The sequence below is a fragment of the Carya illinoinensis genome, chromosome 9 (genome assembly GCF_018687715.1).
Source record: "Carya illinoinensis cultivar Pawnee chromosome 9, C.illinoinensisPawnee_v1, whole genome shotgun sequence".
Taxonomy (NCBI): domain Eukaryota; kingdom Viridiplantae; phylum Streptophyta; class Magnoliopsida; order Fagales; family Juglandaceae; genus Carya; species Carya illinoinensis.
In genome coordinates, this window is record NC_056760.1 from 7,066,181 (window position 1) to 7,138,269 (window position 72,089).

At 34.8% G+C, this 72,089-nt stretch overlaps 6 protein-coding genes and 1 long non-coding RNA gene across 10 annotated transcripts in view; 4 read left to right on the top strand and 3 right to left on the bottom strand.

Moving 5' to 3' along the window:
* Positions 1 to 1,857: 1,857 nt before the first annotated feature.
* Positions 1,858 to 5,544, top strand: LOC122277656. The gene is made up of 6 exons (XR_006229068.1): positions 1,858 to 2,238; positions 3,044 to 3,158; positions 3,377 to 3,436; positions 4,453 to 4,669; positions 4,876 to 4,964; positions 5,072 to 5,544. It is a non-coding gene; the product is annotated as an uncharacterized LOC122277656 (long non-coding RNA).
* Positions 5,545 to 5,903: 359 nt separating this feature from the next.
* LOC122275431 (sinapine esterase-like) lies at positions 5,904 to 9,102 on the top strand. Its single transcript, XM_043084480.1, is given in 6 exon segments — positions 5,904 to 6,409; positions 6,516 to 6,535; positions 6,537 to 6,756; positions 7,895 to 8,043; positions 8,244 to 8,520; positions 8,660 to 9,102. Coding segments are annotated over 6 exon segments (1,182 nt in total). The 5' UTR covers positions 5,904 to 6,108; the 3' UTR covers positions 8,875 to 9,102.
* A 14,538-nt stretch (positions 9,103 to 23,640) lies between these two features.
* On the top strand, positions 23,641 to 26,010 carry LOC122275254 (GDSL esterase/lipase At5g45910-like). The gene is made up of 5 exons (XM_043084235.1): positions 23,641 to 24,032; positions 24,220 to 24,441; positions 24,546 to 24,694; positions 24,827 to 25,103; positions 25,627 to 26,010. Exons 1-5 carry the CDS (start codon positions 23,792 to 23,794, stop codon positions 25,839 to 25,841), a joined length of 1,104 nt encoding a protein of 367 aa, XP_042940169.1. The 5' UTR covers positions 23,641 to 23,791; the 3' UTR covers positions 25,842 to 26,010.
* A 7,600-nt stretch (positions 26,011 to 33,610) lies between these two features.
* LOC122276020 (adenylate-forming reductase 03009-like) lies at positions 33,611 to 35,423 on the bottom strand. Its single transcript, XM_043085432.1, has one exon. It carries the CDS (start codon positions 35,249 to 35,251, stop codon positions 33,611 to 33,613), a length of 1,641 nt encoding a protein of 546 aa, XP_042941366.1. The 5' UTR covers positions 35,252 to 35,423.
* Positions 35,424 to 46,084: 10,661 nt separating this feature from the next.
* On the bottom strand, positions 46,085 to 48,056 carry LOC122277588 (adenylate-forming reductase 03009). Its single transcript, XM_043087629.1, has one exon. It carries the CDS (start codon positions 48,006 to 48,008, stop codon positions 46,380 to 46,382), a length of 1,629 nt encoding a protein of 542 aa, XP_042943563.1. The 5' UTR covers positions 48,009 to 48,056; the 3' UTR covers positions 46,085 to 46,379.
* A 15,664-nt stretch (positions 48,057 to 63,720) lies between these two features.
* On the bottom strand, positions 63,721 to 65,986 carry LOC122275364 (phospholipase A1-IIgamma-like). Its single transcript, XM_043084384.1, has 2 exons — positions 64,997 to 65,986; positions 63,721 to 64,704 (listed from the first exon to the last, which is right to left on the bottom strand). Exons 1-2 carry the CDS (start codon positions 65,660 to 65,662, stop codon positions 64,087 to 64,089), a joined length of 1,284 nt encoding a protein of 427 aa, XP_042940318.1. The 5' UTR covers positions 65,663 to 65,986; the 3' UTR covers positions 63,721 to 64,086.
* Positions 65,987 to 69,668: 3,682 nt separating this feature from the next.
* Positions 69,669 to 72,089, top strand: part of LOC122276276 (cysteine protease ATG4-like) — a 5,820-nt gene continuing 3,399 nt past the window's right edge. The window contains exons 1-4 of one of the 4 annotated variants that reach the window (XM_043085869.1): positions 69,670 to 69,963; positions 71,078 to 71,184; positions 71,303 to 71,858; positions 71,960 to 72,045. In XM_043085869.1, the coding sequence (XP_042941803.1) occupies positions 71,372 to 71,858; positions 71,960 to 72,045 (573 nt within the window). In that variant the 5' untranslated portion in view covers positions 69,670 to 69,963; positions 71,078 to 71,184; positions 71,303 to 71,371. Of the gene's footprint in view, positions 69,964 to 71,077; positions 71,185 to 71,302; positions 71,859 to 71,959; positions 72,046 to 72,089 lie in introns of all 4 variants that reach the window. The other 3 variants (XM_043085870.1, XM_043085871.1, XM_043085868.1) reach the window with 3 other exon arrangements.

Below are 72,089 nucleotides of genomic sequence, written 5' to 3' on the forward strand. Positions count from 1 at the left end.
GCTCAGTTAGAATGGCAAGCTTTGTAGAAGTGTAGATGAACTTGAAATGATCTATAAAAGTTAATTCAATAACATCTGGATCCATTGTCCAGTTACCTGGACCAATCTTTATAGAGTCGATTCCATTGCTTCTTACTCAGATTGTTATTGAAAGATGATAGAACTTTGTATTAAGATCTGATGTTGTTAGCCAATTGATTTTTGACTTTTGGCGCTATAATGTTTCTTTGTATTTCAATTGATCTTGAAGTTGGATTTGCAATTGATTTTCTTTCTGAAGGCTTTTGAGATTTGGTTAAGAGTTTTGAAGATGAGTGATTTCTGATTCTAATTGTTGGTTTATTTCTTGAACTCTCTCAAAATGTACTTTATTCCAAAGTTTAAATGCTTCTTTTGTGGCTTTAATTTTGCTACATAGAATGAATGAGGGATTTCCAATAACCTGCTTTCCCCATGCTTCTTAGATGATTATACCGTTAAGTAGTTCTTTAGTTCATAATTCTTCAAATTTGAAAGATGAAGCTCTTTTTTGTACACTCACTGTATTCAATAATAGGGGATGATGGTCTGAGGCCCCTGAGATGAGATGTTGGATAGTAGCGTCGAGGAATAATAATCTCCATTTTGCACTCGCTATTCCTCTATCAAGTCTTTTTCTAATGAGAGCTTTTCCATGTCGATTGTTCGTCCAAGTAAAGGTGGGTCCTGAGAACCCCATGTCTACTAATCCATGTTTAGTCATCAAATTTTTCAATTTGCCTATTGAGCTGGAAATTACTAGACGCCCCCCCAAATTTTTCTGATTGATTTACTAAGTCATTAAAATCCCCTATGCAAAGCCAATGACCCGAGTAAGAATTGTGGATGATGTTCAAAGAGTCTCAAGATTGTGCTTTCTGCTACCATTGTGCCGAAGTATAAACATAAGTAGCTAACCAAGGATAGTGAAAGGGATCAAAGTAAACCAAAATAGAGATTAGCATTAATATTTAAATGCATCGGTTCAATATTTATACCCGGTCTCTACATCAACAAAAGTCCTCCATTTTTTTCCGAGTCGGTATAGTTGACAAAATGATAGAAACCTAAACTAGTTACTATACTATGGGTGCGTATATTAGACACTATGGTTTCCGACAAAAAGATAATATCCGGATTATAATTTTTAATATTGGCCCTAATACTTCTGATTACCTTGGGACGAGCCAATTCTCTGCAATTCCATATCAATGTTTTCATGGGTCTAGAGAGGGCCCAAAAGTCCCCGCCTTTCCTCCAGATGTTTTTGTCTCAGATGATGCCAACTTTGATGAAGCATGAATATACAACTTATTTTTGGTGTATTCCTTCTTCTTTTTGACTTTCCCAATAGTTTTCTTTTGCATTGACAGAAGCATTTGAGCTAAATCTTTATCCTCCTTACTGATATTTATTCCCTCCGTCTATGCCATCTTGTGATCTTTGATAATCTTCGGCATTTTGCATTGATTAATCTATTCCTCTTTACTTGCCGAAGACTTGTTTCTTTTCAAAGTGTTGGGGACGGAAGGATGATTTTCTAGACACAGGTTCAGTGCTTTCTCACTTTTGATAATGGGCTTGGGCCACTCAAGAGGATTGGGTTCCCAGTTGTTATTGAAGATGCGAGAAATAAGTAGGTTAACTTGGGAAAAGGAGAGCACCTGTGTGTTTTGGCCCGAATTAGAATCGGCGTGGTCTTTTGGCACTTGGGTGAATCAGTCAAGCTGGGACTTTACAGAAGATTGAGGTAGAGCTGGGCCCGTTGAAGGAGACACACTTGCGTGGGCCGAAGCTTGTGAGATAAAGGGCCAAGCTTGTTGTGAACTTTGTGCTTTTAAATTCGTGACCGAAGCATGAAGGTTCTTCCAGGTATCAGTCCATGCATCCGGATTCAGGGTAGAGGGGAAAGTGAAACTTTGCAGCGTTGATTCCATCAGATTGTTGTAGATGAGTTATTGTTCTATTAGAGAGGAGTGGGCTTGATTCGGCAGGTTGACTGATGCGAAGCTATTTGATGGGGATGAAATAACTCCATGAGTAATGGTGGACCGGTTGGTTATTGAAGGAACTTTATGGTCTACAGTATACTAAGTCGAAACAGTGAACAGTGGGTTGGTGGAAGAGCCGCTTGCAAGTTTCATTCCCTTCTGGTAGTGATTGCAGTTGTGACGATTATGACCACCGTGATCATCCTGTTTGCCTGATTGGTTCTTCCAGGTATAACTTTCCTTTTGCATCGTAATATCTTCATGTTTTTCTTTGCTGAGATTTGTTTCAATTTATTGAATTTTTGTAACATGAAGTCCAAGTGGTACGCTGCTAGTTAAGAGCTCCATTGGGGATGAAACCCTAGTAGGAATCCGAAAAGATGCTAGGTTTTTTTTCTGCCTGTAAAAATCTTTCCATAAGAAGTGGGGGCTTCCTTGAAGCTTCAACCATAATTCCTTTCCCTTTAAAAGATTGATCAAACAAATTACTTGGATTTGATTTTGTGTCAAGAGCCATTCCATCTGCTTTGCTTGGATTTTCTGCACTGAAACAGGCCATTGGCCCTTGAAAAATTACAAAGGAAGGCAAGTCATTCAAGCTTTTTATCTCAATAATTGCATTGGAGCGTGAGCTTTCTAGGAAAATTCTTTCCTCGGGTAGTTTTTCTGATTGGATGGAAGAAGTGAAATTGACTGGACCTTGGTGAGGTGGGGATACAATTCCAAGATTTTCATATTCAGCCCTAAGCCATGGACATAGTGAAGTGGATCGGGAATATCTTTTAGAAATTGACGAAATATCTGAGAGTACCCCAATCTACCACATGCATAACAAAAATCAATGAGTCTCTTATATTTGAAAGAAATCCAAGTATCTATGTTATAGTCCCTGTGATACCAAAACCCTTGTTTAAGGGGTTTGTTGATATCGATTTCAACTTTAATTCTAACAAACTTTTTACATGTGATTCCAAAAATAGGATCAACATCTACGTCCACGAGGGTTCCTAATGCTTCTCCAATTTTTTTTGCAGTCGTAACAATTGTATAATCGAGAATAAGACCAGGAACTTGAATATAAAAAGCTGATGAGTTCAGGCTTATCTTCTGCCAGGTTGAACCTGCTGGCCAATCTTTAAGGATCAGAAGGTGACCCTTAAAGTTCCAGGGAGCTTAATTCAAAATTCTTTGCTTGTCTCGAGCTGATTAAAAAGTGAAGAGAAATTTGTTAACCTCTAGGTCTTCAATGTAGAATTTCTTGAGAAAGCTCCATGCAGCTTTGAAAGTAGCATGAAGTGAAATTTTGTTTAAGGGCCTTGTTGCTACAATTCTCCCTATTAATACCAGCTCTGATGTTTCTTTTGCAGCATCTTCATCTGGGATGAGATTAAGATCCCTCCAAGAAAGTGATTCAGTTTACTATATCAGTGAGTCCATATCCATCTCGCTAGTTGGAAGAGGGTCAAAATGATATCCAAAGGAAGACTCTCACCTGTTCTGTTTCTTTAGACGCAGAGCAAGTAGAAACCTTTTTACAGATTATTGGTCATTATCGCTTGCTTAGTTGCTCCTCAAATAAACAAGATAAATGATCTGATAATTAATGTTGTTGTCGGTGTTGTATATAGTAGTAGTTATATATATATATATATAACAACTATTTCATTATTCATCAAATCAAACCAAATATAACAAAGATAAGTGAGCCCAAACAGCTTGGAAAATTCAATCTAGGATTGAATCCCACCAAAGCACTATATCATTTAGATTCTATGCACATTTGGCTAGTGCGTGAGCTACTCCATTTGCTTCACGTCTCTTATGTTGCACTTTTCATGTTGGATGCCTATAGAGTAGTTGCATGCCGATCCTTTTATACATGAGAGTTTATGCATGTCATGATACTTAATTAATGCAATAGTGTTTGTATATATAAAAAGTAGAAATATTCTAAAAAATATCAATAAAAAGTAAAAATCGGCAGGATGTACTGGGTTTTTATAATGAGTTCCGCTTTGGAGTAGATGTTGCTGTTTTGTTGAGATTAACGGACACCAATAAGATATAGACACATAAGCCATCCACATAATAAGCTATTGAGCCGCACTACAGCAGATTTAGAGAAAAAAAATATATATATACCCTACCTTTTATGTCTTGCCCCTGCAGTTTTTTTACCTCTTTCTCAGCTCACTCCGACGACTTCTTCTCCACTCGCAGCCGCTACAATTTTTTCTTCACATCACCGTCAACCATTCACTGCTGCTGGAACAATTTTAATTGCCACCACAACCAACCGTCATCCTCAATCCCTTATAGTCTAAAAATGATTTGTTATCCTGCTTTTAATTTAGAAATGCAGTGTCGTGTTCTACCTAGAAACAAAACTCATGTCTTGCCGCGTCGTTTTTTATTTAAAAGGGTTTTTCTGTTTTTTATTTAGGAATTCTTGAGCATCGCTTGTTCAGTTCAGTAATTTCAGAAATGCAGCATTGTCTTCTACCTTGAGATGTTTCCGATCATAATTTCAACAATGATGGCAATTATGACACAACTCACTAGAGATGAGAGCATAACATCACAAATACCAAAGATCACCAATTATAAAATCTAAGAAAGATGAGCCTCCAAGGGTTAATATTCTTTTCAAGCACATTCAGGTACGACACAAGTACCATCAATTATAATTCATGTTTTTTATGTATTGGTTCTAATGGTTTGTTAAGGTTTATGATATCTTGGGTTGGTTATTTTGAGCACTAAACACAATCTTAGTAGTACTCGATAATCGAGTCTCGATGTCTTTCCCATTTCTTTGTCCATGTATACTGCCCTTTCTTTATTAGTTCACCTATTGATAAAACAGGGGATGCTTAATGGAGACACTGCAGTAATAGCTGAGAATGGAGACTCGTGATTCAATTGCCAGGAGCTCCGCCTCCCTGAGAACTATGGGTAAGCCAGAGGTCTTCTTTGAACACCTTACTCCTTTATGACGACTACATATGAAATGTTTGTCAGAAATCGGCTAGGTACCAATGTTTTATTTCGCTTGCATTTAGCTACGAATTTCAGATGCAGTATGGATCTATTGGCTGGTCAGTCGGTGCCGCTCTTGGATATGCTCAGGCTGCCAAATAAGCGTGCGATTGCTTGTATTGGCGATGGAACTTTCCAGGTTAGGGACAAGTTTCACACAAACCTTCTAACACATTTGTGCTGGTCGGAAGTAGGGATAGGAAAGGAATGGGTGGGCCAGGTACCTCTTCCTGTATATCCTGTCTCTGCAGTATCCATCAAGCAAAACTTTCAAACTTTTTCTTGTACCTGCTTTGGGGATTTATGGGGATCATCGTCCTAGCCCTGTGTCAAATCTTGCTCTGGGATTTCTATGTTTTGAGATACAGAGCTTGGAAATCAAAAGAGTTTTTCATTTTATTCAGGTTACAGCGCAAGACATTTCAACAATGATTCGATGTGGACAAAGGACCATTATATTCCTAATCAATAATGAAGGTTATACAATTGAAGTAGAGATTCATGATGGCCCATACAATGGCTTTTAACCGGTTCAGTCCAAAATCAAATATTTTATTTTAAGAACCGATCTGGAATCAGTTTTGTTAATTTTTAATATTATATATAACATATTTTATATTTTTATATATAATTATATATAAAATAATATATAATAATTTATAACATAATATTTTAATCTTGAACATGAAAATTTATTTAATCATATATTTTAAATATAAAAAAAAATATATTAAATATATTTTATTACCCTATAAATTTTTAACATGTTTCTTTTAATAAATACATTAATAATATTAATATACTTAATATATTAAAATCAAAAGATAAAACCGAATTAATAAAATCAAAAATATTAATTTATGAGAATAACAATGTGTAATCAATTTTAAAACATACAAAAAAGATATTATCGATCTTAAATTTTATTCAACATCGTACCAAACCGAACCGTTTACACTATTGTTTATGACATTCGACTTTTAAGAGGCATGTACCACAGATTTGACATGCATGGCCCATAGCCCTAACTCAGCTGCAGTGACAACTGTGGCTTTTACTCATGGAAAGGGCAAAACAAAAACGTACAAAAAATAAAAGAGCATATGCGATTTTCATTCAATCCTCAATGTCGTCCTTGAAACTACTATTCATCAAACCCTTCCTCTTGTTGGCCACCATTACCGTCGTGGTCGGTCAACCATACTCGTCAGTCTTTAGCTTCGGAGACTCACATGCCGACACCGGAAATATACGATTCATTAATCAGTCTTTCCACTGCCTTTTCCCTCCCTACGGCGAGACCTACTTTCGTCGACCCACAGGCCGTTGTTCCGATGGCCGTCTTGTCATAGACTTCATCGGTACGCTTCCATGCAACAAAATTTCATCTAATCTTTTATATCTCCCTTCGTCCGATATATACATATACCTTGATCATTTGGATTGTTTCTTTTCTTTGATGGTCAGCCGAATCTCTTGGACTGCCATATATGGGTACAGCCGTACCTTGGGATTAAGAATGGGAGTACTTTCACAAGTACTGTTGAAGATCAGGGTGTGAATTTTGCTGTCGTGGGAGCAACAGCACTGGACGTGGAATTTTTTATAGAAAGGGGAATTATCTATAACGTGGGCATGAACAACTCTTTAAGAGTTCAATTGGACTGGTTCAACGAAATTCTGGCATCTCTGTGCAACACATCTTCAAGTAAGTTAGCTAGCTGTTTCGTCATTTTTCTAAGTTGCAACTTCCCCTTCGAACCGGGTACCTATCTCAATTCCATACATTTGTTTATTCCGAGAAAGAAAAGTTGCTACCACGGCGTACATATTTTATTATAAAATTATTTATTTTCAGCGTGTTGCTCTATGCACGATAAGTAAAAAATGTATTAAAAAATAATTCGGTACAAATTTTTGGTAGGCATTTTATGTCAAAGTAGTATTTAAAAAAAAATTTATAAATTAATATGATTTAATAAAAATATTTTAATTATAAAATAGATTTGACGTAAATTGACAAATTTATTTGTCCATCAAAACACTGTAAATTTGTGACATTTATTTTTAAAATTTATTTTTATAAAAAAAATTTAGATGTGACATTTCTTTAAAACAAATGGAGCGGGCTATTCTACCGCTTGAGTAACAGTGTTCTATTTGACTGTTACTTTTTTTCATAATTTTTTAATATATTTAAATATTTTTAAAAAATAAAAAATATATATTTATATATTTAAAATCACTTCTTGAATTATTAAATAAAAAAATTATAAAGAGGTCCACTTCGAGAGAAAAGTAGTTTTTGTCGAAACAAATTTTACTTGAAGTGCTAACTCGATCTTAAGAGATTCTCGATAAACGAAAAAATATCTATTTTATTGCTTACAATAGTACTAGACAAGCGGATTCTTTGAAACCAATTATATACGTTTAACGAGTTTTGTTACGTGTAAATAAAATCGTATATTAATTTATGTATTAATATTAATTTTTTTATATTTAAAATTTAAATTGATATTATTTTTAATAAAATTTATTTTTTAATCAATCACATTAAATTAATATATATATTAGTACTTAGTTATACTTGCAATTAGATTTTTTCATGTTCAACACTTTCTAGCTAGGGAGCACATATAAATGAGGTACTCAGTTAGAAGTAAATTACCTAAATAAATAACTTAAATAAGTTGATATTTAGCGCAACACAACACTCTGCTAATCAACGGCTGGAATTTTGGTAATTGTAAGCACTCATTTTCCCTAGCTCCCTGAGCGTTTTTAAGCACTCAGATGCTTAAAAAATCCTTTTCTCTGACAATTAATGCGACTGTTATTTACAGAGTGCAATGAAATGTTTGGATCCTCTGTGTTTCTGATGGGAGAGATTGGAGGTAACGACTACAATTATCCATTCTTTCTAAAAAGAAGCATGGAAGAGATTCGGACATTCGTGCCGCTAGTGATTAAAGCAATCGCTTCAGCCATCTATGTAAGATCTTATTATATATGGTTGCTTGGTTAGCTGCAGAGTGCAGAGAAAACTCTCTTTTCTTTAAGATAATTAATTGATTTCTGCACCTAATATCGTTTCATGATCCTTGCTAAACCATAAAACACGGAAAGTATGGATATATATATCCCACTTGCACATCATTTTTCTTTCATGATTTAAACGTTGTGTTGAATTAGGAGTTGATTGATCTTGGGGCGGTGACTCTCATGGTTCCTGGGAACCTACCAATTGGGTGCTCTGCAGCCTACCTAACATATTATGAGACTGCTGATAAGGAAGAATATGACCCTGCAACCGGCTGTCTAAATTGGTTAAACAAGTTTGCTGAGTACCACAATGATCAGCTTCAGAAAGAACTAAGTAGAATTCAGGCTCAACATCCTCAAACCAACATCATCTACGCGGATTATTACAATGCCGCAACGCGTTTGTACAGTTCTCCAAGCCAATTTGGTAACTCGAGTTTCTTATAATAATTTGGGTTATTTTGTATGTAAGTAGCACTTTTGTTAGAGATTCATGGGCGCAGAACAATTAAAATGTCTAATATCAAAAGGTTTGGTACTAATTATAGGCTACACATACATTACAGGGTTTAAAAAAACACTGACGGCATGCTGTGGAAGAGGAGGGCCATACAATTACAACAAATCGGCGGTATGTGGGAATCCAGGGGTGAGTGCTTGTGTCGAACCTTCGCAGTATGTTAACTGGGATGGCATACACCTCACAGAAGCTGCATATAAATTGATTACCCAAGCTTTGCTACAAGCGCCCATGCACACCATACCTCGAAGTAGGTTTTAAGATTCCTAATAATTTTCTGCCGACAAGAAGTTTCTCCAATTGAAGAGATATATTAGGCAATTATGCATTGGACACGTTTCTTTGTGAAGTACTTGATCATGTATGCGTTTTGAAGCTTTTGTAATTTGTTGGGAGTATTAGGTTTGTTTTTTGATGCCTAGGATTTGTTTCTTTTTTATTATTTGTAATTCTCATGCGTTTAAATGTAACTACGGTTATCCTTTATCACAAGTGAGTGCTATTAATAAAATTGAGATACCGTATTCTTCTTAAAAAAAAGGTGTATGCGTTTTGCAAAATACACCACAGTTTTTTTAAATTTTTATTCAAGATTGTTGACAATTGAAATAATTTTGAAGGAGAAATACTTGAGCCCCATGCAAGAGATTGCTAATACAAAGCTTAAGCTTTGTTACAAGCTTGTTACGAGTCTAATTTAATTTTAAGGGATGTAGTGTTTTTTCTTTTTTCGTTAAATACTAAAATAACTCGTGTAATTTTCCATTTGGACATATTAGTAGACTAAGGTCTATGTTATAATTTTATGCTTTTTATTCCTATTTTTAACTTGATAAAATTTAGTCATTTTATTCGTACGCAGTTAATAATTTGTTAGAATCACACGTTAATATTAATAGAAAAATCCTATATTAAAGTCTTAAGGTGTGAACCCTGGTTCTCTCATCTGGAGATCATGTCTTATGCCATCTTGTCCAAAGGACCTTGATGCCTTTATATTTTAATACTTAAATATATGTATTTAAATAGAATGACAAAAATGACAAATCATATATTAATTAAGTGAATATAAGTAGTGTATGACTTCTTTGTAGCATTTTTTATATTAATAATTGGGGCAATCCTAGGGATCCCACTAGCGGATCCAGATGCTCAATCCTGCTACTCAAAATTTTTTTTATATCATTTTTTAACACTTTTAAATATTTTTAAAACAGAAAAAAATTTACAATATTATTAATTTTAATACTTAAATATATGTGTTTAAATAGAATGAAAAAAATGATAAATCATATATAGGGGTATAAATTTTAACCGGAAAACCGGACCGGTTGTGCCGGTTTTGAATCGGTTCGGTCCGGAACCGGTTTCATAAAATGAAAAACCGGCCGGAACTGGTCCGGTTTCGATTCCGGCCATTTTTAGACCGGACCAGCTCGGACCGGTACTATTTAATATGTGTATATTTTTTTATTTATTTAATGTTATATGTTATATATTTTATATTATATATAATTTTTTATATATAATATATAATAATATAAATTATAATTATATATAAGATAATGTTATTTTAATTTATAAAATAAAAGTTTAATCTCAAACATGAAAGTTTAATTGATCATATGCTTTAAATATATAATATTATAAATATATATTATTTATTAATAACATTTTATCATAGATTCATAAGAAGTAAGAACCTAAAAAGAAAGAAAATCACTCAAATATTATTACTAAATTTTAATGGCCTAATACACTTAAAACTCTTTATATTTTTTTTTATAAGTACATAAGACATTAGTAGATAAATATAAATTATATATATTAGCATATAATTTATATAAAGCCATACCAAAACTATACTAATAGCATAAATTTTTTACATAGCACTTTTTTTTTTGCATAGCAGTCTTTTTATATAGTAGTTTTTTTTTAAGTAGAATTTTTTGACATAGCAGTTTTTTTTTTTTTTTTTATAAACAGATTTTTTTTATAATAAATATATATTTTATTAAAACCGGACCGGAAACCGGTAAAACCGGAATACCAATTTAGGAGAGTAATCGATGCGTAATCGGTTTTGAAAAATGTAAAACTGGTGCCGACCGGTTCGGTTCTAGATTTTGTCTAAAACCGGACCGATTACACCCCTAATCATATATTGATTAGTTGAATATAAGTAGTGTATAACTTCCTTGTAACATTTTTTATATTAATAATTGGGGTAATGCTAGGGATCCCACTGGCGGATCCCGTTGCCCAATCTCGCTACTCAAATATTTTTTTTATATCATTTTTTAACACTTTTAAATATTTTTAAAAAAGAAAAAAAATTACAATATTATTAAACAACACTTTTTAAATCACTAAATAAAAAAATTATAAAAAATAAAGAGACTGGACAATGGAATACCCAGTGGGATCCATATCTTTTCCCTAACAATTGAATGCCATTATTCATGCAATATTTATAAACAAGAATTTAATGGAAAAAATAAATAAATAAATAAGTGACCGGACGTGCGATCCAGGCAACACCCTGCAATGCCTGGGCAGATGACCCAGGTGACTCAGGTTCGGAGGATCCAGATTCCAGGCGGTACCATGCTGCCCGGGTCCAATGTATATGCCTAGAATGCAATCTAGGCGTGAGTCACGCATACCTTTTTTATCCTTAAAATTGTCTTTCAAATGGTTTTTTTGTAATTTTGTATACGGGTACGTGGGACCTAGTAATTGGTGTTGATATCTCATTTTAAAAGATTTTCAACTTTATATATGAACAAACGATTGATATGATTAAAATTGTAAATCTAGAAAATAAAAATATCAAAATTAGAGAGTTCGAATTAACCTTATTATCTTTAAGTAAAATGATGGACATAAGTTCCAACTTAAAACCGTCCGTCTCTTTAGGATGAGTTCGTCCTTTCTCCCTAGTTTAAGAGAGTCAAACCCCTCTTAATCTAGTTTCACATCCAATTTTCGTAACTAAACCAGAACTAACCCTGCGTTAGCCTTCTGTCATTATCATTTACGCAAGTCTTAAACACCGCTTCATAATCGGCACTCTCCATTTCACCAACCCATTAATTTCAACTACCCTTCCAAACCTCTTAAACAACAATCACTTTTCTCCTCACCCCCCCAAACCTTCCAACCACCCCTAACCTAGCACGAGTGAAACAAACCCCTCTTAAAAAGCTTCATTGTGTGGTTTGGATTCTTCATTGCATATAGACCTGACCGGTGCTAGTTTTCAGAAGTTAGGCTTACTTTGGAAAAATTTCTGCAAACTAGAGTGGGGCATCGTCTTGGGGGGATTGGGCAGTGGTAGCCTAGTAGGGACATAAATCTGTCTTAGATAGGGGTAGCTGATGCAAGTAATGTTTGATGTCCCTCTGAAGCCAAAACAAACTTTCAACATGGATCTACTTTCTCAATTCGTACACGGCCAAAATAATCAGATATAAAGACCACATTATTTGGAAGCTAGGTAAACAAACGTTTTATCTAAACCTCACTCCCTGATGTGGATTTGTGAATAGATGTTTCTCTTTTGTAAAAAGAAAATGATGATATCTGATTTGAAATTTTAACAAGAAAACAGGACATTGACAAATATTGAAGTTTCTCTTCTAATCTATGAGAAACTAACATCTGGAATTTGGTGAATGGAATGTTGGAGATACTTTTACCCAACTTCAAAGTGTGTTAGGATGGTGCTTTCTGAGATATATACCAATTTTCAAAAGATTCTCTTAAATGACGTAAGCATTGTTTTGAAGGAGCTGATTGATCTAGGGGCATTGGCTCTCGTGGTTCCCGGGAACCTACCAAAAGGATGCTCTGCAGCCTTCCTAACACCCTATGAGACTGAAAATAAGGAAGAATATAACCCTGCAACCGGTTGTCTACATGGCTAAATGAGTTTGCTAATTAACTACCACAATGAGCAGTTACAGAAAGAACTGAGTGGGATTCAAGCACTACATCCTTCTACCAATATCATCTATGGTGATTACTACAATGATGCAAGGTGATTTTATGGTTCTCCAAGCAAATTTGGTAACTTGAACTCCCCAATAATTTAGGTTTTTTTGTGGGTTGGGGGGGAGGGGGGCCGCAAGTTCTTTTGCACTTTCTTGCCAAAGTGCATTGAAATTTTATTTACAAGTGGCACTCTTGGCAGAGAATGATGGACACTGAAGAGCAACCATTAAGTTTCAAATATCAAAAGATTTGGTGCTGAGCATTTGCTACATGTTCATTGCAGGGCTTTCAGGAGGAGCACTTGCAGCATGCTGTGGAGGGGGCGGGCTACAATTACAATATATGATCAGCTGTACGCAGCCATTCCATGGTGAGTGCTTGTGATAACCCTTCCCAATATGTTAGCTGGGATGGTACACATTTAACAGAAGCAGTACATAGATGGATTGCCGATAGTTTACTTGAAGTTCCATATACACCCCATACCTCAAATTAGTTCATTTTACTTTTCGGAAGATGTGACTGCTGCATGGTCCTATTATTCCTCAAGTGAATAGGCGATTTAGGGTGCATCTTACATCCTACCTTTTCCTTTTTTTTTTCTTTTTTATTATTATTATTATTATTATTTTGTCTTTTCCCATCATTTGCAGCTCCTCTACCCTGTATGTTATGGACATGTTTGGTAGCACCTCCCGCGCAATCACCTACAACCAAAAAGAGACAGGTCTTGAGGGGTTCATAAGAATGCCTTTGATGTTGGGAGCTTTTCTGACATAGAGACGATTCTAAATAAAGGAGCGACGAAATTTAACGTGGTTCAGCAATTGCCTACGTCCACAGATGCTGTAATTTCACTAAGAAAATAATTTTTACAGAAATCTCTCTCTGCTCACCCACTCTATTTCTCTCTTCTTTCTCTCTCACACTCTGTCTACACACACACGCAGCACACACTCTATTTTCTCTCTGCTGCACTTCTCTATATCCTTACTTCTCTGAGCTCTCTCCTATTTATAGGAGAAAGCTAACTACAATCTTTTTTTTCGGTGCAGTGATTTATGCAAAAGTTGAGGCGTCACTTGCTGCAGACATTGTGCGTGTCTGCCAGTGGCACCTAACATGTTAAGGAAGGAAACAGTGCATGATTCACTATTTAGCGTTTTTGTCTCCACTCATAACAATCTCCCACTTGGAGACAAATGAGTCTACATATCTTCATAGCAACTATCACAGCAACTTCAAGTCATGCCTTTAAGTACGGAGGCCAACTGAAGCTACACACAACTTCAGTTTGTCAACAGTAACTACTTTTGTGAACATGTCTGCTGGGTTCTCTGTTCCTCGAATCTTCTCAAGTATCAGCTGTCCACTATCGAGAAGAGATCGGATAAAATGGTATCGCAACTGTATGTGTTTTGTTCTGGAATGAAAGGCTGGATTCTTTGCAAGAAAAATAGCACTCTGACTATCACTGTGCAGAATGCCTTTTTCATTCTTCTTTCCCAATTCCTCCAAGAATGACTGCAACCAAACCATTTCCTTCTCTGCTTCAGTTATAGTAACGTATTCCGCTTCTGTAGTTGAGAGAGCAATAATCTTCTGTAACTTAGAAGCCCACGATACAGCTGTACCACCCAGCGTATACACAAATCCAGTAGTACTTTTTCTGCTGTCAACGTCACCTGCTAAATCAGCATCTACATATCCCTGTAGTTTTAAACCTGCTTTTGTAAAGCATAGTGACGTATCTGAAGAGCCTTGTAGATATTTTAAAATCCACTTGACTGCTTCCCAATGCTGCTTTCCTGGATTACTCATGTACCTGCTCACAGCTCCCACTGCTTGTGCAATATCTGGCCTTGTACAGACCATGGCGTACATAAGACTACCAATAGCAGATGCATAGGGTATTCTGTTCATGCATTCTTACTCTTCCTCCGTCTTTGGCGACTGATCCTTAGTTAGTCGAAAGTGACTAGCTAAGGGTGTGCTCATTGGTTTCGCCTTGTCCATGTTAAACCTTCTAAGCACCTTCTTTACATACTCCTCCTGCGAGAGCTTAAGAGTATCATTAGACCTGTCTCTAATAATTCTCATATCAAGTATTTGTTTTGCAGTACCCAAATCCTTCATCTCAAACCGCTTTGACAACTGCTTATTCAGTTCACTGATTTCCTCGATGCTTGACCCTGTAACGAGCATATCATCCACATACAACAGTAGGATAATATAAGAGTTGTCAAAGTTCTTCATATAGCAACAATGGTCGGCCTGCAGTCTTGTAAATCCATTACTGCACATGAAGTTGTCAAACTTCCGGTACTATTGTCGTGGAGCTTGTTTTAGGCCATACAAGCTCTTCTTCAGTTTGCAAACTAGATTCTCTTTTCCCTTCACTGAGAATCCTTGTGGCCGGTGCATATAAATATCTTCCTCCAAATCACCATGAAGGAATGCAGTCTTCACATCTAACTGTTCAAGATGTAGATTCTCTGCAGCCATAATTGCCAACACTAGCCTGATCGTAGTCAATTTTACAACTGGGGAGAAAATGTCTGTGTAGTCGACACCTTCTTTTTGTTGAAACCCCTTCACAACCATTCTGGCTTTATAACGCTTGCTACCATTATGTTCTTCTTTAATTATGTACACCCATTTATTGTGCAAAGCTTTCTTGCCTTTTGGAAGCTTAGTTAGCTCCCATGTCTGATTTGACATCAGTGACTCCATCTCATCTTGCATGGCTTTCTCCCACTTGATCGAATCTTCAATTCATAGAGATTCATCATAACTTTCTGGTTCACCATTATCTATTAGCAAGATGTAGTATAGAGATGGTGAGAACCGCTGTGGTGGCCTAATTGTTCTTGAAGATCTTCGAATAACAGTGAGTGGTGCACGTTGTTCGATCTGTGTATCATCATTTTCTTGATCCTCGTTCTGATCAGTGTTAACTCGAGTAACATCAAAGTCAACAACCTCAAGTTTCTTTGGCTGTTCCTCAGATTCAGCTTGTGACTTAGTTTTGTACAGAATCTGCTCATTAAATATCACATTTCTACTTCTGATGATTTTACGATTTTTATCGTCCCAAAATCGATAGCCAAATTCTTCATCACCATAACCGATGAAAAAACATTTTCTAGATTAGGCTTCTAACTTGTTACGATCAGTAGAATCTATGTGAACATATGATAAACAGCCAAAAACTTTCAAATGGGAAAGATTTACCTTCTTTCCGCTCCAGACTTCCTCTAGTAGATCAAACTTTAAGGGAACTGAAAGTCCCCGATTAATCAAATAGGCTGCAGTGTTGACTACATCAGCCCAAAAACATTTAGGCAATCCTGAATTCAGCCTCATGCCTCTAGCACGTTCGTTGAGAGTTCTGTTCATGCGTTCAGCTACCCCATTCTGCTGCGGTGTCCCAGGAATAGTCTTCTGAAATCTAATCCCATTTGCAGCACAGAATTCTTTAAACCCTCCGTCGATGTACTCTCCTCCATTGTCTGACCTCAGACATTTTAACTTCAAGCCTGTTTCATTTTCAACCATGGCTCTCCACTTCTTGAAAGTATCAAATGTGTCAGATTTATTTTTCAAAAAATAAACCCATACTTTCCTGCTTGAGTCATCAATAAATGAAACATAGTACCGCAATCCTCCAAGAGAAGCGACTGGGGATGGCCCCCACAAATCTGTGTGCACCAACTCTAACTTTGTAGATTTTGGAGTTCTCCTATTTTTTAGGAAACTAACTTTTTTTTGTTTCCCAAAAATGCAACCTTCACACATATCGAAATCAGTTGATTCCAACTTTGGTAACTTCCCCTTGGATAATAGTACTTTCATTCCTTTCTCACTCATGTGACCAAGCCTTTGATGCCATAGATTGGCATTTGCATCAGCAATTACAATAGTATCTCTAATACTTGAAGTCATGTATAGAGTACCTGTTTTTGTGCCTCGAGCTACTACCATAGCTCCTCTTGTTATCTTCCACGTGCCACCGGTAAATAGTACCGAATGCCCATCAGCATCAAGTTGTCCTACAGAAATTAGGTTCCTCATGAGCTTAGGAACATGTCGCACCTTCTGTAGCAACCATGCACTTCCATTGGGCAGATTGATTGGTACATCTCCTATGTCTTCAATTTCCAACGCTTCACCATCTACTAAGTACACCTTCCCGAAATCACCAGTGACATAATTCTGCATGATTTCTCGGTGTGCTGTAGTGTGGAACGAGGCTCCTGAATCTAACACCCAAGATTCAATTTGATTGTCGACTGAAAGAAGTAAGGCATCTTGGAGATCTTCTGTTGTGGCATTAACAGAGTCATGCTCATTCTTCTTCTTTGCTTCCTTGCAATTATTTTTGAAGTGGCCAATTTTGCCACAATTCCAACACTGTACTTGTTTTCCGGACCTAGATTTACTTCTACCTCTTCGGGACTTCGATCTGCCCCGATTTGAACTTCTACTAGCTCCTCTACCTCTCGTCTCGAGGTTTAAGGTAGAACTGGAAGTTGATGCTTCTCCTGTATCTCTTCTGCGAACTTCCTCGCTAAAAATATGGTCCCGGATATCTTGATACTTCATCTTTGTTTTGCCATAAGAATTGCTAACAGCTGTTCTCATGGCCTCCCAGCTTTTTGGCAATTGAGATAGAGCAATCAGTGCACGTACTTCATCATCAAATTCAATCCCCACTGAAACTAATTGATTGATGATGGTGTTGAACTCATTCAGATGCTGAATAACTGGAGTTCCTTCTGCCATTCTCAAGTAGAATAGCTTGTACATCAAATGCACTTTGTTATTGGCTGATGGCTGCTCGTACATGTCTGATAGAGCTTTCATCAAATCCGCTGTGGTCTTTTCCTTTCCCACATTGTGTGCAACTGATCTTGACAGTGTTAGTCGAATGATTCCCAACACTTGTCTATCAAGGAAATTTTAATCTTCATTGCTCATGTCATCTGGCTTTCTTCCTAGGAGTGAAAGATGTAGTTTCTTCCCATAGAGATAATCCTCTATCTGCATTCTCCAGTAGGCAAAGTTTATACCGTCAAATTTCTCGATACCAACACCTTTAGATTCTTCTCCAGCCATAACTTTACAAATGAGTTCAAATTCAAACAAACAAAGATCACTGTTGCGTCCGAAACACTCGAATTAGCTGGAAACGAGTCCGGAATGATCCAACTAGTTTGTCAGCACTATTTGATCGTCGTGATGGAACTCCAACTGGCGTGATCTAGCCCAAAAATGATCTGCAACACGTGGATGGTTCAGATCCAATGTACTGATGCCGAATCTCAAACTTTCGACCATACGGATGAGTCCGGAATCATCCAAATAGTTGGAAAGCACTATTTAATCGTCGAAATTGGACTCCGAATGGCTTAGATCTAGCCGAAAACAGATTTGAAAAATGGACGGTGTTGATCTGTCTGGCGCGTGAGATACACGCGGTGCACAGTGCACGTGGGCAAATGCGGGGCGCCTGTAATACACGCGCTACAGTATTGTGTGCGCGTGGGGGAGAGTGAGGCGCGTGTGACACACGCGCCGAACCTCTGTAGGGCGCATGGGGGCGCATGTCCTTCACGCGTCTTCAACCTCTGGAGCGCGTGAGGGCGCGTGTGGTGCACGCATCTTCAACCTCCGGAGTGCGTGGGGGAGCGTGGGTTGCAGCAGATGCACGCGCCGATCTTCTAGGGGCGCGTGTAGGCTCGTCCGACCTCCGTTTTCGATTCTGTTTGCGGCAACGGATTCGTCTCAATGTGAGGAACACAGTGGAATTGTCAAAAATTGATTTTGAACAACTTGAATTTTCAGACAGCTCGAACCAGTGCTCTGATACCAGTTGTTGGGAGCTTTTCTGACACAGAGATGATTCTAAATAAAGGAGGGATGAAATTTAACGTGGTTCGGCAATTGCCTACGTCCACAGATGCTGTAATTTCACTATGAAAATAATTTTTACAGAAATCTCTCTCTGCTCACCCACTCTGTTTCTCTCTTCTTTCTCTCTCACACTCTGTCTGCACACACACGCAGCACACACTCTATTTTCTCTCTGCTGCACTTCTCTATATCCTGACTTCTCTGAGCTCTCTCCTATTTATAGGAGAAAGCCGCCTACAATCTTTTTTTTCGGTGCAGTGATTTATACAAAAATTGAGGCGTCACTTGCTGCAGACACGCCAGTGGCGCCTAATATGTTAAGGAAGGAAACGGTGCATGATTCACTGTTCACCATTTTTGTCTCCACTCATAACATTTGATGCCTAAATCAATAGAGCAATAGAGATTTCTATAGTATGCAAAAGACGAATCTCGTTGTCATACTGGGGTGATATAAATAAGGCCCCTGATGTCTTCTGTTTGATGTAATAACCGCTTGATCCCTTATTTAAACTTCAAATTGCAAGATATACAAGTTTCACTTGCTAAGGATAAAATGAAAACCTCTCTCCCATTCTTGGATAGTTATCCTTTCGTAATAACCGCTTATATCCTTCCAGTGGGTCAATAAGGCTCTTGTCCGAGCCGTGATATGGCGGCCCAGGCAGCACAAAGAAGGGAAAATGGATTAAAGACCTTCCACTATATAACATAATTAAAAAAATCATTTTGAGTCAGCAATCATGTTTTCTAATGCAGCATGCTTCTTCACAAGGTTGATTAAGGGAAACCAGTCGAATGGCTATTAGTGCAAACATAAGCCTGTTAATCGAGTAATCGATTTATATCAGCAGCTATAGATCACTCGAATTTGGTTTTTTGGTGTAGGCCGGGAAAAATTCTCTTTTAAGTTTGTATTATATGTAATTTGGAAAGAGATCGATAGAATTAATGTGCTAATCTTAAAACATTTAATAATATTTTAAAATTTTACATGGATAGTAAGAAAGAATTCTGGACTTGCTGGTAGTATTGTTTCTTACTAAAAATCCAGATATTTTGGAGATGTAAATCTGTTTTCAACCATATATAAGACTGTCGTATTGTTACTCTAATGAAATTCACTACAACAAAATAGGCATTTTCCCACGAGTTTTTCTCCCATGATATATGCTCATGGAAGATACTTACTTATTGTTACAAATTGTATCCGTGGGAAAAAAATGTTCTTCTGCCATGACTTCATATCCCCTGGTTTCAAAATCGTGGGTAAAACTAATTTTCGCTGCAAATAAAACCAACCATTTTCACACTAAATGCGATCAACGGCAAAAAAAATTCATCCGCAAAACTATATACTTTCTTTTGCGGTGACACATTCCGCAATTTATTTTTAACCGAAGCCCTTATTTTTAGTTAGTTTAGTTCAGTATTTAATTTTCATCCTTGGATTAGATTTGAAGATCTTAAAATGAACGGTTGACGTTAAAAGTCCAAACCCTAATCTTTTCCACCCACCCTCTCTCTCTCTCTCTCTCTCTCTCTCTCTCTCTCTCTCTCTCTCTCTCTCTCTCTCTCTCTCTCTCTCTCTCTCTCTCTCTCTCCACACCGTAGCACCCCCTCCCCATTCGGTCTCTCTCTCTCCTCGGCTTCACCCCAAGCCACCGTCGTAGCCCATGTCATCGCCACTGAGCACGACCACCTCACCGGACCCAGCTACCCCACGCCTCTCTCTCCCTCTCTTTCCTTTCTCTCTCCCCAAGACAAGCCCAAACTGAGTCCCCTCTCCCTCACTCGATTCCTTGTCATCGCGAGCCAGCTTTGTTGCTAGCGGCTGAGCTACACCACCACCACCAGCACCCCCTTGCCGATGACCCCCTTCCTCCCTTTCCCCCAGCCAAAGCCCCCAGCTTTTCCTCTCCCTCACACGCTTCATCTCCCTCTCAGTATTCTCCTCATCACGGCCCAGATCTTCCGTTAGGCCCACTGTGAGTCACCTCGACCCACCGTCTCAACCCCTTTCTCCTCTCAGTGTCGCCGTGACAACCACCACGAGATCACTGTGTGACACCTCTTCAAGCAGTAACAAGTAACAGCTATAGTCCTGAGCAACACTGTAGCCAAGTCTAGATTGTTTATGGTATAACAACTATTCCCTTTATCTCCTATAGATTGTTTATATGATTGATTGTGTGTATTAAATTATGGACAAATCTGTTTTATAAATTGATTGTGTTGATGTGGTAGATTGAGGAAAGCGGGTGTGGTTTGTGATGTTGTTGGGTTCTGAAATTATTAGATTATATATATGGGAGTGTGAAGTGGAATCCTATGAATTGATGCTATATTTGAAGTAATGTAATGGTTGGACTATTTGTAGTTGATGGATTTAATATTTAACCTTTAATTTCACTCATATTGGATGTGTGAGCACAGAAATGATTTCTAAATGCGTGATTATGTTTGAGTTGGACAATATTTATTGATGAATTGTATTAAGGTGTTGAATATGAGCATATGGAGTTTGAATTGAGGTTGTTTGTCTTGAAGTGTTGGGATTGAATGATGGAGTTGTAGTAAGTTTGGAAAGCATAGTAGTGTTGGTTTTAATTGGATAGATTTTATATATTTAATGTGTTAACTATGATAAATTATAAGAGTGATGCTTTGGTTGACTAAAGAAGTTTGTATGGAATGTGTGGTATGTGTATAAAGCTTGTAAGCTTTGTTAAAGTGTGGAGTAGATGCATAAATGGTATGGGAAGATTTCATGTTGTTGGTTGTGTTGATATGTTTCGTTAGGTTGTGTTATGCTTTTGGATGTAAGAAATAAATTGAACCTGGGTTGGTGTTAGATTAGTGTTGGATTGGATTTGATTGTGTATGGAGGAAGGGTTGTATTGGTATGCTTGGTTGGGTAATGTGATTGTGTATGCTTGTGTTACCTGTTTGTTACTTCTAATGCATGATGCAATGCAAGATCTGAAGACTTATCTCAAAATTTGAGTGTTGTAATTTTGTTATGGAGTAATACTTGGGTCCTGTCTGTGTCTTAGGGTGCTGTCACTTAATTCTTCTAAATTTTTTTTGGGCTTTGTACAAATCTTTTACTCTCAAATATGCTGCTGAAGCTGCTTGCATTATGCTTTCTGTATACCAAGTAGTTGAACATGAGAATGTGCCATTTCATTTTGATTATATTCTTTTTGGTCGAATCTTTTGTCAGTGAAACTCAAGAAGTCTGGTTTTTTTTTTTTTTGGAACTATGGTGCCATTTCCTTTCTTGAAGATGATGACAAGAGATGTCATTTGGAATTCAGGTATACATTCGAGATCAAAAGAGCAGTTAGATGAGTTTTGCCAAAACAACTGTATTTTTATTCTTTTATATTTCTTTCCCCTCTTGTTTGTTTATTTGTGATATTTAGTAATTTAGTTGAATGTTGATTAGTAGGTGTGAAACAATATCATTTTTAATTTTTTTTTTTTTTTTGCTTTTACAATTTGTTTTTCTGAATTCTTTTACCATATGCCACGGCAAATACTTTTTATTTTTTGGGCCAAAAAACGTTTTTTTCCACCAAATGCTCTAGTAGGCAATACTAATACCTACCAACATATTTTGTCATAAAATATAGTATTTAATTCTCACCAACCAACCTCATTTGAATAACCTTTTACTATGAAATTCGTTGGCTTTCTTTGCTACCTATTTGGTGAAAAAAATATCACAATTTCTCAAGAGTTCGTGAATTGGTGGGAGAAAATATTTAATGTTACCAACTTTAAGTCACTAGTCTCTCATGGATAAATTTAATGTAAACAAATCTTTTCACACCAAGACCATAGCTTTTCCAACCACATGCCCTTGTGGGAAGAGCCAACAAATGTTGTAGTGTTAAAGCACTCCACCAGTCCCAATCCAATAAATTGCTAATAAAAGCTTGTTATGTGTATAACCTAATTAATTCAGAGAATATAGTTTTTATTTATATTTTTTTAATTTGCAGACCCGTATGGTTGTAGATGTTGACATTAATTGATGCAATACATGGCATATCTCAATTATTTATAACATTTTAATGTTGGAGTACTCGTATGTACGTTAGGTATAAGTACTATATACTAGTCATAGACTTTATAGTTATTTCATGAAAAATAAAATATATTAATTTGCCATGTTTGGAAATGTACAGAATATATTATTATATATTGTAATATATATAAAGTGAATTCATGTGCTATGCAACGAGCAGCTCCAGAAAGAAAACTAAAATATCATTTCATTACTATTCATAAAATTATAGAATATTTCAAATGTTTAAACAAGTTAAGGCTCAGTTTGGATTATGAAAGACTCAATTTATCCAATCTTATCATTACAACTTTCATAAATTTTCACATAAAATATAATAAACAATTCAACTTTTTTAAATCTTAAAATAATAATAATATTAAAAAATAATATTTTAACAATATTTTATTTAATTTTTAATTTTCATTTCAACCCACTATCCAAACTTATAATAATTATTTGCTGCATGTCCAATATCGCATGGCCAGTTTACAGGTGGAACAATATGTCAAAGCATGCTGCGGAGATGGAGGGCCATTCAATTAATTAATTACAACACATAACGAAGTAATTTTATGCATCACTTATCACTATGAGTCACTAGGGACACACACATATTTATTGGGAAAAATATAAAAAAAAATTTTCCATGTTCTTTATAATCTTGAATTAATCAGTTTATAATTAATTAAGTGATAGTTATATATTTTGAATTCTAGACATTTATCTTTGATTTAAGAGCTTCATTTGTTAATCATCATCCCTCCAGACTACATATTATATTTATTTTAATTTATTTTATTTTTTATTCTTGATCTTAAACTGATTGATTTTTTCTATTTATTATCTATATATCAAATATTTAATAAAAAAAAAGAAATTAAATATCATATATATGAAAATGATAAGCATATTTTTTCTTGATCTAATCAATTAATGACATCACATGACAGTTGAGACGAGAGAGAGCTCAAACTTCATGATCTTCATATATAATGCGACACGTATATAGCATTGAAGAGAACCGCAAAATCTGGTTCAAGGTGCGTCTTACATTTAATACTCAACCATTTCGAGGCATGGGGCGGGAGAGGTTGCTAGCCCTCGATAAAACTTGACAGAAAGACGACAATCTACGGACAGCTGCAACATTTGATCTTGAACTTTCCGGCTACCACATCTGCTTTCAAAATGAAAACTTTTTTTCTCATCCTATCCGTGTTATACATCTCATTTGGGGAAGTCTTATCCACTCCTCCTCAGCGATATGAGTCAATTTTCAACTTCGGTGACTCCCTCAGTGACACCGGAAATTTTATTCTTTCAGGCGCCTTGGCATTTCCAGTTATAGGGAAGCTCCCTTACGGCGAGACCTTCTTTCAACACGCAACAGGGCGGTGCTCCGATGGACGCCTAATCGTTGACTTCATTGGTATTCACTCATGATCTCCTCTTCTTCACCATGCATATTTCATATTTAGTACTTATTCAAATATTCTTACCTTTTCAATTGAAAAAGAGACAAGGAATTGGCCTCGTTAATTAATCAAGTTAAAATGTTAGAGAAATGCATTAAAAAAGGTTACATTGTTAATTCTGATACGAAATAAAAATTGCAGCCGAGGCATTTGGGTTGCCATATCTTCCTCCCTACCTATCAATTACCAATGGTCAATATCCCCGACATGGAGTAAATTTTGCTGTTTCCGGATCCACCGCACTTGACCCAGAATTTTTCAATTCACAAAGAATTGGACAACTCCTATGGACAAATGACTCTTTGAGCGTTCAGCTTGGTTGGTTTAAGAAGCTCAAGTCCTCCGTGTGTACAAGCAAACAAGGTGGCAAATACATGATCTAAAACCTACGTAATTGTCACTAATGATCTTTCTTTCTTTTTTCTCGTTAATCTTATCAAGTAACATCTTTATAAATACTGCAACAGATTGCGATAACTACTTCAAGAAATCGCTCTTCCTCGTGGGAGAAATTGGTGGAAATGATTATAACTACGCTTTCTTTGCCCGGGGAAGCATTAAACAACTTCGAGCTGCCGTTCCTGTTGTTGTTGAAGCAATTACTCGAACCACCAGCGTAAGTTCATTCATAATTGAGTTTTACATGAATTTCATTTGTGGGTCAGACTCAATTGTCAGTCAGAATCAATTGTCAGGATGTAAAATAACCTATTAACATCGGAATCTTCGTCGATGGGTTGCACTACAGGCATTGATAGAGGAAGGGGCGGTGGCGCTGGTGGTGCCGGGGAATTTACCGATTGGGTGCTCAGCAGTTTATCTAACCTTGTTTCCAAGCCCTCGCAAAGAAGACTATGACAAGAGAAATGGGTGCTTGAAGGCATTCAATGCTTTCGCTATGTATCATAATAATCAACTAAAACGTTCCCTGGAGACGCTGAGACAAAAGTACCCGCAGGCAAAGATAATTTATGCAGATTATTACGGTGCTGCAATGCAATTCTTTCATGCACCACGGCATTACGGTGACTTCTACATCCTTTTTGTGCCATTCTCTCTTCGATCTACTGTATATTTTAAGAGCAAGCTAATCTATTATATATTACTCTTATTTTTTTTCCTCAAAAAATTATCTTCAGTTTTTTAGTAAAATAAGTATTTTTTTTTTAAATTTAGAAATACATAGATATATCTATGAACCTCATGGTATTATTAAATACTTTATACGAATAATATTGTTGACTCCAACATTAACTACGTACAATAGATCCACATCATGCACACTATGTCGATCTATTATCTATATTCCACCAAATTATAAAAAGAAATTAAATAAGAAAATTGTAAAAAAATCTTGATCTATTATTCTCTTAAGAAAAAATTTATCCACGAAAGAATTTAACAAAAATATACTCACAAACTTAGAACACTTTCGTTAGATTATATATGGGGGAGTCAACGTAGTCCCATGCTCTTCATTATTTACTAGTCTAGCTAATTACGTACGTACAAGAATTGTTAATATATAATGTACGTATCATGGTGCAGGTTTTTTCAGTGGAACTTTAAAAGCATGCTGCGGAGGGGGTGGACCATACAATTTTAATAACTCGGCAAGGTGTGGCCATACTGGATCCAAAGCCTGTGCAGATCCATCTACTCATGTAAACTGGGATGGAATTCACTTAACCGAGGCTGCTTACAACCATATATCCAAGGCTTTGATCACTGGCCCTTTTTCTACGCCTCCCCTCACCTCCTGATCTCCTCCACTCTTAGACATGAATACTGTACAATTTATGTTTTTTCAACTTCAAGGTGAAACTAATCGATCGAGTGGCTTATGTATTTTCAGAACTTATATGCATTAATTCTAGTATATAGGACTGTAATCGAACCAAGCCAAGCTGGTATTTGGCTTGTTGAGCCCAACTCGACTCAAAATACTCGAGCTCGAGCTCGAGATTTTTTTTATTCTTTGTTCGATCTCAACTCGATAAGCTAAACTCTCAACTCGAGCTTGAGTTCAAATTCGTCCCACAATCGAGTTCGAGTCGAGCCAAACTCGAGCTCGAGTTTGAATTATTTTTTTATTATTCTTTGAATAAGATTTAATAATTAATAAATTAAATAAATAAAAAAAATTAATATTAAATTTATATAATTAACAAGTAGAACCTCTATTGAATTATAAAATTTTAAAAAATTTATAAATAATTAATATTTAACTATGGATATTTATCCAAATAACAATATATATATTATATGCCTACATATATTATTAATACATACACTTAATATGATAGTATATATCTATTTTATATATAGTTCTCACTTACTAGTATATAAAATTATTAAATTTTATGACTAATTATTATACAAATTATAAAATATACATATGAAATATATTCACTATATAGACATAAGTAATTAGATTATATATTATATATTTAATTATATAAAAGTGGTATGTTTATATTATTAGCTAATAAATATATATGAGTTTTAATCGAGTCGAGCTAACGAGTCCACTCAAATATAAACGAGTAAGTCTAAACAAATCTTAATAGAGTTGAGTTAAATATCATTGAGTATGTATCATTTACAAATCAAACAGGTATCTACTTTCATGAACAAATTTTTTTTTTCACAAATTGAGTTCAATTAAAATTTAATCAAGTGAATATCGAATGGATTATCGAACAAACTAATTCATTTACCATCCTTCCCATACATACTTTTGGCTGCGTGTACCCCTATATATATTTGCAGTGGATCGATTTGAACAGTTACCTCCGTCGAAATTAATTGCATGGTTGGACATTAATGCAACTTGTCCCACCAAGCAATATTTAGCATGCGACCTCGCTCTCTCTCTCTCTCTCTCTCTCTCTCTCATAAGCATGTGACCCTTCTTGTTGTGCATTAATACTCAACTTGAAAATTGGCATGCGAGACAGACAGGGTGAGTCTATTGCTAAATAATTTTATTCATGCAGTCTTTATTTTTTTTACCAATTTAGTTTTGAGAAAACAATTTTAAACTATTAAATTTTTTAGTAGTAAATTATCATTTATATATATATATATATATGAAGTGACTGGCCATGCTGTAGTCTCATGTATTTTTTTTTTCGGGATTAAATACACTTTATCCCCCTCTAACTATCACTCAATTCACAATGTATTCTCAAAACTATTGATTGCATCAAAGTATCTCTTCTTACTTTCAAAAATTCTCAATTCCCCCATCCCGTCTACAATAAACATTAAATCAAACGGAAATGTCAGTCTCACCTCTAGGCCGCGTCCTCACTGTTGTATGATTTATGTTCGATTTAATGTTTATTGTAGATGAAAGGGAGGAATTGGAATGTTTTGAAAGTAAAAAAGGACATTTTAATGCAATTAATAATTTTGAGGGTATATTATAAATTGAGTAATAGTTAGAAGGAGTAAAGTTTATTTAATCCTTTTTTCTCTGCTCAAAAGGAAACAAAATGGAGTACAAGATAGCGCTTCCGGTTGTAATATTAGGAAATAAAGGTGACCGATTAAAATTTAAAAAGATCAAAATTTCTACCAACAGTCCGATGTGACAACACAAGAGAAAAATAATATAATTTTTTTTTATTGAATAGAATAATTCAAAAAAAATAAAAAATAAAAGTTACTGAGTTGAATAACTCTAAAAAGAGTAAAAAATAAATCAGCTTAATTTAGATCCTTGTGGCAGGTGAATTAATTAGAAGGATGTTATTTGCCAAAACTTGGCCTATTAAATGGAAAAATTTAATTGTAAGGATAATTATATATTAATATGTATATCAATTTAATATGATTTGTTAAAAAGTAAATTTTATTAAAAATAATATTAATTTAAATTTTAAATATGAATGAATTAATATTGATACTCAGATTAATACATAACTTTATTTATATGTAACAAAACTCTAAATGACTTTGGTCGCATATAACGAAGTAGTACTGCCCGGGGTACCGTTGGATTGAAACTTAAAATTTTTGGAACCAAGAGCATTATCCATATGTAGGCCGTTCCCTACTAGTTTATCATTGACATGCACGTTGCGTCAACCTTCATAATGTATATCCACGATATTCACCAAATTTAGAAGGCATTTTTCATTTTATGGAGAATTAATTATTTCTTGAAACTTGCTCACTGAATCGCAGGCAATTCGGAAAACTCCCGTATGGAGGGAGTACTGTGCCCGCTGGGTGGGCGGGCTCTACACCCTAGGTTGATCTCGCTTGATGCATATTTGATTAAGCATGAACTTCGAGAGGCAGTTGAGCAAAGTGAGAATGCTGGCTTCTAAATTGACGCGAAACTTGCAAATATTCGATAAGATCAGAGTCACAGGCAATCCAGGTCCATTTCACAGACCGGGGTTCCTTACATGTAAATCTATTGTCCGGTATTGCAGACAAATCTAATATGGGTGGAGGCCAGTACCATATCTATACCTACACTCCTTCCCGAACTTTCCGCAATCTAAATATTCTAGACAGGAGATTGCAGGGATCTCCATTGCATTGTCAACTGGTTTAGTTCTGCCGGCAATCTATGTTCCCTCGCCGTATGAAACTGCTAATGTTTATCGCTGCGTTATGCTGCAAGCCTTCGTATTGCAGACATCACGTGTCTATTTTTCAACTCCGATGGCATTATATATCCAGATGGGACGTGTGGTATAAAAAATCACTTAATTAAGTTTGTTCAAAAGACGGCAATGAAAGAAGTAATTTAGCCATAAGAAGTGCTATGTACAGCCACCGCGTACAGTCGGCGTGGAGTCGGCTGACGTGGTAATTAAAAATTAAAAAAAAAAAAAAAAAGGTTGGTATAGAGCCGAAACAGGATTACCATTTTCGTAATGAAATGTGTTTTCCCACTTCTTGCGTTGCACAGGTGTGGTCTTCAGCTCCATTTCTCAAGGTCGTCTTCAAGCTCCTCTTCTGAAGATCCTCTTCCAAGCTCGTCTTCATCAGAGCAACAGCGTCCAGGTGCAAAAGTATTAGAAACCAACAACTCGGTTATTTTCATACATGCTTCTGGAGAAGTTTCAGACTGTGGAGTTGGTGAGTTGGGTTATGCGGCTTCGTGGTCTTCAAATTTTGAAGTGATCTGTGTGGATATTTGCGTGGGTCTTCTCCCTCGTGTGGCTCATCGTCGTCGTGTGGGTTATCTTCCTCTTGTGGGTCATCTTCAAGAGGCCGTAGCCACTACCATCGAGCTAGTCGTCACTGAACTGTTTTTACAGTTCAGTAACTATACAATGGCAAAGAACGTATTTTGAGTTGCTCATGTTTATTGATTTCTTGGTTGTGGTTTTGTTAGGAACAATATTGACCAAATCTGTTGGTTTGGAACAAAATTACTTTCAGGTAGATTTAATTGCTCAGAAATATAAAGATTTTGTGCTTCTGATAAACGGAAACTCATTATTAGTTATAGTGATGGTATTAGGCTGAAAGTGACCAACAATTGAGGATGTTTATGAAGATTTTAACTTTACCAGAACTTTGTGGCTCTGATGATTTTAATAAAATGTGCCCCAGCAGATTTTATTGAAGTAACACCACGAAAGAAGATTCAATTAAAAGAAATCAATGGTCCAAATAATTTCTTTGAGAGATGTTTCCGTGTGCATGGATATTTGAAGTGGGCTTCCACTATGGAATTTTCAGAGCACTAATTCCTTTGCTGTAAGCCTACTAGGCTAAATTTATAGAAGTCTAAAGAGTACTACTAATCAAGTAGTGCCAAGTTCTACTCCAGAGCTCTTTGTAGCTAACAAAATAGTTTTACCAGGTAAAATGACTTGATTGGACAGTTAATTGCGTTCAATTCTATCCATTTCAATCATAATCAATAGCTTGTGATGTCACAATGGTATCAGATAAAAAACAGAATATTATATAGAGAAGGATATGATATTATAAGCAACATGTAAACCCTTCCCGGCCAAAAGTTTTGAAGACCTAGAATTAGAGTCCTAATTTCCTTTTATAACTTGGATTTGTTTGGCAATATATCGATGCTGCATTCATTTCACAATTTATAAGCATGTTTGAGGTAAAAGATCAAATAATAGATGATGTTTATAACATTTGTTAAACGTGTAGACAATCCCATGGACATTTGCATGTGCATGAATCCATGGTCATTGATATTATTTCCAAAGATTTACCTTGAATATTGAACAATTACTATAGGGCATTGGAAACGGGAAAGAACACTCATCTCCGCTACCAGCATCTACCTCAAATCTCCCAACCTCAGTATGTTATTGTAAAATTTATTAAACTTATTGAAATGGGTCTACTCAATGTTTATTATCCTAATTATCATTATTATACAAATTTAGGACATCCCTCAAACTGGTACAATGAACTTGCCAAATTACATGCATGGTTATTATGGACCACAGTGTTCATGGACACCAACCTTTTTGCCATATGCAGATGGCAGCCAATAAACAAGCAACATTGAGCAGGTGGTTAACTTAATTCTTGTCTTTTAATGTATAAGTTTGGTTTTTGTGGAGTTTAATTGCTCTAATTTTTTTATGTAGAATGCTGGTTACCCATTTCAATATGGGATGAGACCGCCGACTCCCATCGACTCTACAAGCTCTGCAACGAGTGCAAGAGTTGGTAAAGAAACTACACAAAATCGTAAGGAAACTGAAACACCAAGTCCTTCCTCTAGAATTGATGAAGGAAGTAAAGAGGATATACCAAATTGCCAGGAAACCAACGATGGCACGATTGGGTCACCACAGTCAGTGCAACCGGATGGTGGTGATATAATAGAGGAGCCAAAGTCGGGGATGGAATTCAAATCATTTGAAGATTTACAAATAACTAATCAATCAGGATGAAGTCTACATAAAGACACTCTAAACAGAACAATCGGGTTGATTACAAACAGACAATATCATGCACATAATAACTGATTCATAACATTAAAACACATTGATAGCTAAATACTTCCTAAACAGAACAAGTAAAATCATAATACAGAGGTCACATTTAGTGGAAATCACATTGTTGGCTCACATTTAATTAGGATGAAGTCTACATAAAGACACTTTAAACAGAACAATCGGGTTGATTACAAACAGACAATAATATCATGCACATAATAACTTATTCATAACATTAAAACACATTGATAGCTAAATACTTCCTAAACAAAACAAATAAACACAATATCATGCACATAATAACTGATTCATAACATTTAAAATGATTGATAGCTAAATACTTCCTAAATAGAACAATCCAACCATTCTGGAAATTGATCTAGGAATTAACAACTCAAGCAAAATAGGAAATAAAACTCAACTTTGGTTGGTCACTTTCAACTGCATTCATTCCCAATTCTTCGTAATTAATAACCTGTAGACGAAACAATGGAAGAATCAGATTTTTAAACAGAAATAAATAACATAAATATAATGCATAAAAATCATTTATTGAAACACATAAGCCAAGGGGAGTTACCAACCTTGAGTGGGTTCTCTCGATAATTGCCCAGTGCCTAAACCCCAACTCCAAAAATTGGGTTTCTCGGGTTAGGGTTTCAAGAGTTAGGGCTTCTAGAGTTAGGGTTTCAAGAGTTAGGGTTTCTAGAGTTAGGGTTAGGGTTAGGGTTAGAGTTCGGGAGTTAGGGTTAGGGTTTCGGCAGTTAGATTTTGGGTTAGGGTTAGGGTTAGGGTTTCGACAGTTAGGGTTAGGGTTTTAGGAGTTAGGGTTTCGGGAGTAAATGTAGATTAGGGCTTCGGAAGTTAGGGTTAGGGGTTCTACAGATTTTGAGAAAGAAACAGATCTAAAGAGATCTGACAATGGAAAACCAATCTTAATGAACCTAGACTGCAAAGAGAAACCAAGGAACAAAATCTGCAAAAAAAAAATTGTGAAATCGAAAGAGAAAACCGAGCCTTGCAAAAGACCAAACCCAGACTGCAAAGAGAAACCGAGAGGAAAAAACTGGAAAAACCTTTTCTTCTATAAAGAGATTCAAGCACCCATGGTTAAATCCAGCCTTTGACAAGATAAACAATGAAATCTATAAAGAGATTCAAGCACCCATGGTTAAATCCAGCCTTCGAAAAGATAAACAAACTATAACATCAACATACTTGCTCAAATCGATCTGCGAAAGCAAAGATCTCAGACAAATGAGAAAAAAAAAAAAACAAAGCCACACAGCACACGAGGAAGACAAGCTCATCGTTCGTCAAGTTCGCAGGGCTAGGGTTAGGGTTGATGGCGAATGGGAAATGAAAGGGACGAATGAGGGGAGAACGGGAGACGAAAGGGGCGAATGGGAAAATGGGAAATGAAAGGGACTTCTAGAGTTGGACAACAATTATGGGAGACGAAAGGGCTGAAGGAGTGGAATGGCGCAGGTTTGACAATACGCACCGTTTCATTAACTTTGGCTGCCACGTCAGACGCGACTACGCGGCGCTTACCCGCTGCGCTTGCCATAATCATTTTCCTTTAGCCATTATCTAAACTTGCAGTTTGTTGAAAGTTGTGCCTTTTATATGTATTTGAGTAATATTACTAGTCGTCATCGTCGTGTCATCTTTAAGCATACTTATTAATGTGATATGTTTTAAGAATGAATGACAGTCTTTTGCTCCGAATGGTACTTATAAGGATTAATACTTTTAGCAATGGGTTCCAATAACGTTTTAGGAAGAAACAGGGTACCAGAAAGAAAGAGAGTCCCAAGGACTGAATATTAAGCTTAGAAAAAATACTAAAGGGTACAATTAACGTAATATAATTTATCAAATAACTTGTCACTGTAAGAAATATGAGCATTTATAATAAATTATTTACGATAAAAATGATTATTTGTAATGAAAATAGACTCATTTTAATAAAAAAATAACTAACAACAAATAATAAGTTTTTTTGCAGTGTGCTGCAGGCTTAATGTCCATTTAATGATTAAGTCAAGGAGTTGGTTTCTTCTATAAATGAAAAATAAATGGAAAAAGTTGGTATCTCACTAAAATAAATTTATAAATTGATTTGATTTAATGTCATATATTAAATTATAAATTTATTTTTATTAATATTGAAATAAATCAAATATATTATATAAAATTATATTAATTTATGAATTTATTATTTATGGATCTGTTTGTGGCATTAACACTTGTATAAAAGAAACATGTAGTAGCAGAAACTTGAATCGTAGAAAAACACTTATGAGAATTGATAAAGCAACTGCAAAAGGGTTAACGTACGTTGCCAATGCGATTATGGAAAATATGAAGCCCGCGGGTTTATGAGAAAGGAAAAGGAATATTTTTTATTAAGTAATATTACGGACGTGGATAGGTAAACAGTGTATAGTTATTTTAAAAAGGAATGAAATTTATTATTAAAATTAATTTTTTTATATAAATTTTATATTTATTTTTTTTTTTTTTTAAATGATCATACGCTTTCGGTGCAACAATCAAATAGTAATCGTACTTATTTACGAGTCCCATATCGGACCAAAGGCAGGAATTCCTACGGTTTTGCAAGCATTCACAACGTCCCTACTCCCTTCTGGATTGCTGGTTACGATGACTGCTTCTGCTCTCCAGGTTCTAGCAGCTTCAATACTTAATTGAGACACGTTGGGACGTCCCAGCACACCGGTATCATGGACAATCACCTTCTCTTTCGGCCATCCACTAACCATCTCTTTGATTTCCTTTCCGAAGTTTTGCTCGATTCCCTTTGCTACCCAGACCAAGCACACATCAGCTGAACTTTTCTGCAACAGGAATGATAGAAAGACGCATATCCCTGAACCGGTTGCCACCAACACAACCCTCTCGTACATGTTAACGAGGTAAGGCAGGCCCGCAAAGTGCACCTGTCGAACCCACAAATGGCTTGGAGGGTTTGAGACCAAGGACTTGGTGAAATCCCCAACAGCACCTGCTAACATCATGTGCTCCTTGTCATCAGAAATGATGCCGAAAGCGTGCCATTCAGATAGAGGGGACGGACTGATCCTCCCCAATATGCCAGCTTTGACTCCGCCCTCAAACTTGATGATTGAGGCGTGGCCTGACGGTGCAGAGACATTAACGGCTACTCGTCTCACGGTTAGCCATGGCAAAATGATTAGCAGCGTGATGGCTGCTGTGAACCAGAACACTGGCTCTTTAATCAGCCTGGAGCCTATATCATTCTTGTAAGATTTGGTTTTTGGATCATAAGAAATTGTGAGTATAATAAAGGCCCAGAGGAGAGCCAGAGCAGTCCACCCAGCAAAGCGATGCGTTCTTTCGAATACATTGTGGTGGAGATGCCGGACGAGAGGGGATGCTGCCAAAGAAGACAGACAAAGAAGGCCAAGAATAGTGGAGGCCACACCTATAATCTCAGGTGACGTGTTTTCTCTGTCTTTGAGGGTGAGGACTAAGGCATATACTAGCCATGCAATCGAAGAGACACCGCAGCCACTATGTATTCCGCCAAGACTTTGAAGCAGAGATGTAGTCGCAGTCTTGAGAAACAGAGGGACCCATGGTCTCCCAAATATCTTCACCGCGAGCCAGAAAATAATACGGAGGAAGGCCTCGCTCCGGCAGAGCGTCAAAGCAAGTATGTTTGCAATGGAGAAGAGCGACGACCTGCGTCTTGCATATGGGAAATGCCCTGTGGCAGCAAGAACCAAGCCAGTCATATTCAGAACCAAGCAAACCGCAAAGAGTCGCTTGTAAACTGTGAGCAACCCCTGATCGAGCAGTATAATCGACAGCCTCGAATTATTTTGAGCAGGCTTTGATGGATATTTGCGTTTGCTAATGGCCAGAAGTGGAAGTGGGCTTTGCTTCTGTTTCTCCTTGTCAGTTCCTTCTTCCAGCACAACCTGTAAGCTGTCTGTGTCTTCTTCGTCATCTTCATTTGGGTCAAGATCACAAAAGTGGCTGCTGGTTTTACTTAAAGACCTCTGAATGAAAGAAGTCCGGAACTCTCTGGAAGAGCTCTGCCAAAATATTGCGTTGCTCGGGGTCACTTCCGCGGCTGGTATTTCGATGGCAAAGGGATCTGCACGAAGCTGCCGATTGATCTCAAACGCCACGCCTCGGCAGCTCGAAAACCTTACTGGGCTTAGCATATCTTTTTCCTACGAGAGCAAGTTATCTAGAGAAAAAATAGATCTATTGTTTGTGCTTTTGTTTTTCAGAACAAGTAATTTTTTTCATGTATGAGATCTAGAGCTGAGCACAGTGTGGGCAATGCCCATAAAACTGGTGTCAGCAATTGCCAAACTGCTCAGAACTTGTTTGCGAAGAGCCTTTAAGACAACAGGATTCAGCAGCGATTATATTTCTAGCAAAAGAGTGCATATATGCTGCATTTATAGGCCTGCGGAGCTGACCCTGTCTAAGCATCTTATCTCATGACTTTGATTTTGTAGAATGAGAAATGATATTTACAGTCATCATTGTGTAATTGGCATGGAGTTATTTTGAAAAAAATAAATTAATATGAGATTCACATAAAAAAATTAACTTTTTAATCATGGATCTTAATTTTTTTTAAAGCGATTGCGTGATATTTATAATTTTACGATTGTATATAACATTGCTATTATAAAATTAGTTTGCTTTCGTATTTTCGTCGCGTCCTGATCATTCAAAATTATTGAACAGCTTTATTTAAAAAAAAAAAAAGTATTATTCAATAACTACTCTTGCTGGCATTCTAACGATCACATCATCACAGTACCATAGCCCTACAAAATTGAGGTTAGCACAAGATTGAGCAGTAAACATGGCCCCAATCGGGGGGTACTCTTGCGTGCAGGGAGAGAAAACTAGCCACGGAGGGGAAGAAATCATTGCATGCTAACTGTATCACTAATTTCTTATTAAAATAAAATAAAATTTCTCAGACATTTTTAATATTTAATAGGAAAAAGTATTATTAGGACAGAGGTTAATATCAAATCGAGAATTTAATTTAATTAATATCCTCGATTTGGTTTTCATGATTATTAAATCTAAGTGATATGATTTAATTTCATAATAATCATGATATTTTAACTTATTTTATTTCCATAAAATTTCACTATAAATAAGAACCTATATTTTGTATTTAATCATAATTGAAAATAAAGATATCCCCAAAGTTCATCTCTCCGGCCCTCTTCTTTAGAGATCTGTTTTCATTTCGGTTTCTATTTTATTTTTAAATTTTATCATATTCGTTATCTTATAATTATCAAAATTGTCTCATTACCTAGGTAAAACAGGAAAGCTTCTGCGAGTCTTGTTTCAGCTATATAATCGGTATGATGGATCTTGGAAATGAAAATTCTGTTCTTTCGTTTGAGTTTTCTGCGTTATAATAACATGCAGTATGCTTCTCATCCTCATTAATGATGATTTCAAAATGGTATAAAAACATGGCGATTACTCTAGACTCTAGAGTAAAGGTGATAGGGAACAGTACCTGAAATCTTTCTGTATTAGGTTCTATATAAATCCTTATCTACAAAACTTTTGACATGGATGTTGGTTGATTGAATAACACAAAATTCTCTGAAGTGGAAGATTGCAATTAAATGTACGTACATATTGAGTTAAGCGCGAGCGACTTTTGTTACTTTATGACTCCCAAACCTATTCTTTCTTCCATCGATCTATTGATTATGCATCTTTAATTTGTTGTACTTATATTTAAAGATCAAGTATTCTTAAATTCTTGTTCAAAGTTGAGGACTTTAAATATAAGAAAGGTAATCACATAAAATAAGTTTTATAGAATTAAAATATTAAATATTATTTTATACGAACAATATTAAATATTATAAGACTTATTTTATTTCATATATGTTTACCATTATTTAGACACGATTGTCTAAAGAAAAGCAAAACCTAAAAGAGTTCTGCATGGCAACATGCTATTAATTGAAGATGATCTGGAAAGATAGTATCTGATGATTCTGATCTTATAATTCTAATTCCAATTATAAAAATATATATACGAAAGGAAGTCCAAAGTTAAGGGAGTCAAATCAATCCAAAGTCTAAGGCAGCAGCCTGCCAGCCAACCAGATGTGCAGATCAGGACCTCATGAGCGTACGTGAATTAACTCAGAAGGCATATTCAAAGAGTTTGGGAATGGTCAATTAACGCGGTGCTTGCGATAATAATACAGCGTGCCCTGCCGCAAAGTCTTTCCAAGGAAAGTACGATTAAATATATCTATTAAATATATTTATTTATATTTATTTATTTTTTTATTTTTGTAATGATTATGGAAATGACTATTAATGAATTTTTATTTTATTTTATTTTTTTAATGATTAAAGATATTTAAAAAATGATTATAGAAAAATTTTAAAAAATAAAAAGAATTTTATTTATACCAGTGTACATTTTAACATGTACACGTTTAGTAATCACCCTAATCGTGGAACAGTTTTTATTTCATGAAATCCATCCATCCAAATATATTTATTAAATGTGTTTATTTATATACTTTATAATAATTAAAGCAGTGATTATTAATAAAATTATATTTTTTTTAATAGTTAAAGATGTTTAAAAGAGTTTTTAGTATACTCTTTGAAGAGGCAAGAGCGCAATCTTTTTTTCAATGAAAACACTAAGGCCACAGCTGGTGGCTCCGCTGTGGCCATTGCTAACCAAATTTTTATTTTTATTTTATTTTCTTTAATAATTAAGAAAAAATTATTTAATATTATTATAAATTTTTTATATTTTTTAAAAATATTTAAAAGGATTAAAAAACGATTTAAAAAAAACCAAAAAAAAAAAATTTACCTAACGGTGGCTCCCTCGCCAGCAACGCTGCCGGTAGCATCATCCTTTTTCCAAATGCTCGGGTTGTTTATAGAAGCTATTAATTATTGACAAAAATGATTATGCTTGCTTTAAGGATCTAAAGGAAGTTTTGTCATGTAAAAGTACTCAAAAGTACTATATAATTATTTGCTGTTAATTATTTATTATAAAAGTAATTTTCTATCAAAATGTGTCAATTCTCATCATAAATAATTATTCTCATAATAAATAACTAGTTACAAATACTGGTTTTTTATAGTGTCATTCCTTAAATCCAGATATAGATCTCAAAGGAAGCCGCTGCTTCATTCCCATCTTTATCTAATTAACAATTAACGATGAATCTGCAATTTCAAGTATCAAATTATGCAAGCTCAATATTTCATGATAACCTATTATTAAATTAACCATGTTTCATGACAAAAATTCCAGCAAAGGGGTATTATTACGTGGAAATTATTAATATCACTTAAATAGACGTTAATTTTTAGTAAATTCTATCTTATGATAAGATGTAATTAGCACTACATGATTGTTGATAGTGCTTTAATTTGAATCTAGGAAAATGCTTGAGTGTCCTCCAAATATGCCTCTAGTGTTATTTTTTTTTTTAATTTTTTTTAATGTATAAAAAATTACCACTACTAATTTGCTTGCGGGTTTTTTTTTTAATATTAAAAAAATTTAAAATACACCAGGATGCACTTTTGGAAGCATATTTGAATGGTACCCTAGCATTACCCTTGAATCTATGTAATAATTATTAATTCTGCATTGAAGTGATCGTCATGTTCAAGCAAGCCATCAATATCTATTATATATTCTTCCTCCCATCCTGGCCCCCGCCTGATTTATACATGTATACAAGTTAATCATGAGGCCTCCATCAAAATTGGGTCCTAAGAATAATTAACACAAATCGATTTGTTTTTGTAGCTCCATTTTAGAAGGGGAAGGTACCTTAATTTTATCAAAGGAACAAAAAGAAAAAAAATGTCAAAAAGGAACAAAAAGAGGTTACAAAAATGTCAAAAGCAACTTCCCACATAAAAAGATAATTCTTAATAAATTAATATAGTTACAATCCGGATAAGGTGAAAAATAAAATTAATAATACAATGAAGGAGTTTCTGTACGATCCAAATTATAAAAGTGTTTAGGTAATTCATAGAATGATCATAAAAAACTTACTCTGTTGCCCATTAATTACTTCGAAGGAAGCAAGGCTATGTGCTAAGACATTGCCTTCTCTGTGTATTTAGAATATATCAAAGTGGAAAGCATGTTTATTTAACTTGCAATTTCTTAATTAATATATATATATATATAGAGAGAGATATATGTATATATACACAATCTAGCTTGCATGTTCCGAGTTGACCGTGCTCAATTAATATAAAGTATAAGAAAAACATCTCAATTATCTGCATATATATATGTATATAGTTTTGTTATTTTATTCATTTTAATGGATCTAGACGCATGGCGTTTATGGCGTGTTAATAAGGCAATTCAAATATATTGAGCTGACTCTGCCATGGTCAAATATTTCAAGCATAACATTCATAGCGCCATGAATGACAGAAGACAGAGATAATTTATTCAGTACTAATAATATGAAGAGAGCCTGTCTAAAATGACTCCAAATCTCAGAAAAGAAAGAATCAAGATGCAATTCTTTTCTTCGAAATGGCATCATGTTGATGTGATTCAAGATATAATTCTTTTCTTCGAAATGGCATGCATCATGTGATTTTCGTCTACAAACAGCTAGCATTTGTGATGAGCTTCCTCCATTTATATCTATATTCCCCGGCCCATATATATATAATACCAAATGTCCGTACAAATGATACTACTTGCATGCATATAATTTATCTTGTACGTTAATATATAATACGTAATGCCTTGTTCAAATAAATTACTGACTTGGTCTAATATATAGATTTTTAAATTACTGAGTAATTTACTGGCTTAGTCCAATAAATCAGTCTAATAGATCATACGATATTCGTTCATTGCTTTCTTGAAAGTTGAAATGCATGAGCATATTCTGAAATAATTCACCTTCATGATGCTATCATTGTGCTCAGCAAGTAAAGTATAATAATAATTGGGTCATGTCGTTGCTCACTACAATATTATGGATATTGTTGAATCATGAATGCATATTGCATAAGCCCGCCTCCTGAATTATAGGGTTTACTTGGTCCATCTTTGGAGCTTCTAGAATGAAGATCATAAACATTTCAGGGATTGACTTGAAACTGCAGCCAGAGAGGTCCTTAACTCTGAGTTAGCTTATCATCACCTTCATCACATAAATAAATAAAAAAAAATGCATTTATAGCACTGTGGCAGACAGTTTTGACTTTTGAGTAGTCGTCAGATCGATCATGCATCCATATCTATATTGGGTAAGGATAGAGATTACGATAATGGTACTGACATTATTTTTTTATTTAATAATTAATAAAATATTTTTTTAATAATATTATAAATCTTTTTTAAATATTTAAAATAATTAAAAACTACATATCAATAATTCTCGAGAATTCCTCAATAATTCTCGAGGTGGCGGCTATAGTGCCAACCGCCAATCATCTATATTAATAGAAATTACAAATTAGCTGTGAATAGTCTTTTTATTATAATAAATCGATCATAATTTTTTTTTTTTTATTTATAGAATTACAGTTAGATAAATCAATTTTGACATATCATACGTGTGAGAATCAACGAAGCATCGTAAATTTCACTCGATATGTTGAAACACAATAAATGAAAGAAAATAGTACACAGACCTCTTTAACTGTTTTTAACTAATTTATATATAATTACTTACAGTTATCAATTTTGGCAATCATCCAATTAATGTTCGAGGAGTCAACCCCGATCTCCGACTCCAATAATCGGAGGAAAATTTTTGGGATTGGGCCACCTCCAAATGCCAATGTCCAATCTAAGGCCAACAACTTAATTGGCTTTCAATTTAAAAAAAAAAATTCTATAAAAAATAATAAATAAACTTAAATACAAATGATAATGATTAAATTACATACATTATAAAACCAAAGAGTAATAATTGAATAATGGCAAACACAATAATATAATATGACAATATATATTAAAATCAAGAAAAGAACAATTAATGTCTTGATTCTTGAAGTTGAAGCCACTACCAATCGTCCTCATCAGCTTTTATCTACAAAATAATACATCTGAAAATGCTTCAAAAAAATATAATATGAATTATGAAATGGTTAACAATATTTTAGATGATTTAAATATACTAATATAGTACTTGCATAGCATAACTATAACACATGAACATGTACAACTCATCATCCATGTAACTTGTAAGACTCTCAATCATAATTTGTAAGACTCTTAAATTCGTTTTGTACTTTTACAGGTGAGATCCAATATAAATCCAACTTTTTATTCACTCATGGGATCCGGGCAGTCTGGAGAGGCCTACCACGGCTCCTCTCTTCTTGAGAATCTATACATCCCTTATCAGTATATGGACAGTTATCTCTCGAGCACTGGTTTAAGTTTAGCCTTAATAGAAAAATAAAATCGAGCACCTAAGAATGTATCTTCACAGACCAAGAACTACGAGATCGCCCCTTTCATTCTAGGGTGATGAGTAAGAATCTTTTGTCCTGCTGCAATTTCCCATAGACATGATGACACCACTCTTTATTCAATGGATGGCATAAAAATTACAATAAGTGGTTTCATAAATAGGTCTCGAACACATCAAAATGGTTTTCAAGCAACTCACAATGTCATTTTCACAAACACATTCCAAGCATTAGATAATTCCATTTCTATTATTTTTCTATTCACCGTATACCATTCCATTTTACAATTACAATTAACCATATTAACCAACCCAATATAGTTTGGTTTAGAAAAATCCCAAGCTCATACATTAATAGTCTGGCCCAACAGTTCTTAAGCCAATATTTTTTTAAAAATGACTGGTATACCTAAGTGAAATGGCGGGCTTATTCTTTTCATTTCTAAAAAGTACAGTGCCTTTCGCACACGACCCTTCTTCTTCCTCTTCTGTTTTTTTTCTTATACATTACAGCCAACCCTCCCCTCATTTCAGTAGTGCTGCCCAAGTCTCTCTCTCTCTTTCTCTAAAAATGACAACTCTCACAGTGTCGAGTAACTCTAGAAAATCCAAGCATTGCCAATTCTTTAGATTTTTTGTTTACGTTGCTACTATTTGTAATGTGTCCCATTAATTTATGGCCATCAATTTTCTCCTCAAATCAATGGCATTTACCCTATAAATACCCCAACTCCGAAGCTTTCTAATGCATCCAACTTAGCTTCAAGTTTTACCATCTCTCTTCACTCAAAAAATATTTTTCCCTTTCAAGTTTTCTCCAAACAAAACAATTATATCACTTAATAATGAGTTATAGTGGAACGCCAATACCTTTAAATTTTATGATGAACAAAAGTCTAATTAAGCATTAAGAGAGTCAATGGTTCTTACCTACAATATAATTATGCCTTAATCCATTGAGAGGCACTCGGGTACCCACCCAAATCTCCCGAATATCCAATTTTCGAATAGGACCGGATAAAAAATCCAGTCTGGATGCACAGCCTTAGCGCCACAAAGGACAAAAATACTAAACTTTATTCAATACTAATAATTATGGAACTAAAATTACAGCTCCAAATCTAAGAAAATAAAGAGCCAAGATCATGTAATTCTATTCTTCGAAATGGCATGGCATGGAGAAGTGTTTTTCCTCTACAAAAAACATCTATGATGATGCGGTTGATATAAATCATCTATATTAATATTCCGGCCAGCCCCTTAATACCTAGCAAATTATTCTTAATTTCATGCATGTTTATCTTGTAATTAATACGTAATACCTTAGTGTAATAGATATTAGATACGATCGATTAACTTATAATTTCTCGAAATCATGCATGAGCATATATATATATATATATATATAGGCTCGATGAATAAGCTCGATCGCATGATGCTCTCATGAATGCTCAGCAAGTAAAGTATATTAATAATTGGCTCATGTCGTTGCGCACTACAATAATATGAATGTTGAATATTGCATCCCGCAGCCACCTGATGATCGATCATTATATATAGGCCAGGGTTAAGTTAATTGGTTCATCGATCTTTGGAATTTCTAGAATGAAGACCATAAACATTTCAGGGAGTGACCAGAAACTGCATCAAGCTAGAGAAGTCCTTAATTAATTACTAGATGATCAGTATCACCTTCATCACATAAAATATAAAAATAAAATGCTTAATTAGTATTGTGGCGCGCGGACAGTTTTAACTGATCTTGAGGAGTCCTTGGACATGTCTGATTGATCTTGCTTTTATATATATATATATATATATATATATATATATATATATATTAATAGAAACTGCAGCTAGAGAAACCGTTTATGACTTCCGTGAGAGTTGACGTACGACGCATTCATTGTATGCATAACCATTAATTTTAATTTGTAATTATTTTTGTGTATTTTTTTTATATATTTTATTAATGTGATTAGTTATATATTAAAAAAATAATCCAATTAATTATATTAATAAAGTGCACATAAAATACATAAAACTAACTGTGTGAAGCATTATTCTATATCTAAAAATTATGAGAACTGACAAATTATATATCAATTTTAGTGGGCTTTTGTCTCCCAGGCCTGTGTAACCAACGAGGGGGGCTGGCTGGCATGCAACCACAATGACTGTAACACGCAGGGCTTTAGGATTCATTTCATATTGAAAATATTTTAATATAGTTACGAAAAATAATAAAATGATTTAAATTAAAATATTTTATTACATTTTAAAAAATAAAGAGAAAAAATTAAATAAAATAGTAGAAAGGTTTAAATATAATTTTTTAAGGACATTGCTAGGACCAAAGATAATAAGTCCCATGATTTTGACCGATAAGTGCATTTGCACTTTTTTATTTTTAAATATATTTAAATATTTAAAAAAAATACATAAATTATCTAACATTCAATTTCCTAATCATTAAAAAACTGATAAAAAAATAATATAAAAATACACAACGTGTCAAATATAGGGGGCACAATCATCGGTTCACTAAGTATTATCTATTTTTTAATATTATTTTTATTTTAAAATTTAAAAAAATAATATTTTTTTCTTATTTTGTTTAAGAGATTAGAAAAGTTGTAATGATTAGTTAATAATTAAAAAAAATTAAAAATTGAGAATATTTTATATTTAAATGATGTTTAAAATTGAAATATCTGAAAATACTTGAAGCCGGCCAATTGTATTGCTGAACGGAACTGTAATCTTCTTGTTATTTATCCATTTTGTTCACTTCTATTAATTCTTATGAGTTGATAGGCTTTTGCTTTTGGGTAATTCCAGCATGCCGCCCAGCAATCATGTTATGAGATAATGCAAGAAGGTCTCATTATGAGATGAGATAGTCAAGTTATAAGATTTTTAATCCAGATTTAATTAGTAAGGGAAAAAAAATAAGATAGTAAAATAGTATTAAAGGAGATAAAAGTATATTATTATTCTTTTGAGATGATGGTTGATGTAATCGTGATTTTTATAGGAGGTTTGAATAGTAAGTTAAGTTGAGATAAGAGTTAAAAATTAAATAAAATATTATTATATTATCATTTTTATTTTAAGATTTAAAAAATTAAATTATTTATTATATTTTATTTAAAATTTTAAAAAAAATTAAAATAATTAGATAAGGTATGGTAAAATGAGATAAACTCATTATTCAAAAAAAGCTTTAATCGACTGAAATAGACTTGACGGCGTGATCATTTTTCATTTAAAAAGAATCTGACGAGAGATAGTTGGCGTAGTTAATGCTGACCATACAAACATGATCAGTACATTATGACTCGTCAAGTAACTGGGTAAACATGGTACTTTAAAGTTGTACTTCCTATTTTTCTTTTTAGAAAAAATAATCCCTTTGACGGCTGGGATTGACCGCTCGGATTGACCTTGAATAATTTTTTTTTTGTTTATTTAGTAATTAAAAAATTGATTTTAAATATATTAGTATATTTTTTTACTTAATGATTAAATATATGATTAAAAAAAGTGAAAAAAAAAAAAAAAAAAAGCTGGGCAGAATGTTTGGGGTGGCATAGAAGCCGGACCTTTTCTAAATTAAGGCCATGCCTAGGGACAAGAGATTTATGAAGCATTATTTCTATTTATTATTGCTATACATTTTATTAAATTTTTTATTTTTTTATTTTTACTAAACTAAAAAAAAAATTTCTACTTATCATATATACACTATATATTTGTTAAGGAAATAAATAAAAAGTAAAAAAATTAAATGTGTAGTGTAGTGTAAAGGTTATGAGTCGAATTATTCTTTAACAAAAAAGTTAAAATACAAGATTTTAGCGTATAGTGATAGCTAAAAGAATAATTCTATTAAAAGACATTTACACTATATGCTAAGGCTGTGAGACTATCGGTCTGGACCATACTGGATCGATAGGTTTATTGGTCGATCTCAAGATGTGAATTTTTTAGACCGAATTGAATCGAGAGTGACCAAATATATATATATATATATATATATTTAAATATTATATATATAAATAATATATTATTTTATATAATAGTTGTATATATTAATTATATAATTTTCATCTAAATGATCACCATTGATCATATATACAATGAAATTATTTAATATTCATTAACTGTATATAAAATATTAAAGAGAACACATACTTTTAATTTTACTAATTTAATTAAATTTTTGTATTGATTTTTCTATTCAAAAAAGAAAAAGATGTTCATGGACTAAATGGACTGACTAAATTGATTGCTAAATGTCCAATTTGGCAAATGATGAATCGAAATTTTTCTGTCTATGTCCCCCAGACCTGATCGATTACATCCCTACAATATATGCTATCTACATGATATAATTTGATTTGAAAGATAGATTTTAAAATTTAAATCTTATATACATTATGTCACCTAGATGATAAAAACATACAAATAATAATAATAATAATAAATCTTGGATATAAAGTGCACAATTTTTGAGGTATATGATCATTCTTTGTTTGGGAGTATAAAAATTTTATGTGCATTCATTTTTGTGTATTCTCTTGTGCATTCAAGTGATATGATTGGTTATGTATTAAAAGAGAATTGATATAGCCAATCATATCAGTGGAGTGCACAAAAAATACATAAAAATTTATTGATTACTCGATCGAAATTTTTTGAAATATTGATTTAGACCATAATAAATACTATAAGATTGACTTTGTGGCTTTACCATCTATTCTACTAGAAAAAGAAGGTTTTTTTTTTTTTTTTTTTTAAACATTCTTTAGCGTACGTTGCGGGACTGCGGGCGGACTTACGAATCCCATATCGGACCAAAGGCAGGAATTCCTTCGGCTTTGCATGCGTTGACAACATCCCTACTTCCTTCTGGATTGCTGGTTACGATGACTACTTCTGCTCTCCAATTTCTAGCAGCTTCAATGCTCATTTGAGACACATTGGGACGTCCCAGCACGGCGGTGTCATGGACAATCACCTTCTCTTTCGGCCATCCACTTACCATCTCTTTGATTTCCTTTCCAAAGTTTTGCTCAATTCCCTTTGCCACCCAAACCAAGCACACATCAGCTGAACTTTTCTGCAACAGGAATGATAGAAAGACGCAAATCCCTGAACCGGTTGCCACCAACACAACCCTCTCATACATGTTAACGAGGTAAGGCAGGCCCGCGAAGTGCACCTGTCGAACCCACAAATGGCTTGGAGGGTTCGAGACCAAGGACTTGGTGAAATCCCCAACAGCACCTGCTAGCATCATGTGCTCCTTGTCATCAGAAATGATGCCGAAAGCGTGCCATTCAGATAAAGGGGACGGACTAATCCGACCCAATATGCCAGCTTTCACTCCGCCCTCAAACTTGATGATTGAGGCATGGCCTGACGGCGCAGAGACACTAACGGCTACTCTTCTCACGGTTAGCCATGGCAAAATGATTAGCAACGTGGTGGCCACTGTGAACCAGAACTCTTGCTGTTTTATCAGCCTTGAGCCAAGATCATTCTTGTAAGATTTGGTTTCTGGATCATAAGAGATTTTAAGGATAACAAAGGCCCAGAGGAAAACAAGAGCAGTCCACCCAGCAAAGCGATGGGTTCTTTCGAACACATTGTGGTGGAGATGACGGACGAGAGGGAATGCTGCCAGACAAGACAAGCACAGCAGGCCCAGAATGGTGGAGGCTACACCTATGATCTCAGGTGAAGTGTTTTCTCTGTCTTTGAGAGTGAGGACTAAGGCATATGTGAGCCATGCAATCGAAGAGACACCGCAGCCGCTATGTATCCCACCAAGACTTTGTAGAAGAGATGTAATGGCAGTCTTGAGAAACAGAGGGATCCATGACCTCCCAAATATCTTAACCGCGAGCCAGAAAATGACACGCAGGAAGGCCTCGCTCCGGCAGAGTATTAAGGCAAGTATGTTTGCAATGGAGACGAGCGCAGCCCTGCTCCTTGCATAAGGGAAATTCCCAGTGGCTGCAAGAACCAAACCAGCAATGTTCAGAGCCAAGCAAACCGCAAAGAGTCGCTTGTACACAGTGAACAACCCTTGATCGAGAAGTATAATCGAAAGCCTTGAACCGTTCTTTTGGGCAGGCTTTGATGGTTGTTCAGGCTTACTATTACCCAGAAGTGGAAGTGGGCTTTGCTTCTGTTTCTCCTCGTCGTTCTCTTCAGGCACAATCTCCAAATCAATATCCAGTTCGTCTTCGTTGAGGTCAAGGTCACAAAAGTGGCTACTGGTTTTACTTATTGACCTGCTAATGAGAGATGGGAACACTTTGGAAGAGCCTAGCCAAAATAATAATGAGTTGCTGGGGGCCTCTTCGACGGGGAGTGTTTTAATGGCAAAGGGATCTTCATGACGTTTGATCTCAAACGCCACGCCTCGGCAGCTCGAAAACCTTACTGTACTTTGCATATTTTTTATTTTCTCACGAGAGAAAAAGATAAGAGAACTTGAGCGAAGGATTTCTATTGTGTGTGCATGTCATGAAAAAAGAAACTGCTGCCTTTTTATAGGCCTCTTTGAGGAGAGTATTAACGTATCAAAAAATAAAAGTCATGAGGCCTTTGGAGCTTAGTCTAGCTGTGCATTTATGAGTCTTTTCTAATTTAAGTAATGGAAAAGAAGCAAGAGATGTAAAACAGAAATATTGTCGGGATTTTCCTTGATTTCATATGTAGTACAGTAATAGAATATTCTTGGTATAATAGAAAATGACACGTATAAATTCACAAGGTATTCTAGAGCATTTCAGATTTTTATTCCTAGTTATATGAAGGGGCTGAGCTGTCTTTCTCTTCTGGAGTGGACGTAGTGATATTGTTAACATTAAGCATCTTACGACTTTGACTTAATAAAATTGGCATATCTTCAAACTTATGGATTCTTCTTCAAGGACCAAAACATAGTTTGACTCTAATTCCGGTCCATCAATGGCATAATTCATGGTTGCAAGTTGATGGCGAGTCGATCTTCTTCTTCTTCTTCTTTTATTTTTTATTTGTTGCATGCATTGTGTCTATAAAGAATAGAAAAACTCTACTCATCATTTTCACACTACATATAATATGTAATTTGTTAGTTTTTTATTTTTTTCCATTACCAAATGTATGGTGTATCAATGATAATCAGTAGAAGAACTGAATTAGTTTAGGAGGAGTAAAAACCAAAAAAAAAAAAAATTGAAAATAAAAACAAATGTGGTGTTTAGTGTGTGAAATTATGAGTAACAAAGCTCTAAAAAATATGGTATTCATATATCATGACTTTTCATCCACCAAATGATCTTAGAAATATGAGCTTCACCCTAGGTTCTATAGAAATACTTTAGTTACAAAGTTATTAAATAAAAGTAATCTCATAAACTGATGTGGCTTGATATAGTTTGTTAGATTGTAAAGTTATTTTTATTGTAACGCAGATTCAATAGATCACATAATGAAACAACGTCAGTTGGTAAGATTATTTTTATATAATCACTTTGTGATTGTAGCACTACTATATATATATAGATAACTAATTAAGACCAGAACATATTTGAAATCTTCTCGCACACTAAGTTTAATATACTAGTAAGACTGCGTTTGAATGTTGAGCTGAGTTGAGTTGAGTTGAGATGTAAATTAAAAGTTGAATAAAATATTATTAGAATATTATCTTTTAATATTATTATTATTTTGAGATTTGAAAAAGTTAAACTATTTATTCTATTTTATGTTAAAATTTGAAAAAATTATAATAATTAGATGAAATAAATTGAGATAAGTTAACCAAACTGGCCTAGCTGCCTAAGGTTCGGTTTAGCAGTTAGAAATTTTAATCTCAAACTTAAAATTCTCATCTCATTATTACAACTTTCCCAAATATTTATATAAAATATAATAAATAATTTAACTTTTTCAAATTCTAAAACAATAATAATATTAAAATTTCATCTTAAAACTCAAAATTCTCATTTTACTACCAAGTCTACAAACACATAACAATGTGTTTTTTTCTCACAAACCCCACGGCCCTTCATATCTCTGCCCCTTTTCTTTTTCTCTTTTCTCCCACCCATTTCCTTTTGATTTATTTTTTCTTTTTTGCTTCTATTTTTGTGTGTTGGGCTGTTGTGATGATTATTTTGGTATCAATTTTTTTTCCCGAATGGTTACAGATCTTTAGGTCTGTAAAAATCACCACCTCTTTTTCTTTTTCTTTTTTGATTCTTAAGAAATAAATTTTTAAACCTCACGATTGAATCTAAAACATCTGAAACTTCATCTTTCAGATTTTACTCGAGCTCGAGCGAACTTAAGAATGCAAGGGATTAAATTGGAAATAAAGCGCACAGCAATAAACACAGACGTTCAGAAGTGTAAAAAGACTAAAACATGAGTCGGCAAAAGAAAATTACGATTAAAAGAAATATAAAAGGAAACAGAACGAAATTTGGAATACAAGTGTAAAATTAGAAATGAAAATGTTAGGCGAAAGTACTGTTCGTCTAACATTTCCATTTATATATATAATAGATATATTCTCGGTCTTGCCTACAAATGTTTAAATCAGTTTTTTTTTCGCTAAAGCTAGCCGTCCATAATTATTGATTTGTATCATTGAAAACACTAAACTCCAAAGTCTAACGTTATCTTTTCCCCAAGTGGACGTCGGAAAGGACCTCAACGTGAAGGCAACGTCCAGTCGGCCGCTACTATAGTTTCCAATGGGAATGCAGATCATTCCTAATTAATTACGATAATAACGATTTTCACCGCGGCTACAAAAGGGGCCGGGGTTCTGAAGCAAATGAAACGTCATGTACTTCTCGACGCCAAACCAGATCATTAATTAACGATATTACGTACGTACGAAGATATAAATTTGATCAATGGACGTACCCATGCATGCTGCATGCATCGCGCTAAAACTTTTCAAAGTACGTACGTACTAGATCATAATCATCAGGATATATATATAAATGCATGTCTGAGATTTAAAATTAAACTAGTAGCACATATAATTAATTATCTTAATTCTTTTATACAACTTGGAGATCAGATGCATGCATGGTTGATCTCAATCTGAGATGCAGTATGATGGACCCCGGGTTAATTATGTATAATGTTTTACCAGCTACTAGCTATAGCTAGCTGCATGCACTCATTGAAAAAAAAAAAAAAAAAAGTACAAAAAATGATGAACTCGTACACATCAGCTCGCATTTTCTAAAGCTCGCATTTATAACTAGCTATTAGGACAATTAATCAAAGAGATCGAGTTACCATAACCGTAGGGCACAAGGCATAAACAGCAGAAATTCCAAAAACATGAAATTTCTGTATGTCCACATTCATGGTCAAATTAATGAATAATTATAGGCTTATTATCTCGTATTAATATTTTTGTATTATTCATTTTATTTTTTAGTTTTTTTTTTTTAAATTATGATTAAAGAAGATACTATTAATAAAGTTTCGTATATTTTTTTAATTTTTTTTAATAATTAAGGATGTTAAAAAAATAAATTAAAATTTCACATATACTAAAATAATAAAAAGGTGGTAAAAGGGCTTATAAGCCTATCAATATCCCAAATTAATTAACTGGAACTTTCAACGAAAAAGGCTAAATTTCGAAGTATGCATGCCGGCGCCGTGTCTAATCTCGTGCAGTCAGCTTAATAATAGCAATTTTGAAGTCTTGCTTGTACGTAGAAAATGGATACCATGCCGTTCAGTTATCATCCGTGCATATGACGGAGTCCCTTTGGCGTTTTTGACCGTACGATGACTCCATTAAAAGCTGCGAATTAGAAAGACTAGTAGGGCTTCCGGTAAAGCAATGTCTATCGGTCTTAAAAGTCTATCAAGCCGGCCAATATATATATATGTATATATATATATTGATTGATAAAATCTTCTCACCGTGCCTCATTTTCAGCGGAAGTCAATAGATGAACGTTACGCTACATCTTCATTCCTAGTGCGCCACGTTGTAGGGAAACTTGCTATTTAGAGTCGAGACCCACACCCCCCATTCTCTCTCTCTATCTCTCTGTGTGAATACCCTAATAATATTCCACATTGAAACAACCTTACCAATACTAGCTAAAAAATTCAATTATATGGGCAAAACCAACTACACGGAAACAATACAAAATTCCTTCAAAATAATTCCATCTACATGAACGGATATAAAACTTCCCATGGCATCAGACTCATTTTCTTGCAGTTATATTGATATTGCTGGTCCCAAACACACACACACAGAGAATACTAGTCAAACAAAACTTGAAACAAACAGCATCGAGTTCATTTTCTTGGACAACGGCTATGGAATGCTTTTAGTCCCAATCTTTCCTCCCTCTTTTTTTATTTTTTTTGCCCCTATAGTTGGCACTTTATTAGGAATGAGCTCTGCAATTGCCTTCCAGTAATCAACAATTGTATTAGAGAGTAATAAAACAACATCCTAAAGAATAAACATGAAGAATAAAAAACATCCCGAACAACTCTGCATGCTATTGAATCAGTATCGAAAAAAAAAAAAAAAACGGCCTTGGGGAATTTGAAGAGTAAAAATAAAAATCGGAAGGGATTTGATTGAGAAGGTAAAATAATACCAACCAATCAAAATCAAAATGGAAAACCCACAACCTGGTCGATCTTGATGAACTCGGTGTCCTAGTTGAGGTCCTCAATGTTTTCTTGCAGCCCTTTGACCTAAGGGGACCTCAACATTGGGAGGGGGGGAGAGAGAGAGAGAGAGAGAGGCCGGGGGTGTTAGGGACCCCGGTCTTGTCCCTAAACATTAAGTCCACGAGCTCACCTTAGTGATGTTGGTGACCGAGTGATCTTGCCAACTTGCTTGGCCTTCAATAATGGGTAGGTGTTTGGGATGTGGAATGGTGGAAATGGTGATGAAATTGGATAGGCTAAGTGTTTAGGGTTCACAATTCTCTATGGACGGTTTGGCTTGTTCCTTGAGTGTAGTGCCAAGTAGATTGGACTAGGGTTCTTGTGAGTAAGGCTAGGGTTTGTGGCTATGGAGCAACAAGGATGGCCGAAATTACCCAAGGGGACTTAGGGTGGCGCCAAGGTGGATGGAGGCTATGATTTTGGAAGGATTCCCAAGTAATAGGAATCCTTGAGAATTTGGTGGGATAGTTTGATAAGTCAATGTTGACTTGAGAGATTTAAGGGATGAGAGATTTAAGGAATTGAAGATAATTTTCAATTCCTTAAATTAAAGGATGAGGAATTTAAGGAATTAAAGAGGATTATCAATTTTTTAAATTATGGGATTGGATTGGGAGGAAGTCAAGGAGTTTCCTTATGGAGCATTGGGGTGGACTATGGCAAACACTATAGTGGGCGGCACTAAGTGCTTGGATGGATCAAATGAGGCAAATGGTGAAATGTGGCAATGAACATCCAAAAAACACAATGAATTCTCAAGAACAACTCAAGAACAATGCACACAAAATAACAATATCAATAGAAAGTAAATGGAAAACAAGAGAGTGAATGAATAATACTCATACGATTGATAGATTGAACCACACTTATTCACGAATTGCAAAGTGTTTCTCTTCTTAGGGATTCACGAATTGCACCCCAAAGAGCCCAAGTGCTAAGCGTCGAAATGGATGATCTCAAGAACAAAGCCGTCCAAAGCAAATTGTCAAAAGATATGAAAGAAATAACTAAGGGTCCTATTTATAAGAGTTACAACTTGAAAATTCCCAAAAGGTCCCTTGGAATTAAATAAATAAAAATAAAATAAATAAAAAGAAATAACATAGTGGCGGACCAAGTTGGCCCAGGCATGCATGAGCCCATGGTGGGCTAGGATGGTGCATGGTGGTCTTCAGTCTGGTCCAAGGCTAGGTGGCACAACATGGCTTGTTGATGGGCATGGTATGGTGCCATGCAAGGGCCTGCTGGTGGGCATGGCATGGTGTCATGCAAGGTTTGCTGGTGGTGAGCCATGTGTGCTTGCTACATGGCCCAAGTTGGTGGCTTGTGCGTTGAAACTGTAAGGCATGGGCTAGAGTCATGCGCTGGATGGCATGCCTGGTGGGCATGCCACTGGCCTAGCCTGCAAGGCATGGGCTAGAGTCATGCGCTGGATGGCATGCCAGGCAGGCATGCCAAGTGGGCATACCACTAGTCTAGTCTACAAGGCACGAGCTGGAGCCTTGCGCTGGATGGCACACTTACGAAGGCATGCCACTAACTTGGCTAGCGTGCAGCGTGGGGCGAACGCAAAGGTGCTCGTGAGGGGGCGCACGCGCAAGGACTTGCACATGCGCATGGGCATGCGTGGGCCAGATAGCGTGCTGGGCTGCACGCGACTTCCAATCTCACTGGCCTGCATGCTGGGTGCCCTGTGCCTGTCAACGCGCAGGCCAAGGCATGTATGCATGCTGGGCTCCTCGTGCGTGTCACGGCATGGGCCAAGGCATGCGTGTAGGCTGGTCATGGTGCTATCCTCGCCTCCCAAGAGCAGTGTTGAGGCTTGTCCAGAGGCCACTTTTCTAGGAGTTTTAACAGGAGGGTGGTTGGGGCTCGACGAACCCCATGAAGTTCCTCTGCAGTGCACCTCATTATCCAGAACATGTACATTTACGTGGCACTACTCCACTGGTCTCTGTTGTCTTACACTCATAGGAAACTCCGGTTAGAAGCGTTTCTCATATATATAAATAGTTAAGAAATTTGAAAATTCAAATGTTGTTCAATCTTGTCCACCCTAGCTGCTAGTTATTAATAGAAACAAAAGTATCAAGATTGTAAATAGACGTTGATGATCTAGAGAGAAAAAAACTCCAGCAATTTAGATTAATGATCAAAATCTCATCCATCCATGCATAAGTCAGGCGTAAGTAACTTCTGAAACCCAAAACCATGAAAATTTGGAAAATGTAAAGCTTCAATTATTGTTTGAAATTAAACGTGTAACTAAACGTACAATGATCCCGACACAACTTTTGACAAAATGGGAATAAAATTTAATTTCAAAACTTAAAATGAAATATTTTTTAAAAAACAAAAAGTGATGTAAATTGATGATTTGAGCAAAAACTATATATGGACAAATTTCTGTCATATGCTTACTGATATTAATTGCCTCAATTCAAGGATGTTTCACATTTTCTGTCATATTTGCACTAATATGCATTATCAAGGTGGTCCAACGCCACCGGTGTAAAATCAAGCAATTATGCATCATTATACCCAAATCCCTTGCATTATGCATGGAATAAATAAATAAAATTAGGCAAACATGTTTAATATATATAATTAGGCAAGCTAGCTAGCTAGCAATTAGAACCCCAAGAATACTTTGAGTACAAAACCATTTTCTCATCATTATAATTTATTTCCATTTGTTTACTCGTCTACCGTCGTTGTGTTGCTGACTTACATTTTTCCATTTATTCTTTTCATAGCTGAGACAATTTTAAATTTGTGAGAGAAATAGGAAAGAGCACGGCCGGATGGGCGACTCGTGAGAGTTTTGGGCCGCTTTCGATTCAGGGGAGAGAGACAGAGGGGTGTGGCTTGAGGGAGAGAGGGTGAGAAAGGGAGCAGATGTTAGCCTTGAGCTAGAGAGAGGGAGATCAAGGGTAGAAAGGGAGAGGGAGGGGAGATTATAGGCTGAGGTCAGTTGTATTCTAAACTTTTTAGATCAGTGAGTTGTCTGTTCATTGGAGAGTGTAAATCTCTGCTTGAAACACCATCCGATTTGAAGTTAAACTCTTGTATAATATTCTACTTGCACCGTCCTGGCCTGCAAATTCATGACTATAGATCACGAAGACCCTTTGTGGCGAATTAAGTCTAGAAAACTAAAGAAAATTTGATGGTAAAAGTTTATATAATTGGTTTCATTTTTCTTTCGTGCACTCACTGCAACCAATTTGACATTTTCTACAAATTTTTCCCAAGGAGTACGATGGTGGAAAATGCCTACCTGATGACACAAACATTGTCGTCGAAAAAGAATTAGCCTTTTGCAGCAATATCACATCCGAGGAGGAAAAAATAATCAAGAAAACTACTTTTTGCGGTGACAATATATCGTCACAAATAATTTTCGCAGAAATAACATGTATTTGTTGCCTTTCAGTATTTTACAGTGACTTATTGTCGTGCTAAAAGAAAAGGTGCTATTTGCAACGACAGCAAACCGTCGGAAAGGTTCAATTTATAAATCCCTAGCCAATTCCCCCTTTTATTTCTTCTTACCCAGGCCGATACTCTCTCTTTAGTCTGGGTAAGTTTTAAGTTACAAGCCACCCACGAAACTATTTGGTCAGTAAAGATCTTTTCTCACGAAATCCACATCTTCTCCAATAACAACCCCTCCTGGAAAACCCAGTATACGTTGAAATGACTTTGGTTTGTTACATTTCCTTTCCTTGGAAGTGCTACGTACTTAATATCAAGTCATGAGTCTTGAGGTGAAAAGGATTAATTAATTCCTGAATCATGCAATTAATTATAAGCATAAATTAAGTACTTGCCCTTCTTATTGAAACAGACACATCATCATGATGATCAACCAGCGCCAGCAGTACTACGTACCAGTCCACAACGCAAAGTCTGAAGTCTAGGATCACATAAAAATTAATTGACTACAGTTGATTGTAGAACACGTCTATGACTTCCGGCAGTAGTAGTTCAAAATTCATCGTTAATTTGGTTAATTAAGGGGAATATTGGAAAATGAATTTAAGATTCACTGTCCTGCTTTTCTTTTTTGATACTTTGATTTCTTGCTATGTATTGGTTGGAATACTATTTAATTTGTTGGGATTTCTGTATTTTTCTGTATATTTCAATTTTGATCCTAATTTAATGATCAATTAGTGGAGTACTACTCCATCTTTGTGCCTATAAAACCAATGCAAAGTCAATTTAAAGATCAAGAGATCAATTAAGCAGCCAAAATAAACCCACGATTGCATGCATGTTTTTCCAAATTAAGGGATCTCCAGATCATCTAGACTCCAAGGGTAGTAAAGATCATCATGGCCATCGATCATACATCATGAAGTTCGCAAAACCGTGAAGAATAATTAAAATAAAGTTAAAATTGCCCAATCATAAAATTTTATTTATTTTCGTATTATTATATATACCCCATTTGAAACTCTATTTTGTTGCAAACGTGACTTCTCTACATGGTCGACTTAGCGTCAGTATTAATGACGTCATACCAGCTGGCTTTTGAATATATAGGCACTTGTCTCGCTTGCATCATGCATGCGTACGTCGTCTCATATCAATCAGTTTCTTCCTCTGATCAAGAGAAAAACCATAATGTCGGAAGTAAATTAATCGTTTTAAAAATTAGAAACATAGGCGATTGGCCTTTAATATTATTCGACATACAGTTGAGGTGAAATAAAATATTTTAAATAATAATAAATTATTTAAATTAAAATAAAATTAAATAATTTATAAAAAATATATATATATTTAAATAATAAAATGAGTAGAGATAATTTTTAATTTTTAAGATTTAAAAATATATAAATCGCACTATTTAATAGGGATAATCAAATTATTTATTGTTTTTATATTATTTACTTAATGTTCATGTACTCTTTATGTACTGTTTATGTACTTTTTATATACTGTTTATATTAGATTTTTTCTATTATGTACTGTTTATTATTGTTTATTTATGGAAATACTTTTAAAATTTCAAAATAAAATATAATGTATTTAGATAGGAAAAATTAGTATACAATACAAAACATCTCATCTATGTTGGCCATCTAAACCGTGCCTTAAATATCTTGCAGTCTTGCAAAAGCATTAGAACCAGAAAATCTAATTTGGGGAGTAAATTTATAAAATAATTTTGTTGGAGAGACTTGATTTTTAGAACAATAATAGGCCGACGGGACCCTCAGTACTATATATAAGTCCGAGCTGCCTTGATTGCTTGGGTTATCTAGTTTTCATATCCTTATAATCGCCAAGATTGAAAAAGAACAACCACTGAGAATATGGATTAATAAGTAGTGGTAAGAGCCTTCCGAATAGTTTGATAAATGAAAGGCCGGTATATGCTTCATATCTATACTTATATATAAAAATGTGAATCGGCTTTTAACAGTATTTTTGTCTAATTCTTTTTTTCCCATTTTACCCTTAATTTTATTTGAAAATTACTATGGTTTTAACTTTACTTTTTCTTTGCCAACAGACATTTTGGTCTTTTTCCATTCTAACGGCCTATTTTTTTCATGCTTTGTTTCCAATTTTGCCCCTTAGTTCTCTTGTTTAGTCCGTTGTGCTTGCTGTCGTTTTGCTTTACTGCCTAAAAGTTGTTGTCTTTTTACATTTAGATCTTATTACTTCGTCTGACTCAAATTTAAAATTTAAGATGTTCAATCGACAGACTAAAACCAACTCAAATCTGCTTAATATTTTCCTCCAATCTGCTCTTCTCTATTTTCACTTTCTAGAAAAATCTCGGTGTCTTTCGAATTAGTCCACCTCTTGAATCTCGACATTTCTGGTATGCTTCTTGTTCTTTGCTCTGTAATTGCAACATGTGTAAATTTCTTACACTATGATTACATAGATCATTCGCATGCACATGATAGAAAGCAAGGAATCAAACGAATGCATCCTCATATACATGACAAAAAAAAAAAATCGAAAAGACAGTGAACAAACAATAAAACCGAAACACTTTTGGAAAGATTCGTCAGTGTTCTTGTTCTAGAGGCAAACACATAAACAAAATACACCCCAAAAAATACACGGGTAAAAAAAATACACCCAAAAATTAAACATACGAAATACACCCAAAAAATAAACACATAAACAAAATACACCCAAATAGAGTGCCTCAATACACCCAAATAATACACAAATGAAAAAAATCTCACCTTCAGATGCTATTGATAGACAAAAAAAAAAGGGAGAGGGCATGTGAGGGAGAGAGGAAGCTCGGCGTGGAGGATTGGCATGGTTGTGGGCTGCGACGCTCGGCCCAATGGATCTAAGCTGCGAGGTGGGTAAATTGTGTAGAGAGAAAGGGTGTCCGTGCGAAGGAAGAGGGAGGAGCTTTGAGCTGAGGGAGGAGGAAGGGCTCAGTGGATGCTCGTGGTGGTGTGAGATCGTGGCTGGACGCGACGATGGTGGCTCATGACGGCAAATGCGATGGCTGTGCACAAAGGATCCGTGAGACAGAGAGCATGCGAGGGAGGAAGATGGAGCTGTGTCGGCGTGTGGAGGAGAGGAAGAATGTGGAGGAGAGGAAGAAGGTGGTGGCAATGGTGAGGTCCTGACTGGCGATGTTGATGGCTCACGGTGGCTGTGCACAAGGGATCCGTGAGAAAGAGAGCATTAGAGGAAGGAAGACACGAAGAGAGAGAGAGAGAGAGAGAGAGAGAGAGAGAGAGAGAGAGAGAGAGAGAGAGAGAGAGAGAGAGAGAGAGAGAGAGGATGAATATAAAGTGCGGTGATAAAGTTAGGGTTTTTAGTGATTAAAATAGCACCATTTTGGGTTTGGGATGGGGCGAGTGGGCCTATTTGTGTCTAAAATGGTGTAGTTTTGGTTCTTGGATTATTGGACTTCATGACTGATTGGGCCTAGATGAATTGGGCCTTTTTTTTTTTTTAATTTTTCTTATGTTTTGCTTTCAGATTATAAAAACCACATCCTTATTTGTTTGTTTTCCTTTACCTAGCTACTAGAACATAGTCCATTTAAATTTTTTCATTTAGTATATGAATTCTACATAAAATTGTATTAAGAATTTAAAATATAAAAAAATAAAATTTACATTATTGTAAAATTTTGTTTGTCATAATTTATACATTAATAATTATTGAAAATTTAATAATAATGCTTGTAAAAAAATTTGAATCACATACTTCATTTAAATTTTTTCATTGAATATGTGAATTCTACATAAAATTGTATTAAGAATTTAAAATATAAAAAAATAAAATTTTCATTGTTGTAAAATTTTATTTGTCTTAATTTATATATTAATAATTATTACAAATATAATAATAATGTTTATAAAAAAATTTGAATTAACTATTGTCTTATCGAAAAATATAAAAGATGATGCGTCAGTACTTGGATAGGGGAAAATGGGAAAATAAAAATTACAAACGGACTAGATTGGAATATAGAAGAAAATTAAAAAAAAATGTTGAACATTAGATGTTATTACAAATAATTAGGACATACAAAAATGATAGACAAAAATATGGTTTTTCTAATATTCGCATAGATATTTTTATTATATTTTGTTTTTTTATATTTTTTTAAAACATGCGCGCATACCTGTTGATTATATCTTTGTTTTAGCTGTGTCCATCACGATAGTCGGAATCTTAATTTGCGTTCAGAGAAAAATGATATATAAATTTATGGTTTTGGTCCAAATCGTTGTAAGTGCAATATTAATTCATTAATGATTGCATACATACAACCTGCTTTAATTAATAACTTTAGTAATAAATATTTGGCATACATGGGTCCAGTACTTTCTGTTACGTTATCTTCTATCTAATCTGATAAAATATTATTTAATTTTTTTTTTTATATTTATATGTATGCACCTTAGCCAAAATAAATTGTTGACTTTATATTTTTATTATATGAAATCTCACGATATTAATTTCCTTTGATAGGTATTATCTCATTTGGTTCGTTTAATATAATCTTTATGAAATTATATATTTAGAATTAATTACTTTCTTCTTTTGCTTTAGCTTTAAATGCTTATAATATTTGTTATGCATCATATCTCCCTATATATACCTATGTATTTACATTTTTTATATGTTTTAAAATATTTTTTAAATTACATTGGCGTATAATTTATAACCTTTCGATCATAACTTAATGCCAACTGGTAAGACCCAATTATTAAAGGCTGAAATACATTTAAACATCATTCACAATCATTGACAATAATTATATTATAAACATTATGTAAATCATATATATAGTATGTGTTGTGAGCAGGAAAAAAAGTTATAGACAAAATTTATCAGCAGGGCAAACGTTCAGTGCACGTTCCCCCTGACTAGTATATATATATATATATATATATATATATGGACACTATGATCATAAACAGATAAAACCCAACTTTTATCCATGATCTGTATTGAGTGCTGGATCAATACCACTGTAGCACTCTTAATCATGGAGCTGTGATCATACTAAATATGACTCAACTACATGATCTTGGCCGGCCAGTACTTATCATTTTTCATATTCTATGTATGTTGTAAACTCTTCGTCAATGTGTGTAGACTCCTTTTGACAAATAAAATAAGAAATGTATAACTATTTTACATTTCTATTTAAAATAAAAGTAGTTAAGTACTACAAGTACTAAAATTGTTTGTAACGAAGTGCTATAATTGTATCGATAGATTGTAAAATAAATTACAAAACAGTTCTAAAAAACTTATAAGTATATCATTACCCTTCTATCAAACTTCTTGACATGAGTAAGAAGTTGGTTCTACACCGGAGGTAGATATTTAGTACTATATATATATATATATTAGAGAAGTATTATAGCTATAAAAAAAGTCTCTAAAAAATAAATCTATAAATTAATATAACTTGATATGTTACGTTCGATCGATTTACTTTACATTAATAATAAATTTACAATTCAATGTATTATATTAAATCACGTCAATTTATTTATAAAATTTCTTTATAGTCAAAACATTTCTCTCTATTTGATTATCTACAGCGCCAAGGTCCCCTCTTTGCCTAAATAATGAAGAAGAAGAGTATTGAAAATGAAAGTTTTCCAAGCAACTCATGCTGACGGCAAAAATACATACCAATTTTTATATAGGACTGGCCGGCCCAATACAAAATGAGGCCCTAGGGCATAAATTTTTTGGCAATGTTATTTGTTGAGAGAGGTATTTTGCTCGCGCTCTCACTTTTGCTATATCATCAATAATCAGTTCGTCATGACATTATCACACTCTTTATAACAATATGCAACAAGCATGGAGATCAGGTAACCTTTTATTTTTATTTTTTTTTTTAACTTTGTATTTTTGTAATAGGCCTTTCACTTTCTTCCGTTTTTCTACGAGTTTTGTAATTTGGGCCTTCTTTCTTTATTTATTTCATAGAAGAGAAGTATTAAGTTTCTATATAAATCTTATTCAAGAAAATGTATACATTGGCGTGTGACTTAATATAATACGTCGGGTCTATTTTATAAAAAGAAATTATAATCTAATACATCCAATTAAAACACGTCAAAGAGTTATCAACGAAATTTACTTGGAAACTCGACATTTATTTTCGTTGAAAGCAAAAGACCAAGCAGAAATTTTAAGGTTAATTATTACTATTAGATGCCCGCCTCGGCTGCCTAGCTATCCTTTGAGCCGCCCTGTTTTTAAGGACATGCATGATGCGTTTAAGCTGGCATATACGTACGTATTAATGCCATATATGAATCAAAAGTGCTATATGTGTGAGTGGAAAATCATTCAATAAGTACACGTAATATAAGAAAAATGATTTTTTATATCACTTAAATTAGATATAAAAAATACTAAATGATTGACAAAGTTTTTTTGACAACTATTTTGTATTTTTTACATCCAATTTAAATGATGCAAAAAGCCTTTTTTTTTTTTTTATAGTGATGGTACATAGCTAGGAGACTGGAGACCCATATAACTATGCCCTTCCTGCTTCTTATAATTACATCGCAACAACAAATTCCTAGCAGAAAGGAATTAAAAGTGTGTATATATATATATATATATTAGGTTGGAGCATTAACGTGCAAAACACTTTGTTTAGTTAGGTGACATAAGGTTTTTAATAAAAATAAGATGATTTTTTTACAAAAAAATAATTAATGCACTAAGTTGAATCACCTCTTTGTGAAGTTTGTGTTGTAATGTTTTCCAAATATGGTGAATGCTCCTATATGATATGAATTTAATACTTGTATATAATCAATAGAAAAGTAAATAACATAAATACAAAAAATTCAAAACATAGTAAATCAATACAAATTATGGATGATGAGATCAAATTATCCCTCACCATTTTCTATTATTTCTGAACTAAATATATAAAAGATGGATATCTATTGACTTTAAAATCAAAATCACATCAACTTCTCTTAATTATTACGTCTACAAATTAAGACCCAGAAAGCCAGCCTCTAGAAATAAAAAGTGCTATGAGAGACATATAATATATATGTTACTATGAATAAACTATATTCAAAGTTGTATCCATCATGAAATTAAATAATACTATAGAAATTGGACAAATAGTGAGAATTAGTTATGGATTTAAGCTTGATTAAAATGATAGTAAATTATAAATGAAAATATAATTTTGAATTGAGAAAATAAAAAAACAAATGCACATATATGACTGGTAATAATAAATATATATCTAAGGAACAAAAATCACAGATAATGAAATCCATAAACAAAATAATACACAAATATACAACTTAGATAATCTACTAATGTTAAATAGTAAATACCAACTATACAAAAATACTTGTATTAGAACACTGCTAGCTAAATTTTCTAATGATTGACATTCTATTTTTAGGATTTTCTATATCATGCATTCAATACGCAGATTGATTAATTTTGAAAGAAAAAACTACATATAGTACACCAACAACCTACCTATCTAGCAAATACCTTCATCCGAAACTTATAATTTTGAAAGAATAGTAGTATATTTAATTAAAGAAAATGATGATTAAAAAGAAAGACTTGTTTCTCCACAAAGCATGCAGACCCAGCGTATAGGAGAACTTGTTCATGAGATCCTTAGAGATTTTTATTTTTTATTTTTTATTACCCATTGGGCCATTGGCCATCAAACAGAAAAGGTTTCAATTGAATAGATATTTTTTCTTAGTTTTAACCATGTGCATGCATTCATCTTTCTCTTCTCTCAATACAACAAACAACTTTGATCTATTACAAATAAAACAATTAAGGCCAATAATAGATATCAAATTAACTAAAAACAAGAAAAATTACTATAATAATTAGATAGCCACTTATTATAATAATATATATATATATTTATATATATAGCCATCATGAGATTAGAGAGGAGCTTGATAAATCCTGGAGAATCTCGTATATGCATTATTCAGCATATATATCATTATTGATGTTGATCACACGGAATAGCATATAAGGTTCACACAACGATCCTTAATTATTACACAAGTATAACCCTAATTCAAGGACAACCTTCAAATTTTACACAGTACGTACGGCTTATTCTTTACTTTATATTTTCTAATAATTAAGCTAATGCCGTCAAAAGCAAATTGGAACATTTAACGCAATCAGATCTCTCCACATGATTATTCTAGCTAGATCAAAGAGCACAACCAAACTTATACTTGGAGACGATCGAAAGAAACCCAAACCAATAAAACGCCCATATATATATATATAAAGCATTAATATATAGTTCAAGGATCGAAGTCTTCCTCTTCATGATCCATCATTTTCCAGGAACCATCAGCCTGTTGAACCATGCCCTTGTTCTGCACGCATCGCCATGATGTCGGAACAAGATACTCGTCCTTCAAAGCATCCGTCGTCTTGTTTACAAGTGCAATATCCCGATGAACCACCAACTTGAACCTTCCTAATCCACTCCCGTGTGTCCCTGCAACTCCATGCAGGTAGCCCTCCAAGTTATGCCAAGTCGATAGATTTCCAGGGCTCTTCAGGTAGTTCGAGTTGCAAGTATCGATTTCCAACTCTTCTCCCACATCCGAGTACCCTATTAAGGGATAGCTGGGAACAAGATCGGGAGAATTTCGGACGCGTAAAGCTCGAAGACTATCTTTATATCCAGAGAACACCTTCTTGAAGTTTGAGTCTCCCACGCGGGGGCTGGCAAATAATATTGCTGTTACCGGACAGGCTACCTTTAGCTGATCTTTCGGCTTGTTGAATCCATTGGCAACTATGTCAACAGCATTTAGAGTTGCAATTGCTGCACCCAAGCTGTGGCCAGTTATTGTTATGCTGATTTCCTCGTTCTTATATTCTTCCAATAGTCTCCTAATCTCACCAAGAACCTGGATAAACGAAATAATAGTTTGGTTGTCGGCAGGACCGGAACCAGGAAATATAATATAGAGGGAGGGCAAAATTATCGAAGTCTGCAAAATTAGTTTTTATCTAAATTTCCTTAATTGTAGATCAAAAACCATAAAAAAATAATAAGTTTTATGATTTGGGGTTATCGGATAGTTTTGTTTCAAATTCATCGATGAGTTCTGAACGGCATGGTTCGTAAATAATAATCATAAAAAACAAGATCATTCGAATACGATAGGCAAATAAATTATCAAAATATTACGTACGTACCTGGTTCCTGGCGCTAGTCTTATTGAAGCGCGAACGGGGATCATCAGAGGTGTAGATGGAATACCAGCCATGGTGCACCTTAGGATCACCCTCAGGTCCAAGTATTTTGGAAGCTGAAACCAGAAGGAATTCTAAATCATTTATCCACTCCAAAGTCTGTACTGTTCCTCTCCAAGCAATCACGATATCCCTCCTCCCCAACAAGGCCTTCCCTTCATCTGTGGTTACTGCAACGTAACCTATCCAATTTGATTCCTTGCTCCATGCCTCCCTCGATAGCGACTTTAAGATAAATGCGTCGGGGACATCGATTTCTGATGTTGCATACAAAAACTTTGTCACATTATATTTGAAAGGATTTCCCTTCTCTAAACTCACCTTAGAGAAGAAATCCTTCTTTGCATATCGGCTACTTCCTGCAAATCTAGATACCTTCTCTGTATCAAAGGCATCATACGTAGCTTGAGCCATTTCTCCATAGTGAATTACGTACCGGCGAAGATCGATGTCGAGAGGCTCCAATAAACCCTCCCAATTATTCTGGCCGCTAAGGCTCTTCCAGTTTTTGGCTATGCTACCCATCTTTTTCTTCAACCCAAACCACCTTCTGAGAATAACTCCTATCGCATGCTTTATAGACACTGCTTGCGAAATCAATGACTGCATTTAGAACACCGATAGTCAAACTTTTGATCCACTCAACCTTCTACCTTGTATTCCCTTGAATTCTTAGCTAAAATTTATCTAATGGTAGCTGGATTGTGTGGATGAAATCTTGCAACCATAATCATACTTTCAAAGCTAGATCTCTAGGATTCAATAACTTGTACAGATAACTCAAGAATATAATCAACAGGTTTACTTTCTGCAAACCAAATTAACAAAAGAATAAAAGGGAAAAGGAAAAGTCAATTGATATGTTGTCATTAGAATAAGAAAGCGTTAAGCACACTACAATTTTTACTACAAAAACTTTATAAAGTGAGATATTATTGGCAGTTCATGTGATTGCTTCCACATTATCAAAGTAATATATATGGCTTTGATTTTAATTTTGATCTGCGACGCATCATTTTTTGAAACTTATGCAGTAGAATTTCCAATACTGTCTCTAGCATGAGTACTCTTAGACATATATATAGTTGAGATATGTATAGATTGGACCCCTATGTTATTCATTAAACAGTAGCATCGGCACCGCCTTTAATTTATGGGAGAAGGTCCCAAGCAAAAGGAAGGAACAAGAAAAACAAAAGCGAGAGGCCTCGTCGGAGAAACCGATCGAGAAAAGCCCCTAGCCAGCAATAAATAAATTATTAGTTAATTAAAAACGATAAATTAAAATAAGAATTATCATGTTAATAATCGCCTAGTTAGACCTCGAAACAAATTGAAGCGCCGCCCTGCTCTAAAGACGTGCCACGTTAGCTAGCTAGCTCCCATTAAACCGAGATATTATAAATAAATAAAAATGGCTTCCCAACATATATATAAAAGCTCAAAATATTCCGACCTGAACAGCTTGTCAAAGTTACATACATGACGGTTCAATGAATGGGAATTGATCAGCTTCAATATTTAATTTAAATGCTTAAAGCGACGTGCTTTCTATATCCCTTCAAGACTGGCATGCGTACGTGTCGAACATATGCAAATCTAATGCCATAGATCATGACCCTCATGCAATGCATATAAGGCTGATGATGCAGTTTTGATCATTTGTAAAGTAAGACGGTGATCCTGAGACCATATATGCACATGAATCGTGATATTCTTGGCTTTGAAGGCTGGCCTTAATTACCACCTTTTTCTACCTTTTTTTTTTTTTTTTCCCTTCTCCCATAGGCTTTTCTTTTCTCGAGGCCAGAGAGATCACCTTCCCACTTTTTTTCTGTATAGTGAAATAATTATCCTCCCCAAATATTCGAAGTCATCAAAAACTTAATAATGCTAGAAGTAGTACTACTGATCATGTTAGTAGCTAGGAAGCACTCTAGCTTCATACTCATAGTACTATGGTTTTAATTTCCAGCTTTATCTTATAGAAATAATTATACAAAACTTCACCTGCATGCATGCAACATTGTGTATGCAGGTCTTTGGAAGATTAATGAATATTAGCCTTAGTTTTCAACGTATTTTCTCAACCCGGCCATATGGTAATTAAGTACATTTTCTCATAAATATATATATATATATGTGTGTGTGCGCGCGCTCGCGCATATTAATTATGCTACATCTGCACTCCACTCAAAACTTGATGCAGACATGAACGCGACCGCGCGCGACTATATATCCTTATTGACAAATATTAATGCACGGACGCTTTTCTTGTATGGTCGTCTAAATCATCTCACGACGCATGCAGGCAGGCAGGCAGGCAGTCAGCTTGGCTTTGAAGTTATCAAACCAAAACATATATGGAAAACAAGAAAAGATGCTTGGAAGTCAAAGAAGGCAGGTATTTATTATTGCAAGTTTAGATACTTTGCTGAGCCTTGACAGAAAAGGAATGAAAAATAAAAGGACAAATATTCTATGCCCGAGGGTTTTATAATTTGATCCAAAGCCAGATCAGGAGTATGACTCCCCCGACTTCTCCAAACTTATTAACTCTGCATAGAAGTACTGTCATAACATGTGAGTGTTATATTGCACTAGTATGTGTGTTCATACTCTTTACCTAGCTACCCGTTAACACCTTCCTTCCATGTCAGTTTACTTTTCCGGATGAAAATTGAAAAAAGAAAGGGAAAAGAAAGGAGAAGAGAAGAGAAGAGAGACAAATGAAAGGATTCGGGTGTTAACGGGTAGCTAGGTAAAGTGCCGTGTGAATAAATATATCTTCTCATGTGTTTGCATTAATTCGTGATATTGTCATTGCTGTCTCGCACGGCAGTTAATTCCTTGAAATGCCCACGTTTTTCATTGTCAAACAATCAAGACCATCGGCCGCCTTGGAAAATGAGTGGGATAATTAATATTAATTTAGTTTATATAACGTAAGGACTACACCTTAAGTTATACTAAAATACGATTAGAATACTATATACAGAACATGATCAGAACCAACATAAATAAAATTTAAGAAAGAAAGAAATATTGTTATCATGTTATGAACGTCCTGTCAAGCTAAGTACGTATAAATTAATTTGACAATCAGCTTTGTCATCATTGTTAGATAAACAGATTGGACCACTAATGTGCACTAGTTCGATGTCTAGGTGAGAGAATGCCCAATCGTATTGCCATATTTGGTCTCATCTATTAACACTCGTAATTAATAAATATAAATTTTAAAAAAATAATTATAAATAGAACAACCATTTTATATGTTATTTCCTATTGTGGTGATTCATTATGTCGCCACATGTGGTTAAATTGCTTTAAAAACAAATTAAATGGACCGGGTGCTATTAATCGTAAGTTGAGGTTAAAAGTTAACAGCAATATCAAATTCGACGGCAATAACGACTTATTGCGGCGATTTTATTTGCAATGATAATTGCCATAATAGACCTAATTTCTTGTAGTGTACAAGGTGTCTCACAAAATCACAATATGCATGTTATAAAAGAAAGTTGCAGTACTACGACCACAAAATATATATATATATATATAAATTCACAAATTAATATGATTTATAAATATGATACTTTAGATATATTTTACAATAAAAATAACTTTATAATCAAACTTAGCATATCAAGTCAAATTAACTTGTGAGTTTATTTTTATGAAGTTCTTTCTAGTTAAAACATTTCTTATGTTATAATTATTTATGACATCACAAGGAATATTTGATCTATAAATCTTATAAACATAAATTTTAAAATTGATGCGACATATCTATGTAAATCTAATGAGTTTTGTTACATACAAACAAAATCGTGTACTAATCTGCGTATCAATACTGATTTCTTCATACTCAAAATTTAAATTAATATTATTTTTAATCAAATTTATTTTTTAACCAATCATATTAAATTAATACACAGATTAATACATAATTATATTTACAATTAGATTTTTCCAAATCTAATACTTTATTGTATCAATACTTTATTGTATACCAACTGTCTTCTATTTTAAGATTGACGCAGAGGGCGGGTTTTCAGAATTGGGCCTATCGAGGACACTTTTCTCAACACTTGCTTCAGTCAGAGTATCAATTTTTGTGCTTATGCCACATTATCAATTGATTTTTTAACTTTTTATTTAGAAATATAAGAGCTGATCCAATGGTTGATGAAAATATATATAAGTATGTTGGAAGTTGGATGAATATTTTGTATATGAGAAGTGATAGATTTACAAATAGATCTTATAAAAAATAAATTTATATAATAATATTATTTCAGATGAAACGTTAAATTTACGTTACAATAAAATACAATCTAATTACGTTAAAAGTACATCAATTTTACTTTCATCTCTACAACATTTTTCTATATAACATAAAATTCAACGAAACAGTGATACCGGCCAGGTAGTCCGTCCAGGTGTACTTCATTCACTTCTTTAGATTGGGCCTGGGCTCAGGTGTTTCTTTTTGGGCTTAAATTTAGGTCGAGCGCTTAGAATGCGGGCTCCTAGTTTTCCACACACGAAAAGAAAAAGTAATCTTGTCAAAAAAAAAAAAAAAAGAGGTTAATAAATACATAAATAAATAAATAATTTAAGGTATTATTCAGAGAGGAGATTGTTGCCTGTTGGTCTCAACCAAGTTCCGAGAGTCCTAGATTCCGAAACAGGCTCGGACCTCGACCTCGACCTCGACCTCTGCTTGGTTTTTGGGTTTTCTATCTATCTGGATGTGTGGAAATTTTTCCCTCAGACGGTCACCATGACAAGATAAATTCCCTAATACACAAGAAGCGACACGACCCGGCCAGTAATCCGACCCCAAAAGCATCGACTTCCATTATTTTCTATTTTAATCAGACTCAAATTCAGCAATTTTTCAGGTTAGCTGTCCTTTTCTTCCTGTTTTCTCTCTCTTTTCTACATGCATAATCATATATATTGTGGGTTGTTCATTCTAATGTTAGGTTTTTGAATTTTCTGGTCATTATGTGCTGCTTGTATTGATTAGGACTTATTGTTGCAAGAAATCCTGTTGTTGTTTTCTGATATCTCTGAATTGCGTGAACTCGTTGGATAATTAGATCACTTCTCTTACGATTCCTGTGACGTTTTCAGATCCCAATTTGTCTGTCGTTTATGGGATTCTACCTTTGTATTTTGTATTTATGTCATTGATTATTCATTGATCATTATATTATAGTCGGATCTCAACCATTGGGGTTGGCTCAAGTATAAAGAGCTTTTGTCTTGTTGGGATGCTCCCTCCAAGTTTTAGGTTTGAACCCAAGCGAACAATTTATTGAACTAGAAAAATTTTCCCTTGAATTACTTGAGCCACTTCCGGGAAACTGTGCAACAAACTCCGTGCCTGTCCATCCCCACAATTCCACAATTAATCGGACAACCGGTGCCAATAAAATTATTATAGTCAGATCTTTATGTCTGTTTTGCGAATGGTCTTATTAGGGAATCAAAGGAAGTCTCATGGAATCTCAGGCACAGAAATTATTTCCAGATTTGATGGAACTTAATGTTAAAATCGAAAGGGAGAGCCTTGTTGTAGGCCAAGTTCTTGAGATGATACTGCGAGGCAATTTCATTGGTAGCTATACTAATCATGGAATTTTCAGAAGCCCCATAGTATTAGTTGAACGTTATTTTGTATAAGTAGTTAGTAGCAGTTAAACATGTAATGTATCTATTGAAAAGATAACAAAAAATACTTTAGCTTGTCTGGACATTGGATGTGCAATTGTCATGCCATGGAATACTTGCGTTCACTTGTTTTGAGTTTTCTCCTGCGAATCTAAAAAACAATTTTTTCCCGAGTGGAAACAAAGAAAGTTGGGTTTTTTTACTTTCATTATTTGGTTTTGATTGGGATATGTCGCAAGGAGGGGTGGAGATGTTGGCATGCTGGTGAAGCCCTCCTGGAAGCCACACTAATCTTGAATTTGGATGGTCTATTTGTGTTTAATGGGGTGCATTTGACAGGAGTGCAATGCTAGAACCTTTGAAGATGTCAAGAAGGCGGTGTTGGTGTTAAAAGCCATTATCCTCCAATCTCTTCAATGAGCGATGACTGCTCACAACTACTCTTGGTTTTTTCTTTGTTTTTTGGGCTTTAGGAACTAGTTCCTTTCATTGGTAGGGTGTGGTCTCTTGTGCTTCCTAGTGTTTCGGATTGGAATTTATTTTTATTTTTACCTTTGACGGCAGGTAAATACTGAAATTTGGGTTGCTTCTATGAGCCGATTACATCATTGTATGACGCTTCATTAGTAGGTAATGAAGGGTTTCTGTGAGAGAGCTGTTGCTTCAGATTTCTCTTCAAATACTTTAACAGATACCTCAAATAGAAGCCCAACATCCTTAACTTCAGACCCAGGAATCAGTGATAGTAAGTTCCCCAAGGCCTCCTTATGGTCAAGTTTCTTTGCATCTGCTTTCTCAGTCTTTGAAACACATAGCGAGCCATCAGGTAGTGAAAACAAGGCATCTCATAGTGATTCACCAGCATATGAAGTTCATGCCAGACAAAATGGGTGGACAGCCGCTGTGAAGAAGGCTGTGGCTATTGGCTCAATGAGGAGACTTCAGGAGCGTGTGCTAGGGTCAACCAGGACTGGCATTTCTAGCTCAACTAGTGACATATGGCTTTTAGGTGTGTGCTATAGAATCTCACAAGAGTCATCTGGAGATGCTTCTACTAGCAATGGAGTACAAGCATTTGAACGAGATTTTTCATCAAGAATTTTGATGACATATCGAAAAGGTCTGTTTAATGAAATAATCTCTTTTCTATGAGGAATCTAGAAAGAAAGCTTTTGCAAGTTGGAATTATTGGAATGAAACCTATATCTCCATTTTCTACAGGTTTTGATGCTATTGAAGATTCAAAATATACCAGTGATGTGAATTGGGGTTGCATGCTTCGCAGTAGTCAGATGCTTGCTGCTCAGGTAATGTTCTGCTTTAATTTTGCCTCATTGGCTTTATATTGTTT

What these genes read in the sequence shown, in the direction of transcription:
- LOC122275254 (XM_043084235.1), top strand. Translation starts at nt 23,792, where the DNA reads ATGAAAACTTTTTTTCTCATCCTATCCGTGTTATACATCTCATTTGGG. An exon ending in CCTAATCGTTGACTTCATTG is followed by an intron (nt 24,033 to 24,219) that starts GTATTCACTCAT and finishes TAAAAATTGCAG; the next exon opens with CCGAGGCATTTGGGTTGCCA. An exon ending in TCATGCACCACGGCATTACG is followed by an intron (nt 25,104 to 25,626) that starts GTGACTTCTACA and finishes ATCATGGTGCAG; the next exon opens with GTTTTTTCAGTGGAACTTTA.
- LOC122275364 (XM_043084384.1), bottom strand. Translation starts at nt 65,662, where the DNA reads ATGCAGTCATTGATTTCGCAAGCAGTGTCTATAAAGCATGCGATAGGA. An exon ending in AGACTAGCGCCAGGAACCAG is followed by an intron (nt 64,705 to 64,996) that starts GTACGTACGTAA and finishes TCGTTTATCCAG; the next exon opens with GTTCTTGGTGAGATTAGGAG.
- LOC122277588 (XM_043087629.1), bottom strand. Translation starts at nt 48,008, where the DNA reads ATGCAAAGTACAGTAAGGTTTTCGAGCTGCCGAGGCGTGGCGTTTGAG.
- LOC122276020 (XM_043085432.1), bottom strand. Translation starts at nt 35,251, where the DNA reads ATGCTAAGCCCAGTAAGGTTTTCGAGCTGCCGAGGCGTGGCGTTTGAG.